General features: G+C 41.8%; 4 protein-coding genes across 5 annotated transcripts; all 4 read left to right on the top strand.

Moving 5' to 3' along the window:
* Positions 1-7,712: 7,712 nt before the first annotated feature.
* LOC311001132 (angiomotin-like 2a) lies at positions 7,713-15,193 on the top strand. 2 transcript variants are annotated; one of them, XM_083992119.1, is made up of 11 exons: positions 7,713-7,905; positions 8,501-9,308; positions 9,803-9,971; positions 11,310-11,454; positions 11,559-11,648; positions 12,334-12,629; positions 12,753-12,928; positions 13,069-13,122; positions 13,237-13,433; positions 13,528-13,659; positions 14,175-15,193. In XM_083992119.1, exons 2-11 carry the CDS (start codon positions 8,587-8,589, stop codon positions 14,258-14,260), a joined length of 2,067 nt encoding a protein of 688 aa, XP_083848245.1. In that variant the 5' UTR covers positions 7,713-7,905; positions 8,501-8,586; the 3' UTR covers positions 14,261-15,193. The 2 variants fall into 2 exon arrangements, with proteins under 2 accessions (XP_083848245.1, XP_083848244.1); XM_083992118.1 differs by having other exon boundaries at positions 7,714-7,905; positions 13,021-13,122.
* Positions 15,194-18,761: 3,568 nt separating this feature from the next.
* Positions 18,762-23,560, top strand: LOC311000625 (uncharacterized protein; the record flags this gene model as incomplete). The annotated part of the gene is made up of 5 exons (XM_083991365.1): positions 18,762-19,193; positions 21,139-21,181; positions 21,306-21,387; positions 21,497-21,746; positions 22,199-23,560. The coding sequence occupies exons 1-5, from the start codon at positions 18,903-18,905 to the stop codon at positions 23,558-23,560; spliced, it is 2,028 nt and encodes a 675-aa protein (XP_083847491.1). The 5' UTR covers positions 18,762-18,902.
* Positions 23,561-25,896: 2,336 nt separating this feature from the next.
* On the top strand, positions 25,897-31,796 carry LOC311001135 (uncharacterized protein). The gene is made up of 5 exons (XM_083992123.1): positions 25,897-26,330; positions 29,500-29,596; positions 29,689-29,791; positions 29,872-30,106; positions 30,355-31,796. Exons 1-5 carry the CDS (start codon positions 26,028-26,030, stop codon positions 31,648-31,650), a joined length of 2,034 nt encoding a protein of 677 aa, XP_083848249.1. The 5' UTR covers positions 25,897-26,027; the 3' UTR covers positions 31,651-31,796.
* Positions 31,797-34,924: 3,128 nt separating this feature from the next.
* Positions 34,925-44,648, top strand: LOC311001134 (uncharacterized protein; the record flags this gene model as incomplete). The annotated part of the gene is made up of 3 exons (XM_083992122.1): positions 34,925-35,255; positions 38,993-39,283; positions 43,191-44,648. Exons 1-3 carry the CDS (start codon positions 34,959-34,961, stop codon positions 44,646-44,648), a joined length of 2,046 nt encoding a protein of 681 aa, XP_083848248.1. The 5' UTR covers positions 34,925-34,958.
* Positions 44,649-68,146: the final 23,498 nt, after the last annotated feature.

Below are 68,146 nucleotides of genomic sequence, written 5' to 3'. Positions count from 1 at the left end.
TTCAGAGCTGTTGAGCTAGTATACAGACACAGGGCCCTCTCTCTCTCTCTTTCTCCCTCTTTCCATGGTGCCGTCGGCCAAAGCCAGCCATCAGATCACATGCTATGTGCAGCCTCAGCAGCAGAGGAGCACAGCTATTTGCTGGGGGCACACATGCTGGGGCAAGAATGAATGACTGGCATTCTGGTGACCTCCCAGGATGGCAGCTTACCGCTGGGGTGGAGGGCTGTTTTAGGACGGGGTGTCATGGATTGTTGCTGTGTCATTCGTCTGCGGGGTAGGCATGTTGTCTCCGGGGCAGAAGACTGCAAAATGTTTTCACACCTCTAAAGGTCGGCATGGTGTCTATATAAAGGGCCTCGGAGATATACCTCAGAGTAACGAAGTTCAGTTCAGTTCAGTTGGTTCAGTTTTACCCTGAAGATGGTGACAGCTGAGACGTTAAGGGGATTTGTGGTGAGATTCAAGATCAGTTTTTCTATTCTGAGAAGCTGATGAGTGTATGGCTGCTCGCTTATAGCCCCACTAGAAAACTGAAATGTTAGACACTCTACAAAATGATCAAGTGTCTGGCTATGTGTAGCCGGCAGCAGGTAGTTATAATGTTGTACAGCTCCATGACTTTCCCCCCCTTTGACCTCTAGAGATTATTTTCAAATACCACGACCACAGTTTACTCATGAGAAATTGCTCCTGTAGCTCGTAGTTAACTCATAGCTGAGCTGACTGAGAAGAGGCAGGGGAAGTAAGGTGATGGGAAGAAAATGGAAAAGGGAAGATCATTACAGTGACACTCAGCTATTTGCCCTCAGCACTGTGTATGAGTAATACGTCTGAGAGCGGAGGCCAAATATTCAGAGTGTTTTGAGACAAAAAGAAACAACCGTAGTTGCCACGGCAACATCGACACGTTAATCTCATGTGTTAAAGGTGCAACATGTAGCCTGTAGTGATGTAGTGATCTAGCCGCCTATTACCCAACGCCACAAATATTCCTATTAAAATTATAGGGCTGTTGCTCAATACCTCAACTATTAGTTCACCAGGTTGGGTGGATTCCTGGCTTATACCAATCTGTGCTCTTTGTTTTGGGTCGCTGCCCGTTAAAATGTAACAACTACTCAGCTACAGAGAAAGTGTCTCAACAGTATCACAGGGTATTCAAAGTCAATGTTTTCATGCATTGTGTATCTAACATGCAGCAGACAGCTCTTACTGTTTTAGTCCAGGCTTCCTATCCCTGACTTCCCTGCACCAAAGGACAATACACAAGAAGACTTCTCAGATATCATGACTGAAGGGAAAAATGTGGATTTTCCAGTTTGGCAGGGTTGAGTGCATGTGGTCTCTTTGAAAACACACCTGAACACAACAGTTAGGGTCAAATGAAGAGATTTTAGAAATTGCATTTAAATCGTAATAGTCATTGTATTTCTATCTATCTATCTATCTATCTATCTATCTATCTATCTATCTATCTATCTATCTATCTATCTATCTATCTATCTATCTATCTATCTATCTATCTATCTATCTATCTATCTATTCTATTCTATTCTATTCTATTCTATCTCATGTTTGTATGGCAACTATAAAGCTAATGCCAGCAGCCAGTTAGCCAGTTTTCCTAAACCTATACCAACTACCTTTTCTGCCTAAACCATTAGCCATTAGCCCAGTAACCATGGCAATGTGCATTTTTTGTAATACTAAAACAGCACTCGTGTTTTGGTTGAAGGACGTAACCTAAACAAATATCCCCATCTAACACACAGTAAATAAAGTGAATTTGCATATTTCCCAGAATTCAGACATAAGGCCTACTTGAAATGTAGCTAGCATCTTGGTCCTTTTTCATGTCAGTTACTTTCATGTACCACTAACTCAAGACAACACAACAAAACCTGCCCTAGATATGACTGCGCTACACATCTGTCATCTTCGCACACCTAACAGATTAATCTCTTGTGACTCATGTCTAAGTCTGTTAGCTATGAACGTCTGGAAATTCCCTTCAATGCAGCTCGACTTGCTGAAACATGCTGACTTTTTCCAACTCTTCACATTAAACAAACAAGCAACCAACAGCCAATTTATTTTCTCTGCTTTTACTCTTAAGAGGTGTCAAAGAAGAATTAGGTTAGATCATGCTTGTCTGCTTGCCTCAACATAATTTCATCTGAAAACCAACACTGGCATCACAAGCCAAACTGTTTGCGAAATTCGAATACATGGGAAGGCTGTCATCAGCATTTCCCTGAGAACAGGATACCACTTGTGAGCAATGCACCTTGTCCTCATCTATTGTGTATTGTGTGAATGAGGAAGCCATCCATGGATGTGAGAGCCAAGGAGAGGAATCCATCTCGCTCCTTCCAACACTATCAGTTACATTCCTCACCAATCCTGCCATATCAGATGACCTTGTCTGCTATTCTCTCTCCTTCTTTCCCACACGGTCCAACACTGTAACATACTTCCTGTCCCATCCAGTCCCTTAAACTCTGTCTCAAGACGGATATGATCATTGAATGCGGTGGTCCTCAGAGATCAACGCGCTGCAACTTAAGAAAAACACATGCAAAGACACCAACACGTTGCAAACGCCAACACAAACCTGGCTGGGACACAATGCTCAATTGTGACTTTTTCAAGTTAAAAGCATTGAATAACATGTGCATCCCGACCTGGTTCATCACTTGAAAGAGAGACAAAGAAGCACAAAGGGCTACGGGTTGGATTCACAACCAAGGCTGCTGTGGTTAGGATTATGCCTTCATAGTACCCCCCCACCCACCACTTCTATTGTGTTGTGGGACTGAATTTGCAGCGTGTTTGTGTATTTGCATGTATTTTCGTAAGGTGCAGTGCATTGAGCTCTCAGGGACACCACATTGAAGAGTCTGAGTCCAGAGTAATGAGGGAAGACAAAGAAACTGATAGCAATACAAAAAGAGATGGAAGGATAGACAAAGAGTCAGACATCTTACAGTTTGGTCTTCAGTTCAGCAACACGGCAAATCTCTCCTCATATAATCACTTATCTAAACTATGACAAATGAAACAGCCTTCAGCCCACTTTACGTTCTCTGATGTATGAGCCATAACAACATCACATCAGCGACCCAGATTAGACTCGTCTGTTGAGTGGTTGTCGGCGGATTGATTTATTTCTGTATCTTGATGTGGTTTAACAAATGATGCTTTAAAAGGACAGACGAGTACAATCTCTCGTCAATATATGTATAAAAGTGGTAGTACTATAGATACATACAAATAATTGGAGATATATTCACAATTGTCCTATTGTATTGTTATTTGACAGTGAACTGTGGACCCAAAGCAATTGATATTGTTTTATTTAAGAAGATCTTTAGAAGTCCAAAGATTAAAATGTATGTTTTGGGCACATTAGCCTTCGGGTGGACAATCATTTAAGTATTGTTGATCGGCACTACAGTCCTTTTTGCCCTCTCTCATGCTGACTTGCAACATTTGTTTCACTATGTAGTGTCTAAGTAGCATTCAAAACTGGTCCTGTGCAGGCAGCAGGTTTGCAATTGATTGAGTTTCACATGTGTTAACTATACATCCGCAGAGTCGCAAAAGACATTTGCTGAATTTTCTATGTCGTCAACAATACATCTGCACACTGAGCACAACAACCTGCTGTCCAACTGTACGTTATCCGGACATGGAAACTGAGAGCGTCTGTTGCCTGACTGTTTGTCATATCAGCTGCAGCATGGGTTTATGGGTAATAACTATCAGAGAAAGTAAACTCACCAGCCTTTCAGTAACACTTTACAGGTTTACAGTGCAAACATGCTGTGATGTTTCAAACCTGTGGTGGAGACCATTTCCAGACCACTGGCTGTTGCTGCCTTCCAGTTATCGCTTTAATTTCGGTCTTATCATATGCTAGGCAATATTAGTGCACAAAAATGGGTCATCAAAATGGTGACTAAGAAAATGTTTAGTGCGGTAAAGTTTAGATAAAGGACAACACATCCAGTAAGCTGTGCCAAATAATTCAAATACAAATCAGTGTTTTACATTGTATATTGTTATTGTCAGGATGACATGCAGACGAACCTAACAAAAAGTCAAACTGGATTTTGATTTTTAAATATTAGAAATAGTAAATCTCCAATTTCAGTTGATGTAGCCTACTCATTTGATTTTGGTTGGACCAGCAATAAATAAAGGAGTCTTTATTTGAATCCATACTATGTTTGGAGAAAACAGCTTGTGTGATATATTTTGGAGAATGTTTTGTACACTGAATGCTATGGCTTACTGCTTCTGTATTAGTGTAAGTCAGTAGACCAGTAATTGATGTTATTGTAATACAGTAGCATTAACTCTGGCCAACATGATGTCACTGATCCTACAGGTGTTCAATGAGAGCTTGTCATTTTGTTGATGTTACTCAGAATCGCTATGTAGTGATTAAAAAGATTATAGCTTTTCCCTTACACAGCGCATTACAGTTGATCTGTATCCACCCTCAACAACTTTTAAGTAGAAAAAGCAGAAAAAGGACATTTGTCTTATCCCTATTTAAAACAGTAACTCCTGTTCTTTTCTAAATGTATTTCTTCTGTTATCTGCAAAATTACCAAACTGGTGTCTTTTAAGATACAAGCCAGTGCTTCTATAGCACTGCACAAGGGCCCACGGGGCCTCTATCACAAACCACAGAGACACAGATAAACTGAAAAACATCATGAAACCGCTACAAAGTGAAACAAAACAGCTAAAAGCAAAGAATGTGTTGTTTTTGTCTTTTTTTAATCTTGGGCTCTAAGGAGAGGAGCCTATTACATGTGTTTGCCCAGGGGCCCAGTGTTTCACAATCTACTATTTTTAAACATTTTGCTGGAAGTATTTTGATAATAATACATAAATCACGCAATGGGGTTGCATAATGCAAATTGATCAAGGTACCTGATGTTCCAACAACAAAATGCCAGTTTGTGCCTTTAAGGACTCCCCCTCTGTCAACACACACACACAAGCACACAGACGTTGTCTTCCTGCCTCCCTTCCTTCGACAAAGACATTTTTATACTGGTTTTTAACACACAGTGCAGATGAGTAAATTTAGAGTCAGACTGTTTCCAATTGTGTAACTGGTAGTTTGAGTACTCTAACTGTTGCCTCATTTGTGCCCATGTTTCCACCAAAACCTCAAAAGAAATATGATTTTACTGTGTATAGCAACAACACAATTGTATTTTATTTCGCAGGACGTCCTCAAATATTCTTCAGTGCCACTTTATTTTACACAAACATGGGGAAACTCATGAAATTTGGTGTTTTCAGGACCTACAGACAGACAGTGAGGAATTTTTGTGGCACACCATTTTAGATGTTCATCTCCTGTAATGACTCTTTGAAAGTGTCCATAATTTTCAAAGGGTCAGCCTTGCATTCCTCTGCAAGTTCACAGGAAGTGTGTTACAATGGAGGACAAAATGGCCAGAGGCGTTGTCCACCAACTGAGAGACACACACACATGCACGCAACACTCACACATGCTGACACACATACACAGAGGGACTAGAGGAAGTAGTGAGATGGTGTTAAATGACATGAGCAGACTTTTTAAAAGGTGGGGACAGTGCTGCTTCACAGTGTGGATCTGAAGGGGAAATGCAAACATGTTCCACTTTGCTGACCAGTCGCCTCCGTGTGAGTGCCGCCCACAGAGACGCAGTGTCTGCAGGAGCTTTTTTTTTTTTTTTTTTTTAAAGAGCCAGTTTAAGAGTACACAGCATCTGAAACATGATGAGAATGTGTGTGTGTGTGGTGTGTGTTGTGGACACATACCAATACCCACTCATTGGGCCTATAGATTTCTGTCTCTAATGATATAATCAGCCTGAGGCCAATGGCTTCAATTTGTAGGCTACTGTATACCAATCAATCATTGTGGCTTGTCATTACTACTATCCAATTTTTTTTTGCTGGAGGTGGATGCTTTTTTTTTCAACTTTAGGGTTTTGGAGGGAAAATTTGCAACATACACAAGCATAGCACCTCTTTCTTTCTTTCTTTCTTTCTTTCTTTCTTTCTTTCTTTCTTTCTTTCTTTCTTTCTTTCTTTCTTTCTTTCTTTCCCTCCACTGCCTAGGGATATGATTAGTCTGTTATGAGTAAAATCTCTGCTATTTAAAGGGCCCACAGTAAAAGTCAGAGTCTCTGTCTAAAGTCCTCATTATGGCAGCAGTTAGGTCCAAGCTGGTAATAAATAGCTCTATCTTGTCTTTTGGCTCGGACAGAAATAAAGTATGTCATAAAGGTTTTCTATAACTCTCCCTCAAGGCGTGATTATCTATCAGGGAAACAAAAACAGATACCATGTTGTGGTCTGATCTATCGTCTGGATACAGAGAGAAACTGCATTGTACAAAGCTAATTAAGTGACCTAATTTGTGACTGGAAAGGGGGTTAATTAGCCCTCTGACTGGCTGGCTTTCCATCCATCCATCCATCTTGTGATTCTGTCGTCTCAGCGGGTGGACAAGCCCTGTGTGTTTGAGATGTGAACCTGTAAATCAGCAGGACCGAGCGCCCATGTGTGGCATTCTCCAGGCGGTGCTCTGCACCATGATGTTGGGTACAAAGAGCCACTGTGTTTGTAGCAATGGGGCATGGACTGACCTCAGATTCCTGAGGACAGCTGCCACACACACCACAGGCACACACAGACACGCACACACACACGATTAAGGCATGCACAGCTTCAACACACTTGCACAGACAGTTTTTACTCACCCATACTAACCCGGGGGTGGGTGGCTGGGTGGGTTGATTTGTATGTGCCACCAAATTACAAGTCACCAAATCTCAGGAGTGCAAAGGTCAGAGCTGCAGAGCTCCTTCTTCCTCTTTCTGTCACACATGAAAAGCACATAGTACATCATATCAAACTTTCAAAAGATTAATTCAGTGGTATATACAGTATATATAAAGTACATTTTAACATATTTGTGCATTAGTATCTGTCCAGTGGTGCAAAGGAACTCTACATCTACTTATAGGCTTAGTACTGTACTCAAGCACATATTTATTATTTGCAGTACTCTTCAACTGGGACATTATTCTTATTCTTATCCACAACACAGTTTGCCTATTGATGAGTTTTATCAGAAGATCTTACAAAAAAAAGACAATGTAAAAGACAGTAATCATAATTCAGTAATATAATGATTAACTTTGAAGAGGAATATATTTTTATTATATATTTATTTTAGTGCTATAGTTTTAAATTAAGTCTATGGCATTGAATATCTTTACATTTTGCACCATCCACTACAGTAAATGTTTTAAATACTTCTTCAAATGAGTTAATTATAGGGACACAAATATTGCGAGCACCAGCACTGCTATTTGAAAACTTCTGGAAAGTCTCACAGGGGTAAGATTTTTTTTTTCCTTTGCCAGAACAGAAGACAAATCTCCTCTGGACATGAATGCAAAGACGTTCACTCAATACTATGTAAAACAAATGCCCCCCTCCCTTTCCTATACCTCTCAGCTCCTCATTGGTAATGATAAAACCCATTGCAGCCTCCCTCCCTCCTTTCCTCTCTCCCTCCCTCCTCCTCCCCTCCCCGTGTGGTTTTTACGCTTTTGATCCCCGAGGGACCTCGCGTTTTACATTCCTGGCATTCCGACCTCAGTCCCTCCTCGGTTACTTATTATCGCCGCCTGCTCTCTCCACAATCATTTCACAGCAAGAGAGGAGCGCGGCGCACCGTCCGGGGGGAGGAAGATGAGACACGTTTAATTCGGAGGAAGAAACAAAGCTCATGGAAATAGTGGATTTACTTTAATTTTTTTTTTTTTTAACTTCAGGATCGAGAACAACGTTTTGTTATGATGAGAGCGTGAGCTGGTAAGACGAGCGTCTTTTTTCTTTCTCCCGTTTCCTTTGGCACAATAGAAAACCCCGAGCACCGAACGCGAATAAAGTAGCTATACAGTCCCAGTCAGTGGTGCTAAAGTTAAGTGACTTGTGGGCAAATTAAAAAGTTATTCACGGCGACAGTTGTGTTGTTAAACCAAAGATGAAGTTATTTTACAATGCGGTTTTGTGCGCTTTTGCTCCCCCATGAGATTGGAATTTTTTTTGGCGCATGTATTTTCTGCCTGCTGTGGGAAATGTCTCCACATCACTGTGTTGTCGCTGTTGGTGAGGGAGACTTTAGTGCTTCTCTATTTCATATCATTTTTTAAACTAAACATTTATTAAATATGCTTTATGAAATTAACTTTACATAAAAGAGAATGCGTTTACATGTTAGTCTGTGTTGCCAGTGTTACTAATGATGCCAGGGCCTACATGCTTCAAACAGCCTCTCCTCTGTATGTGACTTATGTTAATGTGTTTAATGTATTTCATTTATTTATCAGTTGTCTCATGTTGTACACATCTGTCCTGACCACCTCAGACTGATCCTACTTTATCCTCTCCTCATGTTTTGTCTCAGGTCCACAGCTGATTTATTGAAATACTTTTACACTGAGAAAGAGCTCAACTGGTCTTCAGAGAGAACAGCAACGCACGCTAAGCAGTATGTCGTCCACTGAAGAGCCGTCTGGCACGGTCCTGCACCGGCTCATCCAGGAGCAGCTCCGCTATGGAAACCCCACAGACACCCGAACCTTATTAGCCATCCAGCAGCAGGCCCTGCGCGGGAGCAGTGGAAGCAACAGCGGACCCAGCAGTGGAGGCGACATGGGCAGGAGCCCGCGATCCTCTTTGGAGAGTCTTACCCAGGAGGACCCTCAGTTCCCTCAGCTTTCTGCAAGACAGGAGCCTCAGGGACAGGAGCACCAAGGAGACTACCACCACTCAGAAAGTGGCTACCAGCTCTACCAGCTGCACGGGGAAGAGCTGCCAACCTATGAGCAGGCCAAGGCTCACTCTCAATACCTGGCCTCTCACTGGGCCTCCACGGGCCCCATCAGGCAGCTTCACGAGGAGAAGCTCCTGCATGAGGGGGCCTTCCACGAGGAGGCAGACTTGATGGAGCTGAAGTGCAGTCATGTGCGGTCACTCAGTGAGCATCGCATGCAGATATCTCTGGAGAGGAACGATGCGGCCGCGAAAGCAGAGGCGATCAAGAGCACCTCTCACAGCTACCCAGAGCTGCCTTACTACACCCCACAAGCCCTCCAGAACACAGGGTCGAGCCTGGGCAAACGCAGCCCTCCTCCAGAGTACTCGGCCCCCATTCAGGGCCAAGGATTTATCCCCCACCAGGTCCAGGAGCCGGTTCAGGCCCAGCAGCACAGGTACCAACTGGAGTTTAGACACGACTATATCTGTGATTGTGTCCAACTACTTTAACCTTACATCATACGCTGTGGTGTGGTGTTTTTTCGTCCAAGAGCCCGCCTTAAAATAGTCTCAAGCTCATCATTGTGTTTCACATGCGTAAACACATACCTATCAGTGTGAGTCACACCATAGCCCGAGTACCAATTCACAATTCCTTCTTGAAATACTTACAGGAGAACAAGTTCAGCCCTGTAGGTGTTTGTAATGCTCGGCATACTGCAACAAGATAGTTTTGCATGCTTGTGTTGCCTTGGATGCTTTTACAGAAGCATGTTCCTCATATAGACTTTTACATTCTTGGCAGCTGCTGGACTCAGATCGTCTGCATGGTGATAGACAGGAATAGAGCGATATCTCAGATGCCTTACTTCATCTTGCTGCGCCACATGTTTTTATTCAGCTCGTATTTAGCGTTTATTTAACTACATGATGATCTTCTCTCATGTAGGTATGTCCAGTCGGCTCAGCCAGCTGAACTTCCCTGCTACAACGCTTTCACCGGCCTGCCACCTGCTGGCTTGGAGGAGCCCAACCAGGTGGAGCTGCTGTTGATGGAGAATGAGAGGCTGAGGCAAGAGCTGGAGGCACACAGGGAGAAGACAGGCCGTATTCAGAAGGTAAATATCTGCACAACACTCCCTTCATAAATCAGGAAAAGACACTCTTCAAATATAGGAACACAAGTTACTGATAGCAACTCGAAATCTAAATTCAGATGGGAATACTCTAAACCTATTTACTTGCTGAATGGCCAGACAACATCCTCCATGTCAGCCACCTGTCTTATGAAACACAACCCCAGTCGACAGTTGTCTCCCTGACATCCAACTCCAGGCACACTCCCTCATCTGGACTGGACAGATGAGATCAGCAGCTGCCACCTTCATACCACAGAGGCACAAACAGAGGTCACAGCCTGCTACTGTGTTTACACACTCCTTTCATTGTGTAGCTGACCTGGCGGAGGCCAGAGAGAGCGTGTGTGTGCGTGTGCCCTTTAGTTCCAGGGAGGCCATAGATTTTCAGGGTAATCTAGGGCTTGTCAGACAGCAGTCGATCAGGTTGTGACCCACGCACAGCTGATGGGGGGCGGGGTGGGGGGTGCGCGGCAGGTGGTGGGCTGCTGTGGAAAAAGTGAAAGGTCCCTTTTGTTTTTTCACCTAACAACACACTAAGTCTTTTCCTTTTTTTTCTAAACCAAACAGGCCCTAAAATCAAATATTTTCTTGTTCAACATGGTGGAAACAGCTTCAGACACATCTTACACCTCTGCCAGTCTTTGTAAAAATTCACTCCGATCTCTGCTGGCGTTATGTCACATGGCCTTTGCCTTGTCTCAGCCTTAAAGAATGATAATTGCTGGGGTTGGAAAGTTTTCTCCGTCAGGCCGCAGCCCTGAGTAAACATGCCTGTGTGACTGCTGTAATGGTGGGTGTCTCTTTGCCGTTTCCACAACCCAGGCACAGGCATGCACACCTTCCCTCCGCTGGCATCCTTCCCAGACCTCTGTGTGTGTGTGTGTGTGTGTGTGTGTGTGTGAGAGAGAGAGAGAGAGAAAGAGAGAGATTCTTTGTGTGCATTTTAACCTTGAGGTGTGCGGTGTACGTGCACGCTGTTGTGCGCTCACACACCTGGAACTAGAGGTATCAGCCCTCAGGAATGCAGATATAAATCAGTCTCACAGGGAGTGGTGCAGGCTTGAATTCCTTCTCATATACCACACACACTCTCACACACACACACACACACACACACACACACTGAGTGTACTGTATACACACATTCGCAATGGTACCCATATGTACATGTATGTACTGTAACAACATGAATCAACATTCCAGCTCCTCCCTGGCATGTGAAGTAGGTTAACCAAAAACCTCTCTCTTTCTGTGCTACTCTCTTCCCCCCCTCCATCTTTCCTCTCTCCCTCTTTCTCGCTCTTCCCCTCCTTTCAGTTGGAGCAGGAGATCCAGCGTATTTCGGAGGCCTATGAGACACTGATGCAGGGCAGCAGTAAGAGAGAAAACCTGGAGCAGACTCTGAGGAGGAGGCTGGTGGCTGAGATCAGGAGGCTGCAGGATTTCAACAGAGACCTTAGAGGTACTGCCACGACTAAGAACATCATAGTACCACACAGCAATACCAGCTCTAACATGCATATGGTGTACAATCAAATGTAATTTCAAAACTGTGTTGCATTACAGAAAACTTGGAAAATGCCAGGACGCATGTTGCAAAAGAAGTGGAAGCAGCTGATCATAACCAGCACATCATGGCGAAACTCCTTGAACAAAGTAAGTATGTCTCTTGGTATGTCTGGATTCCCCTTCACAGCTCTCTTATATCTTCCTTTGTAATCAACATGCTTGATTGGACTGGATTGCAGCATAGCATGAGGCCCTTTTTGTAGCTTAGGATGTCCTGCACGCAGGAATTTCACTTGCATAACCTCAGCTTATTTGGTAAGAAGGCTTAATAATGGGGAATTCAATCCACGCACCTCTTTGGAAAGGGGAAATGAACTGGCTCTAAATCACAGAGCAGTATTGAAAGTGGTAGAAACGAGCCCCCGGCCCCTTCCGCCCCCACCTGTTGTTATTGTGATTTATGTTGTCTGTTTAAGGAACTGGTCTCAAGCAGAGTGGTGGTGTTTGTATGGCCTTGATGAGGAATGCTCTGTGCTATGTGGGTCAAAGGGATAGGGCGGCTTTCTCCCCCTTCCTCCTCCTTCCTCCTCTCAGCATTCCAGGAGTGCTTCACTAAATGAAGAACACTGGCCACCATGTAGCAACTCTGGTGCTTATTACTGGGGTTAGGGCTCAGGAGGGAGAAATTGTGGATTCATAGATATATTTAGAAAGGACCGCAGCATCTCATAGCACTTGTGTTTCTTTTTCTTAAACCAAACTACCATTAAAATCACGTCTACATGAAACATGCACTTAACCCGGCCTCTTCTACTTTTTTTCTTCGCTGCAGATGAGGAGCAGAACTTTGAACGGGAGCGCGTAGAACGAGAACTGGAGCGGTTGCGAGCCACGGCGGAAGAGCAGAGCCTCAGGGCGAAGCGACTCGAGGAGGCCCTGGAGGCAGCTCGAGGACGCGGTCGCCAGCTCGAGGAGGAGTTGAGGAGGAAGAGGGCTTATGTGGAGAAGGTGGAGAGGCTTCAGAGTGCGCTGGCTCAGCTACAGTCCACCTGCGAGAAGAGGGAAAGCCTGGAGATGAAACTGCGGACACGACTGGAGCAGGAGCTGAGGAGTCTGAGGGCGCAGCAGGTACATTTCAGTCAGAAAACGTCATATGATATGAACTGTTGTACATGAGTTTAGGGCTTCTGCGCTCAATATTATTATATTTCACCTAACCTTTGCCTGTTTCACCTTCACTTTCCACCTCAGAGGCAATCCCAGCCGCCAGGAGTGACCATGAGCTCCCTCCAAGAGCGCCTGCATGAGCGGGAGGAGCGAATCCTGGCCCTTGAGGCCGACATGGTGCGCTGGGAACAGAAGTATCTGGAGGAGAGCACCATGAGGCAGTTTGCCATGGAGGTGGCTGCCACTGCTGCTGCTCAGAGGTAAAGAACGTGATTGCTTATTTGCTGGGACATTGCACGGACACATGTTTAAAAAGAATTTAAGCTCAAATCCAATATCTTAACTTTTCCAGAGACACCACCATTATTAACCACTCGCCCTGCCACTCCTCTAACAACAGTTTCAACGAGGAGCTGCCAGTTGCTGACCACAGGAATCAAGAGATGGAGAACAGGTTCGTACCTACGATTAATCTCTACGTTCTACAAATCATCACAGATTTCTTGCGGCACCATCGTGTTATCTGCTCTGCTCTGATTTGTGTTCTTCTGTTTCTGTTTCGTATCAGGATCCGTGCTCTTTACGCTCAGATCTTAGAAAAAGACGCTGTGATCAAGATCCTCAACCAGCGGCTGCACCAGGACCAGGGGCGGAGGGACGAGCAAAGTCCCCGGACGAACCTCCTGAACGCAGCGGGGGCGCCGCTCCGAGCCGCCTCCTCCACTCCCTCCATCAGCTCCGTCAAGAGCAACACAAAGAGCAGAGGTGAGGGAAGACTGCTCCCGGACACAGGCGTGAAGCTCTGATCCAGATTTTCTGAGTTGAAGCTGACGGTTTTCCCTGTGATGTTGTCCCGTAGGTAAAAGTCTTTCAGATGATCAGACTTTGCCCAACCGTCAGTTCTCCACTCAGTCTGAACCTGGGACGCTGGAGCGGCAGGTGGAGGGAACCAAAGCCAAAGAGGCTGCCAGCACAACTAAGCTCCACAGTGGTGAGTGAGCTATCAAATATGCATGAGTGTGTCTGTTTACGAGGGCCAATAATCCAATAATGCTCTCAGTATAAAACTTGAACGATAAACGATTTGCACACATGCAGCGCGGAGCATGGATAAACACGTTTGCACAGCCTCATACTACACACACTCACACACACATTCGCACTCTCACACTGCATGTAAAGTAGACTTTTCTGTCCACATGAGAAGAGGTTTGGACCCGGACTTTATGGATGTCCACATTGATTAACCATGCTGCTACTTAGCCAGCCAATCAGATGCCATCTGTCCAGGTCATGGTTCATAATGTGGGCCTTGTGGAATGTGCATGGTTAGGAAATAATGTGGATCTGTTGACTGAGCACATTTACCAGAGGGGTCTGTTTGACTGTGGAAAATCTCTGTTAACCTTTTACTCTCATATAACTGAGCTGTGTGATATTTTTCCACCGTTTTAGCCCTAAAACATTCATATAATTATGTATTGTCTCTCTCTTTCCCCCCCCCAGACAAGGCAGCTCCTAAGAAGCTGCTATTAAACCCTTTCAGAGGCCTGGAAGAGTTGGAGTCAGAGGCTGTGGAAATCTTCATTTAAAGGACTGAGAAGTGGATTTTAAATGAGAAAAAAAAGCAATTCTGAGAATCTGTGAAGAGTGCAAGTATTTGAATAGCGAATGGAAGAAAACATTGGATGCAAGAATGTTGTGGAAAGAGGCCAAAGCACGGGAAAAAAAGGACTGTTTTCACATTTAAGAGACAGAGCTGTGCTCTGACTCACTTACTCTCACCAAGCTGGGCAGCTGCAGGCAGCCGGCCGGGCTGGGTGAGAAAAGATGCATCTTCTGAGGTACTTGGACAGTATTGTGGATTGTAATAGGGCAACATGTTCTCAGAGAGTGTATGCCAAAATATTTATATAAATATATATATAATTGCTGCTCCCCCTGTCATTTACCCCCACCCCCTTTATCTCTTTTCCCAATCCAGTGAATTAAGAAGCTACATATTTATCTTATGTGGTTTCCACATTCCCCAAGTATTAACTTAAGCCTCATGTCCTTCTAGATAAATATTCAATTAAAGGTTATCTATGTGACCTGCATTCCCCTCCTCTCAAAAAATCGTAAATTTGAATAACCTCATTCCCACAACATGGATGTTATCTGTTTGGAAGACTTCCCTTTGCTCAATAACTTAAGCTGATAACATGAAACACTGCTGATTTAAATGCTTTCGCTGTCCATGTTCATTAAGCCTGAGTAGCTGGTCCTACAAAAGCTTAGAGGTGTGTGAACAGCCTGGTGCATAATATTAAAAAAAAAAATCAAATAAAGACAAATTTGGTTTGTTTTTGCCAAACTGACACAGACCTGGTGTTGTTTGTAACTCTGGGAGGGTTGCATCATGGTGTTGATTTCATCATCTTTTTTTTTTCTCCTAATTTTAATGACTTTTTCCTTCTCAGAGTACGTTTGCATGTGTGATTACAGTATGTGTGAGTGTGTGTGTGTGTGTGTGTGTGTGTGTGTGTGTGTGTGTGTGTGTGTGTGTGTGTGTGTGTGTGTGTGTGTGTGTGTGTGTGTGTGTGTGTGTGTGTGTGTGTGTGTTTCCCGATGTGGTGATTCTGCTGGTTCGGTCACCATTGTGGGATAAATGTTGAAAACTACACCGTGTTGTTGTTTTTTTTGTTCTGTTTTGTTTACTGTGAGCTTTGAACTAACAAACAGGTTAATTATTATTATTATAATTATTATAATAATTATTATTGTTATTATATATTTTATACAGATGTTTGTATTGTTATTTTAGATAGTGCTTTGAGCAGGTCGCCAAAGAGTATATGTTTGTATGTTTGTAAGTTATGTGCCGACAATCACGGTCATGTCAAAGCTGTGTGTTGACTCTAAACAGACATTTCTGTGAACTTCAAACAGTATGAAGGTTTTTACAGTTGAATTCATGCAACATTTCATAAAGCAATAAAATATTCTAATATACATTAACTGGCTCTTTGAGGATTGTATCCTTCACATATCTGTTGATTTATCATTGTTAATATGAAAATATCACCCAAAACACAAATTGTTAGTGTCAGAAAAGCTTCTCTCCCACTTCTGTTGTCGCTCAGTCTCCTCATTCCTGTCCTCGCACTCCACCACAGAGCAGAGCGCTCTTCATTAATGAATACCAGAGCTGCATTCTTTTGGGTTCAACTTTCTCGGGTGGCCTGCTCTCTTGTTCTCCTCTTGCCATGAAGAGCATACTTGACATAGATCACATTCTCATAGGGACACGTAACCTTATATATGACAAAGGCAGGTTTCTCCCAGATTAGCCGCTAATGCCATTTGAAATTCTTGCATTCCGCCACACCTTTGTCAACAGGGCTGCTTTCACTGCCCATCAATTTAACTCACACTCAAGAGGTGTTTATGTACCAGTTCAGAACGCGCCATTGGATATGAAGATGAGAGAGTGGAGAGCTCGGTTGTGCGGTATCTGTTTCAGGATAGGGCTACCTCTCTCTCGTGCATGAACACACACACACACACGGTCACAAATATCGACTTGTACCAGTTTTGGGGCGGGCGTGCAGCACTGACAATGAGATCTCACAATGCAGTGGAACAATGAGGTTAATGACAATGACAAGAACAATGAATGTTTATGGTGTCATCAGTGGCCACTCACATGGTTCACCAGTCATCCTACCACTAGAGCACGTGTGTGAAATACAGATGGAGAGATGTTTTGACACCCATTAGCTGGGGTGGGGTGGGGGTGGGGGGTTGGCACAGAAACCACGTTAAATATATAATTTGGTTTGATATCTTCAGATTAAAATAAATGACCCACAGTGAACAGGACTGTCATCAAGACTTGTTTGTGTTCAAGGACTTTGTTATGTAGATATGTAGAAGAACAACAATTTTTCACATGATGATTTTCTGAATGAGTATCTGTGGGGCCAAAACATACATTTTCAAAGCCATCCATTAATTCATACTGTCAACAAACTATAAAAGGTCAGTTTTCTGTTCCAGGTTTGAAAAACTTGCTCATCATTCTCCGCCACGACCGAGCAGGCAAAGTCTGATTTTGGATGGGGACTGCGTTAAAACACCTTGACATGCCTGGACTTGGGCAGAGAGGATATGAGTTGGTGAGATAGCGCGGATGCTTTTGACAGAGAGGCTTGTATGGGAAAACACAGAGCAGGATCCGGTGGCATGCGATGCCATCAATCTTATTCATGAACTTAAAGCTCTTATCTCGTGTACTGACTGACAACATTGTGAAGACTTGCCAACATTCCTGTGTGAATGTGAAAGGCAGCTGACATGTTTCGACTGAATCGCTCTCTCTCTCTCACTCTCTCATTCGCTCCCTTTTCTTTCTCTCTGTCTTTTTCTCAGAATTTACATGATGGAGGAGGAGAGAATGTAAACAGGAGTCAGATGTCAAATTTGTGCTCAAACATGCAAGAAAACGACATTTTCTACACTTTCTGGATCAGTTTTCCCTCCTGTCTCTGGCTCAGTCACATGGGAACTTCATGCTGAACTGCAGTCACCATGAAAGGAATGAGCCTGTTGTTGAGTAAACACGCAGTTCTCACACTGTGTGTGTTTGTGTGCACTGCTGGGGATTTTTGGCCCCATTCTGGTGTTTACAGTTTAACGGTACATTCCTAATACGTTTCAGACATTGAAGCTTCAGCACATTCAGCAAATAGACTAATGGTGAGTGATGATATCAAAGCAAGAGTGTAAAAGGGGCGTTTTCTGGCGCTGTCCTGACTCCACATTGGTATGGTAATTGATAAGTGATGTGGCCTTATTCTATTTACGTGGCAAAACATAATCAAAAACAAATCACAAGCATGTATACATACACAGACAAACACACTGACACAAATTATTGTTGTGGTAGTGTGATGAGAGACTGATTGACAGGCCCCGTCAGGCCAGATTCTGCAGCACTGGTTAATGCATATATGGAATAACTTGTCAAATAAAACACTCAACGTAAAGTGGATCCAAAAAAATCCTATCATTTCTTTCTATTGTCATAAAAGAGGATTAAGTGGGGCGGCGTTTAGCTCACCGAGTAGAGTTGCCGCCCCATGTTGAGGTTCAGTCCTCGGTGCAGGCGGCCCCGGTTCGAGTCCCGCGTCGGACAGCCCTTTCCTGCGTGTCATTCCCCCACTCTCTGCCTCCCCATTTCCTGTCTCTCTCTCTACTGCACTATCAATTAAAGGCAATAAGAGCCCAAAAAAATACTTTAAAAAAAAGAAAAGAGGATTAAGTAAATGTGTTGACAAAGACTTGTAATAATATGTCACCACCTGCTACACAATAATAAACCCATATTTCACTCCTGGTGAAATAAATATTCCTAATGTCATTATATTTATTTCATGTGCCATTTTAATAACTTAATGTATAGGTATATAGCCTATACTATACCTGCACAGAACACAAGGTTATGTAAGAGGTTAAAGCACAAAAACACCAGTTGTGTCTGATTTCCAAACAACTATGAAAATAGAGGGGATAATCTTAAAATCCCTGTTCTATTAGCCTAACTACTGGTTGATAACACTCACAGTCCTGACTGAACTAGCCTATTTGAACGTGATGACACAGAACTTTTGAAGTTCAATGGCGACACCTGCTGGAAATCTACCAGACTTGCGCAGATCTCTCTATCTTGGCCATCACATAGGATTAAAATGGTTTATTTTGTGGTCAGAAAACAGAATTCATAACAATAAGTCTGTTGGTGAGTGTCCTTAAGTGTTTTATTTTATTTTATTATTTAGCCTATTTATCTATTTATTTTTAATCTTTTATGTTGACAGTCCGCTCACGCTTTTAATTAAAACGTACAAATGTAAAACCAATCTGGCAATAGGCTAGGCTACTATCACATTTATCATCCTATGCAAAATAGGGAAGAAGAGCAAAATTTCCAAAGGGAAAAATCACAACAATTTTACTACTACTGCGCATATTCAGTGGGTCGCACAACGCGGAAGTAACACCGGAAGTCATAAACTTTTTTGGCCAGGCGACCAACTCTGATACAACTGAATAGGCGCCATTTTCGATCCTGTTATTCAGTTCCCATAATAACGGGCATGGCATTTTCTTACTGCTGTGGCTGATGTTGGAAAACATCTGTCCTTGCCTCCCATATCGGACTTCGTAAACATCTGTAAGTCTGAACCCGCGATGTGCTCCGTGGTCGGCTGTGATTCCGCGCGTCGCAATGCGCAACGATTCAAGTTACCAGAGGATCCAGAGAGGAGACTGGAGTGGGTCCAGTTTCTCTTCGAAGTTAATGGACAGCGACTGAAAGAGTCGTGCTGGACTGATATCACCATTTGCAGCGAGCATTTCAAATCGGACTGTTTTGTGCGTGCGGCTCCTAATGGCCCGGTTTGGCTAAAGGCCGACGCTGTCCCGTTCGTGGTGAAGAAAGAGGAGCCGGAGGTGAAGACCGAGGAGGATCCGCCATGTGAGGTGAGTCTGCTGTGGTGGTGTCCAACTCCTTACACAGCAAATCATAACATAGTACACATGACACATATTGTACAGGCAAGGTTGTTTACACAGGGAGTGAAATTCATTTAAATTCACTTATTTTCCTTCATAAGATAAATCAGAGAAATGTGCTGCGGTATTATAGTGTTTCTATCCTGTATATTTTTATATAAACGATGATCAGATACATTAGTTACAACTAGTGTTGCTGTTGGTTGGAGAGGGGTCTGGCTCCACTGTCAGGGCGCTTCCTTGCGGACCTCCACTGTGAGGCCAGAGCGATAGATATAACCAGATATCTATCGCTCTGGATATAACATGTGCGAATGTATGATGTTATATCTATCGCTCTGTGAGGCCACCTGCACTGTGGGGACAATAGACTGTAAAAAGAAGGTGGGGACAGAAGGTTATTCGAAGCTTTTCAAAATAAAAGCGAATAAACCGGAACCATGTATTTGTGAAGTTTTTTTATTTATTTAAACATGAAGAATAAGAAAAAGTGGTCAATAATGGACAAACGCTGGGCTTAATATATGAATAAAATTAAAACTAAATTGGCTATACGGTGTGTGTGTGTGTGTGTGAGTTAAACTCACTCACCCTTAAAGGGATAGTTCAACATTTTGGCAAATTGGCCCATTGCCATAATTGCTATAGTCATAGCAGTAGGTTCGTTACCTTTAATTGTAGGTGTAAGCTATTTTTAGTACAGCGGAGCGCAGCAGCAGGCTGCTCAGAGCTACGCTATGGAGGCTAAGGGAATTTCTTGGTTTCCCTCATCAAACTCATCAAATACAAAATCCCAAAACTCCACAGCGCTTTTGTAGACAAGTTGTGAGCTGCACAATCACCACGCTATGAGATAATGACGGAACGATACGAAACGGAGCCGTTTTCGAGGTAAATTCATACAAAACCGCTGATGCGCGTTGCGTTCAGGGACAGTTTTTCAGCAAGCAGTCTCCGTATTTACCCTGTATTTACCTCGAAAACGGCTCCGTTTCGTATCGTTCCGTCATTATCTCATAGCGTGGTGGTTGTGCAGGTCACAACTTGTCTACAAAAGCGCTGTGGAGTTTTGGGATGTTGAATTTGATGAGTTTAATGAGGGAAACCAAGAAATTCCATTAGCCTCCATAGCGTAGCTCTGAGCAGCCAGCTGCTGCGCTCCGCCGTACTGAAAATAGCTTACACCTACAATTAAAGGTAATGAACCTACTGCTATGACTATAGCGATTATGGCAATGGGCCAATTTGCCAAAATGTTGAACTATCCCTTTAAAAGACGTGGTAACCAATGTGCAGAGTGCCCGTTGAGCTTTTGGCGGGCGGGCCGGGTTCGAAACCCGTTCAGGGCAGGGCACAGAACAATTGATATATACTTTTTATATATATATAATTTTTGGGGGCTTTATTTTATATAATGTAGGTAAATATAATTTAAAAGCGAGTATACCAGGAGGAACCTTTTATTCGCTTTTATTTTGAAAAGAATCAACTTCCGTCCCCACAGTGCAGGTGGCCTCACAGTGGAGGTCTGCAAGGAAGCGCCCTGACAGTGGAGGTCTGCAGCCAGACCCTCTTGGTTGGTTGAGTATAATGGAAAGTCCTGAATCACACCAACAAGCATTTTATTACCATATTTACAGATCAAGTGGTCAAAAGGGCAGCAGGGTCGGGTCTATGCAAAGTGGATTAACTACTGTTAATCCATATCATGTATCATTCATTGCTTCTCAGGTGTCTGCAGTCTTAGGCAGTTAACTACCTAAGTCACCCTAAGACTATCATACCATGCTCCTGTAATATTGTACTTATTGTATAAGACTCACATTTTTCCACATACTGTAAATATATGGTGTTCTGTAACTATGTTACTGTTGTTCAGGTATGACCTTGTCCTTTTTGTTGCTTTGTTTAGGTGTCTCTGGAAACCCAAGAGGTTGCTTCTCAGTTTAAAACAGGTGATCACTCAAATTAATTTTCTGAAGAATCAGGACTTACATCAGTGTGTTAGAATGTGATGTGTCATCACAAATGAATTACAGTGAAGTATGTTCTCATGTGTTCTTTGTATTTTATTTGTAGATGCCACGGAGGCCCCGACCAGTACTCCAGATGCTTCTGTTCAGATCCAACCAAAAAATTTCAATAATAATTTAACAGAAAAGTATGTTTTCTTCCATTTGAGTTTTACATTTTTGCTTTCTTCTATATTTAATAACCTTTTGATACCAGGTTTGTGGTAATACAATATGTTTTGTTTTCTTCCCTTACAGAATTACACTTGTTCAGATGAAGGGGAAGTATGTTGTCAATGAAAAACTCCTGATCCAGCTGTTGAAAACCAAGTGTCCTTTGTGTGGATCCAAAGTAAAGGTGGAGAAGGTTATCCATGGCATGCTTATTGTCTTGAACCAACAGTGCCAGCAGTGTGAGTACAGAAACCAGTGGAAAAGCCTGGTCAATGCCACTGTCCCAGCAGCTGAAGTGCAAGTCCCAACAGAAGGCACAGAAGTAACTGTAGAGGTAAGACATGAGTTTGCTGCTTTTCAGGTTGATTTACATTTTTACCCAAGTAAGCTTCAAAAGAAAATAAACACATAAACACTCAGTAAGTGCACATGCATCAACTCGTGTGCAGCCTGTTACAAATGCTCCTGATTTCTTCTACTGTTTTTCTGCCGTGTACTTTCTTTTTTGCTGGCTTCCATTATTTTTTGTGTTGCATCACTCTTTTAAGAATTTCCCTCTGGGGACCAATAAAGATTAAGATTAAGATGCTTTATTGTCATTGTATGTCATACAATAAAGCATCTTAATCTTAATCTTAATCTTTATTGATCCCCAGGGAAATTCTTAAAGTAATTCTGATTTTGATTTTGATTTAAAGTCTGTGTTTGATGTTATCAAATAATAATGATGATGAAAATAAGGTAACATTTTATTCCTACTAATTCTTCCCACTGTATGTTTCACAGGAAGCGTCTGAGGAGAGTGAGCCCATGAATGAATCGGAGGAATCCAGTGATCAGGGTCAGGGTCAGGGAAAGGTGGACTCAGATGAGGACTGGAAACCAAGAACGGTTTTGTTTCCAACTAGACTGCTACGGGTACAGCATGATGAAGGAACTGAGGACTACGATGACGATGAAGATGAAGATGAAGAAGGAGAAGGAGAAGGAGAAGATGAGCAAAATGACAGTTGCTGTGGATACACCCGCAAAAACAATGTGCTCTGCACAGACTGTGGTAAGTTTTACAGTAAACGGTGGCCTCACACATGTGAGCACAAAGTTAAACCCTATTCCTGCAACATTTGTGGCAAGAGGTGTGTTAGTGAGGCTGCTGTAAATTCCCATGCCAGGGTCCACGATGAAAACTATGAGTATTCATGCAAATTCTGCCTGACTACATTCAAAACAAAGGTGGACAAAATCAATCATGAGCAGATCCACATAACTGAAGGAAAACCCTATAAATGTCCAGACTGCTCAGAGACATTTGCCTCAAATAAGGAACGTAGAATCCACCTGGAGGAGCACAGAGGCCCCAAACAGTTAAAATGTGACATCTGTGGGAAAGAATTTGTCTGGGAACTTTCCCTTCAGAGACATATGGCTGTGCACACGGGTGAGAAACCGTACAAGTGTCATGTGTGCGATCGAGGCTTCAACCAGCCGAGTCACCTCAAATCTCACATGCGTCTGCACACGGGGGAGAGGCCTTTTAAGTGTCAACATTGTGACAAGTGCTTCAATCACAATGTGAGCTTGAAGAGTCACGTGCAGCGTTACCACCCATCCGGGGGTGAGGTGAAGAGAGAGAAGATGAGAAGCACAGACTCAGAGGTTGACAACAGGGAGGAGGAACAGGATGCAGAAAATGAGGCGCAGGAGGAGCAACAAGGTGTACCTAAAAAGACGAAGAAGAGAAGCACAGGCAGACCCAAAGGTAGGCCTAAGAGCGATCCATCAGGGAACTTGGATCCTCAACTAGAAGGTTCAGATTCAAACACTAAGACTAAACGGGGCGCACGGAAGTCAAAAAGAAAGCAACGCAGGGGCGCAGAAAGAGAAGACGAGCCGGCTGATTCAACAGAGGAGGAAGAGGAGGAAGAGGAGGGAGAGGAGGGAGAGGAGGAGGTGGAGGAAGGGGAAGAAGGGGAAGAAAGCAACGATGCGTTGAAGAGCACATCAAAATCACGTGGACAACAGAAACATTCTGACAATGACTCTGATTTTGACCCAAAAGACCAAAAGAGAAAGAGACCCAGAAGCCAGAGCAGTGGGACGAGCTCAGGCAAGCGCAGGGGGAGACCAAGAAGAAATCTAGAGGTGTGAAGGTTCAAGAAGTCTAAGAATAAAGTGGGTTTCAACTCATGTGAAAAGGAATAAGCAATATGATGTGTGCGTTTATATACAACTAGACTTCTAAGATACAACATATTCACTAAGGCTGAAGTAGATTTTATTCTTAATGTTTAGAGAAGTACATGCATATGAATGTTGTTCACTGTTGTCTCCACCACCACGGGCTCATCAGACTGGATAAAAGTAAACGCCAGATGTGAAGTGACTGTGTGCCTGTCTACTGTATGCGTCCTTCGTAAAACTGGTTGGTTGATGTATAATCTGACTGAAAGCTGGTCATATACAGTATATGCTGAGATAACAGGTAAATGTACCTTGTCTGTACGTCGAACAGTTTGTCTTTTGGGGTGATGTATGTGTGAGCCATTTATCCTCAGAAAGAGTTGTCTGTGTGTTTTAACATGTTTATGGCAGCAGGGCTGTAAAATGTTTCAGCTGCTTTTCAGTTTACAGACAGTTATAAAGGACCACAAAGCCGAGCAGCTGCCAGAGTAATGCGTAGTACATTTCTTAGTTGTCCAGAGGAATGTGTCTCTGAGATTTATGACATTACAATGAATTTAGTTTGTGTTGTTACACCAAATAAGTCGACATATTCTCTCTATCACTATGCACCTCTACCCCAGATGCAGTTTTTATATCTGAACATTACCACTTCTTGTTCTGTGCCTAAAATGTTTGCATAGTAAAATAGTTTTTAAACTGATACCAGCAAAAGGTTGTGATGATTTGATGGATAAAACAATACCTAATAAAATATATTGACACACTAACAACAGAGGATTGAATCAGCTTGACAGACATTTATCATTAAGTGTTGTTATTGTTTTTCTCTTCCAGCATTAAAGATGGAAATCCTCACTAACCTTCTTCAAACTTACTTTACTTTTCAAGTAACCTCATTCATCGACCCCAAAGCTGGTGGGATATGCCTGACAAGAAACCACACTGAATGCCTAACAATGGGGCAGGACCAGCTAAGTTATTTTACACACTATAAATTATTTTGGCAAGGATTGATTATCCTGCTGGAGCTATTTAACAAGAGAGAGAAGGGGTTGGTGCCAGAAAGTCGGAAGAGTGCACTTATGATACGTTTTTGTAAACCCAAACAAAACAGCGCTACGACCGAAGACCCATCACTTTAACTTCACATTTCAGAACAGACGAGTAATGGCATCACATCAGAATATGTGTGTAAGATGGTAATGGTAAAAAGGAGGTGTCGCCATGTAGCTGTATAGTTTAGGGAAATGATCCAAGTGTGCAGAGATCCAAGTGTGCAGAGAAAGAATAAGGAGGCTGCACTAAATGTAGAGCAATGTTTTTGATTTGATTTGATTAGTCTTTATTTTGAACATATTAAAAAAAGATAAAGAAAGAGAAAAAAGGTCATATAAAATAAGTAACACATTGTAGTGTCCTAAAAAACAAGTCCCAAACAATTTAAGTCATCAAAGAATGCTCGAAAAGGAGCAGGAGGAAGCCGAGCTTTTCAGTTCCCACCCCTTTATCACTACTCCATCATCCCATACTCAATAAGACAAGATCTCCACCCTGCTTTTCCTCATTCTCATATATTTTTAGAAACATGAATTTTTAAAAAACGGAGTTATCTGCTTTTGCAAATGAACTCTTCATATATATTTTAACAGTTTTATAGTTGTGCTATTTTTGAGTTCATTCAGACCATTCCACAATTGCACCCCACAGACTGTTATGCACATACTTTTCAGAGTTGTTCTGACATTAACTCTCTTAAAATTTAATACCCTCCCTGCCTTTCCATAAACATACTGTGTTCATGTGTTCATGCCATATGTTCATGAAATATAAGTTTACAGAGGGACACAGGGAAAAGTAAATTCACATCAGCTAGGCTATATTTTAGACTGTATAATAAAGAAACTGATACTGAACTAATTGCACTGTGTAGGCTGCTCTATCCACAAGTTTCCGAATTGTACGTTCGCTGGCTTTTAACACGGATGTCAATTTTTGTGATATCCACTGTAAGCTGGTGTGATGATCCATGCGTTTTGCAGATTTTCATTGAAAAAAAAAAAAAAAGAAATCCATGCATTTATCACGACTACCGAAACCATGGAAACGTAAACATAAAATTCCACCGGAAGAGCAAAACCGGCAAGCTTACGGTACGTTTTTGACGTTCGGAAAAAGGTGGATACTCCGGTGCGGTAGGTGGCGCAATGCACAGAAATGTAAATCGCAAAGAAGAGAAGAAGCAGCAGCAGCCGTAGAAGAAGAGCACCAACATCAACAATAATATACCGCGCAAACCTCTCCATGAGAGCCCGACTGCTCGGCCGCAGCCCCCTCTAACCCTCCACTGCCGCAGCAGAAGTGTGTCCTGCCTGTTGAGAGCAGCAACAGGTCCACACCGAGGGTCGTTAACGTTACCTCGGCAGCCGGAGGCATGTGCTCCGTGGTCGGATGCGATTCGTCGCGTCGCAGTGCGCAACGATTTAAGTTGCCGGAGGATCCAGAGAAGAGACTGGAGTGGGTCCAGTTTCTCTTCGAAGTCAACGGGCAACGACTGAAAGAGACGTGCTGGACTGATATCACCATTTGCAGCGAGCACTTCACCGGTGACTGCTTCATCTACCTGGCTTCGACCCCCGACACGCCCAGGCTGAAGCGCGGTGCTGTCCCGTCTCTGTGTATCAAGTCGGAGCCGGACGAACCAAAGCGGGAGCCGGAGGAGACCCCCACATGTGAGGTGAGACTTCTTTTACTAACTTAATATGCGTCTCTTTAGCTACACCTGGTACAGACTACATTGACTTAAAGCGACATTTGTGTAACTTCTCTTGTCTCTTCACTAAAATCGATTATTTCGTTCAAAAGTGTGTGTTTCATTCATTAGTAATTACCCCCCATCAACAAACCGACGTGTTCTGGTAAGCTTTGAATTTGCCATTCATATAAACATGGAGCTGGTAAGCTGAGTGCTGGCTGCCATGTTGTGCCGCCATCTTTTACGTTCGGTGGCAGCAGAACGTAGCCAGGTAACCATGGAAACTCACTGGAGACAGCTCTGGGAGAAACGATGGAGGTGGCGTCTGTGAAAAACATCACCAGGGTGTAGTGTGAGAGAGGATGGAGGGAGGGTCACACTGATGCTGCATTCACGTGGAGGCAGGCAGATGGCAAACAAACCGGTGTCCTGCCAGAAGTTGATTGCTGCCAAAAATATTAGCATTTTAGCTCAATAGAGTGCCGAAGCATGAAGTAACGTCGCCATGGGTCCTCAATGGGCTCTATGCACAGCTCCACTACTTCCTGAACTTAATGCTGCTCCTTTGTTTCCTGTCTTACATTATTGGACAAACTGATTAAAGCAACATTGTGGAGTTTCAGCTCAGTGCTTCCACCATCTGGTTGAGAAGCGCTATCGTCTGGGGGGGGGAAACGAAAACGAAACTTATCAGCAAGCGCATCCAGCGTTTATTCCCATTTATAAACAACAGTATTTCCCACATGTTTGCAAGGAGACTGTGTGGCGGGTGGTCGGGGGAGGGGGGGCGGCGGCGGCAACGGCGATGACGACCGGAGGGGGGACCGTAAGTTTCGCTTTTACCCACCACGTCTCTCCCTCGACGCAGAGGGGAGGGAGGATGAGGGGGGGCGGTGATTCGTACCCGTGCAGGGAAGTTACATAGTGCAGTTTCAGCCGACGCGACCCGGCTCAGGCTGCGGCGGCAGCACCATTCATCCTATTAACCATTTTTCTACCATTGCAATGAGCCTGGAAACATTATTTTAAGGCCGAAAAACTCCGCAATGTTACTTTAATTCAGGTGTGTCTGACCATTGTGACTACTAGGGATGGGCATTTGAAGAAATCTTTTTGATCGATCTTCGGGAAAATTAACGATCAATTATCGATTAATCGTTAATATTAATATTAATATTAATAATCTTTTTTTTTTTTTTTAATGCGTGCGGCTATGGCGTGTGCCAGCAATCCAGGGCAGTCCCCGTGAAGGAAGAAGGTCAGACAACAACGTACACGGACGTCTGTGTGCTTGTGCTTCACCTGCAGGGACGGTGCCGGTGCTGGCATCTTTTAGGTAAAAAAAAAAAAAAAAAAGCACCGTTGCGCTGCCTGGCTCACCTGCAGCTGAGCTGTCAGAGCAGCTCTGCTGTCCCTCTCTCTTCAGCCTCGTGTTTGGCTGCACTTGTACAAATAAAAATAACAAGCACTTTCAAACTGTGAAAGCGTGTGTTTTATTGTTTTTTCTGTAGCCAACACACCGCGGAGCGGCGCTCTGATCAGCGCGGCACAGAAAAGAGAAACAAACTATGCAGGATATTTACCTTAAGTTTCATTTTAACCGTCGTTAAACAGCTTCGGACTAGTTGTGATGTTAGATAAATGACTTGTAGCTTGTAACTTACAGAGAGAGTGGAGGCTCCTTCCACACCGCTGCTGAAAACCAAACCTGCTGATCAGAGCGGGCGGAGCCGCTGTGGCTCACGTCTCTGCTGCAACGAGTCCGCGACACAAACGTGCCCTGTCATATTTAATGAATTATTTCACTCTTAAACCATGTAGTAATAATAATAGGCCTGTATAATAATACTTATATGGAGTTTATTGGTTGTTATGAAAAAATAAACCCGTGGTTTATTTCTCCATGACAACCTCTGCCCTCTACATGATCCCTTATAATAAATCGATAAAAATTTTCCGGGATCGATAAAATTCTTAACGATCAATAATCGATCATCGATTAATCATGCCCATCCCTAGTGACTACACAGACACACCTGGATTAATCAGTTTGTCCAATAATGTAAGACAGGAAACAAAGGAGCAGCATTAAGTTCAGGAAGTAGTGGAGCTGTGCATAGAGCCCATTCGGAAAAAGTCTCCATGTAATGGCGCTTTTCCACTGGCGCGGCGCGGCACGGCCCGCTTATTTTGCTTTTCCACTAGCCCTAGTACCTGGTACCAGGTACCATTTGTAGTACCTCCTCGGCCCTGGTTCCAAGCGAGCCGAAGCGATACTATAACGTGACGTCAGCCCACTGCCTTCTATTGATTGGGCAGAGCGGCGTCACTGGAAGAGTCGCGAGCGTTACGTCCGACATGAGAATCAAACCCGGAAATTTCAAAAACAGACCGGCAACAGCGCCAGCTGATCTGTACCGAGACTGTTGTTATTTGTTCACCTGAGTCAAATGTTGCTGTGTGTAAAACCACACTGTGGTCTGTTAACGAGGTGCAGACGAGTGAGTTTGGAGCTGACGAGCGGATCGAAAAAAGAGACACGGACAATGCGGCCCCGCGATCACCCCCGTGCCGCCCCCGTCCCCGCTGAGAAGGTACTAGAGAACTCAGCTGTAGTGGAAAAGCGCCTTTGCCGAGACGTGCCGTGCCGTGAAAGTGTAGTGGAAAAGCGCCATAAGTGAAAGGGAGTCAATTTTTTTTATTTTACAATAGTTTTTAAACAGGTAGAGGTCATATTTTTTTCTCATGGCACAATTCAATCGGATCACAAAATAAAATTTCGACTCCCGATTCACTTACATGGAGACTTTTTCCTGAATTGAGGACGCATGGCAACGTTACTTCCTGCTTCCGCTTCGTCACTCTATAGCATCTCAGTAGCTTTAAACAGGTTATCTCTGCTTTAAATATCCCACATTTTTGGTAATTTTAGACCTCCACATTGCAAATAATGGATTCGTCCCATCAGACTCCACATGCACATGTTTTATCGTCTCAGTGGAAATGTTGTTTGCACTAACAGGTGCCTGATGACCACTTGTTGCGTCTGTGGTGAGGAGATGATAATGTTACTCACAGACTGTGATGTTGTGTTATCCCAACTTTTAAATTCAAGTATTATATCATTTTGTGCTTTCCTTGTTTTGTGTAGGAATCCGTGGGAACACTAGAAGTTGATTATCAGTGTGAACAGTTAAAAACATGTGATAGTCCAACTTCGTATTCTGAAGATGAACTGGCTTCAGTGGGTAAGAAACGAAACATTGTGATGTGTTGAGAAAAAACTGTTTGAAAATGTATTTTCAGGCGAGCAAAAAATCTTTATATTTCATTTTCCTAGCCGTTCCTGTAAGCCCAGTGCAGAGCGATACTTCAGATGTTTCTTTGACTGATCATGGTCAGATTCTGCAAAATATTGTGAATCTTGATATCATCAGGGAGAAGTAAGTCAGACTAACTTTTTAAACCATGCTAGAGTTTGAAACGCTGACCTCAAATCATTTCAATCCAATTCCTTTTTCAGAGCTGCGCTTCTTCAGATGAAGGGGAAGTATGTCGTGAATGAAAAACTCCTGATCCAGCTGTTCAGCACCAAGTGTCCTTTGTGTCGATCAAAAGTAAAGGTGGAGAAGATTGTCCGTGGCATGCTCCTCATCTTGAACAAAGAGTGCCTTCAATGCAAATACAGAAAACAGTGGAAAAGCCAGGCCAATGCCACCATTCAAGCAGCTGAAGGTGGCACAGCAGTATCTACAGAGGTGAGACATCAGTAGTCAGACACAGATACTGCACCATATCCAAACACACTGTTACAGATGTGATTTACTTTTAATAATGGTGCGTATCCAAGTAAGCCACAAAAAGGACATAATGCAAAAATCTAAAATGCCTGATATTTTGACTGAATATGTATTTCAACCTTTATCCATAAACACTCAATTAAAATCTGTGTTGGATGTTAATAAAATGTTATTCCTACTAATTCTTTCCACTGTATGTGTTACAGGAAGCGTCTGAGGAGAGTGACCCCATGGATGAAACAGAGGAATCCAGTGATCAGGGTCAGGAAGACGTGGACTCAGATGAGGACTGGCAACCAGATGATTTGTTTCCAACTACGCTGCTACAGGGAGACTCTGATGAAGACACCGAGTATTATGATGATGATGATGAGCAAAATAACATTTACCGTGGATTCTCCTCCCTCAGCAATCAGCTCTGCACAGACTGTGGTAGGTTTTACAGTAAACGGTGGCCTCACACATGTGAGCACAAAGTTAAGCCCTATTCCTGCAACATTTGTGGCAAGAGGTGTGTCAGTGAGGTTGCTCTAAATTCTCATAGCAGAGTCCACGATGAAAACTATGAGTATGTGTGCAAATATTGTAACATTACATTCAAAACAAAGGTGGACAAAATAACTCATGAGCAGATTCACATAACTGAAGGAAAACCCTATAAATGTCCAGACTGCTCAGAGACATTTGCCTCAAATAAGGAACGTAGAATCCACATGGAGGACCACAGAGCCCCCCAGGATTTAAAATGCCACATCTGTGGGATTGAATTCAACCGTGTACTTTCTATTCGAAGACACTTAATCGTGCACACTGGTGAGAAACCGTACAAGTGTCATGTGTGCGATCGAGGCTTCAATCAGGCGAGTCACCTCAAATCTCACATGCGTCTGCACACGGGGGAGAGGCCTTTTAAGTGTCAACACTGTGACAGACGCTTCAATCACAACGTGAGCTTGAAGAGTCATGTGCAGCGTTACCACACAGGGGATGACAAAAAGAAGGGTATGATAAACAAAACTCGGAGAGACGCTGGTAATCACAACAAGAGAGGCGATGACTCGGAGCTTGACATAATAGATCAAGATCAGGATGCAGAAGAGAAGGTGCCAGGACCTAAAAAGAGTAAGAGAAGCACAGGTAGACCCATAGGAAGGCCTAAGAGAAATCCAGCACTGGTTCGGGCAAAGAAAGTGCAAGGCTCAGATTCAAATTCTAAGAGTGGAAAATCAAAGCTACAGCCATGCAATGATGAAGAGAGTGAGGACGAGCTGTCTGAAAGTGACATGTCCTTTGGCTCAAAGGAGGAGGAAGTGGAGGACGAGGGCGAGAAAGTGACTTTGAAGCAGAGCACATCTAGGAGAAGGTCGAACAATTCTGACAGTGACGTTGATTTTGATCCTGCACACTCAAAGAAAAAGAGGAACAGCCGCCAGAACGGTGGTGAGAGCACACGGGGGCGCAGGGGGAGACGCAGAAAAAATCAAGCAACTGAGGACACTTAGAAAAACATTGTACTAAATAATCTATTGCATACAGCTGAGTATCATACATCACTGGTTCCCATTATATAAATGGAACCATTATGTATTATGAGAAACTTTCACTGCATTCTGGTCAGACTTGGTACAAATGTGTTAAACTGGGCTGATTTGGATGGTCGCTGTTCATTTGTGTTATATATTTTTAATTCTTTAACTTACATAAAACTCTATGTGTATTAATTGTTGGAAGAACCTCATCCTAGTGCCACCACCTAATTCTTACTGTACGCCAACAGAGTCTTCTGTTAAGATAAAATATATTAAATTTCCTTAAGGGCCAGTGTGTATTTTTTTTTTTAATGGTTTGGGGGAACTGCTGAATATTACAACAGCTTGTGTTATAAGGAGATCACCAGATAACTGAAATAACTATCCAGTCAATCCAGCATTTTTGGTGGGATAACATGGCATTGCCAGTTTGTTAAAAGTGTGTTTTTTTTGTTTGTTTTTTTACAATCTGGACCTTATTTCTGGCATAAAATGCGGTCGTTTAATCACCCATACAACTTTGGTGTCATTAGAATGATGTATATGTTAGGGAGGAATTTGTGGTGATGCTGGTGAAGAAGAAGTACCAGAGTCCTGGATGTCTTACGCTGAAGGAGTTTATTTAGGCTCGATCGGGGAAAACAGAAAAGTCGTCAACACAACATGAGTGCGTGACGCCACCTTAATTCTAAGGGTCAAACGGCAAAGCTCAGATTCTTTTACTAGAAAGGTGGACCAAGACAGCAAAGGGGAGATGCGTTAAAGCAGAAGTAAGCGGAATATTTGTGTTAATATGAGTCTTAAATAGTTATATCTTCCGATGGCAATCACTTACATGGAGTGTTTGGGCCGAAACACGGGTCTGTCAGTCACTCTGCTCTGCTGTAAGCCGAGGAGAAAACATTTATTTTATTTCCTTGTATCCTACAACCTTTATCCAATGAGGAGAGAGAACGGCATGAAGGGCTGTGTCTGCAGCCAAGGGATGTGCATGAATATGGTGACGTAGGGACAAGGACCAATAGATCCATGACAAGGGCGGGGGCTGCTAACTCCATCGGCTGACAAGAAGTCAGAAAAACGACCGGATCGCTTACTTCTGCTTTAACATCCAATTGGCTATAGTGCATAAAAATGAAGATACGGATTCACTCCAGCTTGGAAATGGGAGAGAAACAATAGTTTCTCACGCAAAATGTTACTCAGTGACGGTGAGCGTTATCATCTAACTCTACAGTTGTGTCTGCAACCTGCCAGGAGAGTGAGATTGAAGATGCCAAAGAGGGACCATGGCCTTGGCGTGTTCCTCAGAGAGAAAGTAGGGCAGATAACGGCAGTAATCTAACAGGAAGTCCTCTAATTCATAGCTCCCCACTATAAAACAGAGGGATTGACCATTAACTACACAAACTATCTAGGAAAGTGAAATTATTCTCTAACAATCGTCATCTGGGGTCTAGATTTTTTCTTTTTTTTCACACCCAAATAAATCAAATGAACAAACCAAAAACAAAATACATCCTTTTAACTGAGTTGGAAAAAATAGGTTATCATTTCAAATAATCAAACAGGGTTTTTAAAGGTGTACAGAAATGGCCGTTTGTCCTGTTTGTCGCGCCGAGTTGTCACGAGCTGCAACACGAGTTTACCTGAGTAAGGAAAACAAATTTGATTGGTCGTTATCGAGCGGGCGGGATATTCAAAGCTTGGGGCGAGACCATAGACTGTAAAAAGAATGGACGTAGCACCGTGGCGTCACCCATTGGTTTGGGGGAGTCTGTTTTGTGCCGCTACTACGGGGGTTTGAGCTGCGCCATGTTGGATTCTACTTTCCATATTTGGAGAGGTGCGGCCGTTAGCCGGCAGAGAACCCGCCCACTGGCCTCGAAGCAGCGGTCTCCGGACCTGTCACTCAACGTTTCCGCGCCCTAATTGGTCAGAATTTTAAACCTAATAGTAAAACAGTAGAGTTAAAAAAAAATTCACCCCCCTCAGAGTGTGTGCGGGGGTAGAAACTATCGGTTGAGACTGTAATGGTAAATTACAATATTCCTTTGGTTTAATCACTTGTGACGTCCCTACCCCCTGCTTTCCTCCCAAGGTATCAGAACTCCTTTGTTTGTTACCCATTTGTGTATTCTAATGTCTAGACCTCTTAACATGTAACCCTGCAGAATGCCCCAGGTGTGAAAATACACCCTCGGGGGTCGGTGCCAATACCTCCAACAGACAAAGAGCATTGAAAACACACTGTCTGAGTATTGGACCGGCCCCTGCAGCAGACAAAGGGGTGTGGCATACCTGAGGGGGTGTTTCCTCAGGTATAAGTGTTTCGGTCGCGCCATTGTCTTTGTCTTTTCTTTAACTTCACCCACTTGACTTTACTTGGGTCCAATTGACCTTTCCTTGCAAGGAAATAAAATCATGTCCGCCGGCAAGTCCTTATTTCATTCTTCACCAGCAACAGAGAATTTCCACGACAAGACCAAAAAAAAAAAAAAATGTACCAGGCTGTAAATATGTTTTTAAAGCTGTAAAGTCGGCTATTTTAACATGGGGCTCAATTGGAGTTGCTCCCTTCTGGAGCCAGCCCCCAGAGGAAGAAGAGGGGATTGCAGTTTGTTGAACGCGGAAGTGAGCTTCACTTCTCAGACCGACAACTGCCCCCTTGGGCGAGACCGAGCTCTGTGTGTGTGTGTGTGTGTCTCAGACGTTTGAATGACGGATTACGGATCCAATATCAGTGGCTGGTGAATCGTGTACAGGCTGACGTATAATCCGTGCGCCTGCATTATCCAATGCGAAAAAAAAAAAACACTTTCATCCCGGATTTACTCAAAAATAGAATTTTGCACAAAGTTTGGCCTACATCGTCTGATAGATGAGTTATTACACTAATTTTATGACCCAGAGTGGGCTCAAATTCAATTTTCTTTTCTGTACACCTTTAATGATTTGTAAATGTCTACTGTTTTTTATAACTTTTCCATTCTTCATAGTATGTAGTAGTGGCGGATTTCTATTTTAAACTCCTGGATCCTTCGTCTTTTTGAGGACCATTTATATTTGTGAATATAGTACTTACCGTATAAGATTGAACAAAAAAAAAGTTCTTTGCTTTAGATTGGCCCAGAGCGATTAGAGATATCGCTTTAGATTGGCTTACTAACCTCTGAACTGGATGACGTCATCTCTGAGCGCCGCGCGCAGCCGCAGCACAGCTCATCACTCTGCGCCGGTCGGCTTGTGTACCTGGAGTTTGCTTCTGCTTATCATACACTATGGTTCGTGTTTGCGCGTTTCCAAATTGTACCAACAAAATGACCACTTGGACGAACTTAAGCTTCCACAGGCTTCCTTGCCGCGACCGAGAGTTACTAAAGCTCTGGCTAGTTAACCTGAAAATGGACCCCGACACTGAAGTGGGAGCACTGAAGCTAGCGGATCATCGGGTTTGCAGTGCTCACTTCACCCCGGAGGACTATTTTCCAGTAAGACCAACGACAGCAGCCCGAAAAACGCAGCGTCTGAACCTAAGGAGGAATGTCGTCCCGATGGCTGCAAAAGGCAAAAAGGAGGTAATGCATTTCTAATGAAGCTTTGTGTAATGATGTTATTAGGCTATAAGCTGTGCACATGGATCGGTGTATTATCTCAAAATAAAAAACGGTAAAAGATAAGTTAAATAATTCTCTACAAGGCCTATTTCGAAGCGGTAGTAAAATACTGTAGGCTAAGTTACTGTAATGCACCATAATTTTCTGTAGTCCATACCAAGTGTTGAATAACCCTCTGCAGACACCAATGTGTGAACTGGGCTCCTGTACATCATTCATTTGTGTTGTATATTTTTTAGATTCTTAAAAAGCTTGATGTGTGTTATTGTTGTAAGAACCTCATCCTCAAGTGCAAGCACTTATTACTGAGTCTTTCAGTATCTTCATCTTCTGTACAACATGTTCAATGTCCTTAAGAGTCAGTGTGTATTTTTAAAAATGGTTTGGGGTAACTGCTGAATATACAACAGCTATGTTGATCACCAGATAACTGAAATAACTCTCCAGTCATAGGCTACAGCATTTTGGTGGAATAACATAGTGGCATTGCCAGTTTGTTACAATACTCTTTGATACAGTGGATGACTATAGTGCTTTGCTGTTTAAAATGCAGATTCTGTATTCCTTATTCCACAGGTGTCCAACATGACAGTGAGTAAAACATATTAATTCGGACAAGCAAGGTATGTTAGAGAGAGTATATCTCAGTGAGTCATCATTGCGTGTCTATGGGCAGATGCTGTTGTTTCTAAGAGAAAGACAAATGATTTAAATGTTAGGTTTATACGTTTTGTTTCCTGCTATTCTCCCGTTGACACTCCAGTCCAGAGGGAGGCGGTAATGCTCCGTACTCGTTGGTTGTTCACCGCCATTAAAACTGAACAACAACGGAAGGAGAAAGAGGAGTGACACAGTGCGCACCTCGGCAGCAGCGCCGTAGTTGCCGTCGCCTCTGTGTTGTGTGCATCCTCGTACATAATCATGGTGTACACATGTATTGTAAGAGGTTGCGGTAACAAGCCGAAGAAATGGAGCAGTGTGAAGTTTCACAAAATGCCAACCTCAAATAAGGACAGGATGAAACAGTGGCTACTCTTTCTGGGCATCGATCCCAACACCCCTGTAATGATACTCCGGAAAATGATTGTCTGCTCCGAGCACTTTTTACCGGAGGACTACAAGATAGCGATGGAGAAACGAATGACAGGAATTGTTCAGTCGTCGCACTTGAAAAACGATGCCATACCGTCTGTCGGCCATACAGGGAGAGCAAACGTGGTAAGTGACTGTTGTGTTTTTCACTCATCAGTCTCTCTGCTGCAACATAGCCTACAACAGGGCGAATGAACACTAAGATGCAAATGTTGTTATTATCGTTGTATTGGGGATAAGCAAGTGCTTGCCCAGGGCATTTAAGTAAAGTGACTCATTGTTGGTAAAAATGAGAAGTAGGGCTAATGCCTCCCTCTGGAGATTGTGGTGATGAGTGTGGAGTCACAGCATGTCCTCCCTGTGATGAGGTGGTTCCTCCGCCGCTCCCATCCCACCATCAACATAATGTACTGCATAATACACTCTCTAGCCACTTTTTTTTTTAGGTACACCTGTGTAATCTAATGCAATCAAATAGAGCAACCCTAAAGTACGTGCGGGTTTGAAATCACTCCGCCCAGCAGTAGCGTGTCTGGAATGAAGTTCCGGCTATGCAATTTGACTGTCAAAACAGCTCTGTCTCGTCTTGTTGCATGATTATTTCATAGTGTGGTCGTGAATGTGCAGGTCACAACTTGTCCACGGGAGCGTTTTAGCATTGTTGGATTGTGTATTTGATGAGTTTGATGAGAGAAAGAGGCCCAGTACCGTTCACCTCCATTGACTTTGCTGAGCAGCTGGCATCTCTGCCTGGCTGATCTCAAAACAGCTTGCACCAATAATTAAAATTAATGAACCTACTCCTATGATTATAGGGATTATGGTAATAGCCAGGCGTAATTTACCAAAAATGTTGAACTATCCCTTTAATAATAGAGAGGAAGTGAAAACATAATTAAAGGGATAGTTCAACATTTTGCCAAAATGGCCCATTGCTATAATCCCTATAGTCATAGCAGTAGGTTCGTTACCTTTAATTGTCGGTGCAAGCTATTTTTAGAACGGCGGAGCAGAGCCATGAGCTGCTCAGAGCTACGCTACGGAGGCTCATTAAGGGATTTCTTGGTTTTTCTCATAAAACCCATCAAATACACAATCCAACAACTCCAAAACGCTCTGTTGGACAAGTTGTGACCTGCACATTCACCACGCTATGAGATAATAACAGAACGTTACCAGACAGTTAAATTCATGCAAAACCACTGATGCGTGTTGCCCTCAGGGACAGTTTTTCTGCAAGCAGTCTCTGTATTAACCTCGAAAACAACTCCGCCTCGTAACGTTCCATTATTATCTCATAGCGTGGTGAATGTGCAGGTCACAACTTGTCCACAAGAGCGTTTGGGAGTTGTTGGAGTGTGTATTTGATGAGTTTGATGAGGGAAACCAAGAAATCCCATGAGCCTCCGTAGCGTAGCTCTGAGCAGCTCACGGCTCTGCTCCGCCGTTCTAAAAATAGCTTGCACCGACAATTAAAGGTAACGAACCTACTGCTAATGGCGCGTTTCCACTAGCGCGCTTCGGCTCGGCTCGGCGCGCTATTTGCGCGTTTCCACTAGCACGCAGTACCTGCAACCAGGTACACTTTTGGTATCACCTCAGCCCTGGTTCCAAGCGAGCCGAAGCGTTACTAAAACGTGACGTCAGCCGACTGCCTTCCACTGATTGGCCGATGAGTGTCGTCACTCAACACGTCGACCGAGACGCTACGGCAGAAGAACTACCGCGTCTGCTGTAAACATTTCGCCAAAGACGACTTTGTGTTATCTAAAAAAGCCAACGACCCCAAGAACCCATTAAAAACTTACCTGAAGAAGAATGCCGTCCCACGCGCGGAGCTGCGGGCTGCAGACAGCGTGGAGGTACCTTTTCCAACTGGGTGGGGGAAAGAGCACTAAGCAACATCTTTTTATGCAGTCCAAGCCACAGACAGAATTTGTTGTAGTCTTATAATGAACAAAAGTTTGCCTGGTCCCGTGTAGGACACCCTGAAGATGTTTTTCATTTATTTTGGTCTGGCCCTTCTCTCCACCAAATTATGGGAAGATATTTGCAACCTGATTTCTTTTTCTATTGAACCATATTTTTCCCTTTGCTTTGAATATACTCTATATTGTTTAGCTTCACTGACAATCCATCTGCAAAAGAAAAACAATTATACCACCATCTTATTATACATTTAGCCAAGTCAAACAATATATTAAAACTATTAAAAAAATCCATCAATATGAAAGCTATCAAGACTAACATAATATCCTGAAAAATTGCCTCTGTGTGTTTGTAGCCCCCTAGCGGTTGTTGTTGTTGTTGTTGTTGTAGTTGTAGTTGTAGTATTGAATCACATTGTAATATACTGATGATGTAAAATCAAAAATGTCAAGTTTTGACAAAACAAAAAACACAAATGCCTGGTCACTTACATGATCTATACCCCCACTACTTTTGAAACAACCTGGAAAATAAGGTGACACGATGTGAGCTTTCCGGGTGTGCTAACCTGGGGGGTATTCCTTGAGGGTATTTTAGCCCAAAGTCTGGCTTAGCAGGACTATCATTTCTTCTAAGTGTTGTTGTTGACTAACAGTCTTTATTCTTGTCTGTTACAGCCACCTGAATACCGCCTAAGTTTGTGCTCCGTCGTGGGATGTGAGTCGAGGCGTCACGTGGTGCAACGATTCAAGTTACCGGAGGATCCGGAGAGGAGACTGGAGTGGGTCCAGTTCCTGTTCGAGGTCAATGGACAACGACTGAAGGAGTCGTGCTGGACCGACATCATGATTTGTAGTGAACACTTCACAGATGACTGTTTTGAAACACCGTCTCCGTCTGGCATGCTCCAGCTAAAGCCCGGGGCTGTCCCGTCCCTGGGTCCCGTCAAGTCAGAGCTGGATGACATGGTGAGTCTGCTGTGACAGATGTGGTAACATCTGCTCATCATCCCCACAGTCCTGCCTACTCAACACGTCAGACAATCAGACACCCTCCATGTAAAACATGTCCAACTCCTCCAGCTGACTGGTTGGAATTCATTTTCCCACACAGTCCAACAGCAAACTATGTATTTACGAAATATAGTTTCAATGACTGTTAATATCAGTGAGTAAATGCCTAGATATTTATTCATGCTGTACATAAATGTTTGCTATGGAGTTTTTTTTTTAAAGGGACAACGAGGCGTTTCTATTTGGTTATAAAAAAGTCTCACGTTAATGTGGATTAATCTACGCTACCCACACTTGTTAATGGGCCCATTTTCGATAAATAGGCTATATCGTTATTATTAGTGGTGGCGGAAATGCTGGTCGAGCCGACCAGCTTTCTTTACTTTCGGTTTCGTGGCGAGTCATGAGAATAATGCCGCCGAATCTCCGTTTATGGTGGGAACTACGACGGTATGTGATCGTCTTCGAACCTCTGACATTAATTATTGATGAATGAAAACATGAGTCCCTCTTGCGCCGGTCAAAGAATTTCACGATGCGGAGGCTCATAAATGTAGTGTGAAAACGCTTCGCTTTTCCAAAACTCCTCGTTGTCCCTTTAAAGCTCTCTGCATAGTTGTTTGCAAAATGGCTGGGTATTAATGTTATTGTCTAATCATGTATTAAGTCATCAATCATAAGACAAGTCAGTGCTAGAGCCCTGTTTTTAATTGTTAACGAGTCAACACAATAACAAATGTAGTACAGTACATACATTTCTGCTTTTCAGTGTAGTGGCCCTGCCCATCCAAGAAGCATGTAAAGACCGTATAATAGCCCTCTCTCCAAATATTGCACAACCCCACAGAGATACATACTGTTAAGAGTTACAGCTATGTAATGCTTTTGTACATTCATAATTTATCATCAGTGTATTTTGTGGCATAATAATAACTAACCAGAGCTGAAAAAGTCAGTCAATGGGCTCTTTGCACAGCTCCACTACTTCCTGAAAGAGCCCATTGATTAGTTGAGCAAAAGAAGATTAATACCCAGCTGTTTTGCAAACAACTAGCTTTATGGCTTCATATTCTCAAAACTTAGACAAAACACTCCACAGCAAATATGTTAGGGCTGGACGATTATTGCAAAAATCATAATCACGATTATTTTGGTCAATATTGAAATCACGATTATTTACACGATTTATTACCTTAAATAAACAGTGCCAATGTGTGTTTAAGGTTTTTAAGTTTATAATTTTAAATATTTATTCAAAATTAATTTAAAACTTTTTTTTTTAAGTTTTATGATCCAGCAGCAGAAACTATACAGGGTGTTTAGCTTAACTTTTCTACATTTTTACCTTGAATAAACAGATTTGGAGTAATTGTCATGGTTTAACTTATTAAGAGGGAGAATGGAGGCTTAAAGCAGAAGTGAGTGATCCGGTCGTTTTCGCTAATGCTGCGTTCCAGGCAGGCTTTTGAAATCGTAAATTACAGCTTCAAGTCACAACTTACGACTTTGTAGCGTTCCAGGCAACCCACTCGTGTTTTTCCGACCTGTTTTACCGGTGAAAGTCACTATAACGGCCACTCGTAACTTCCGACCGGTGAACTTGTACCAGATCGAACTGGTATGACTTCACGGTCGGAAAAATACGAGTTTCCTTGAACGCACCATAACAGTCCTCGTCGCTACGTCACCACATTCACGGCGTTCCTTGGCTGCACACACAGCCCTGCATGCCGTTCTCTCTCCTCATTGGATAAAAACTGTAGGATACGATAAATGTTTTCTCTTCGGCTCAGAGCAGAGCAGATGGACTGAGAGACCCGTGTTTCAGTCCAAACACTCTATGTAAGTGATTGCTGTCGGAAGATATAACTATTTAAGACTTATATTAACACAAATATATCACTCACTTCTGCTTTAACCTGGGAAGATCAGAGCCTCCGCCCCGCTGCGCTGTCCCAGCTCTCGTCACGAACGCACCCCATAACTTTTTTTTTTTCTTTTTTTTTTTTGACGCGCCCCATAAGTGATCTCTTGTTTATGACAGATTAAACTACACAAATACACGTCGTAACATCTTATAACGTTATCCGCCGCTCTACAGATTGCTTTGTAAACATATGCACGTGTAGCCTATGGGCCGGGGGAAGAGGAAGAGGAGGAGGAGGAGGAGGAGGAGGAGGAGGAGGAGGAGGAGGAGGAGGAGGAGGAGGAGGAGGAGGAGGAGGAGGAGGAGGAGGAGGAGGAGGAGGAGGAGGAGGAGGAGGAGGAGGAGGAGGAGGAGGAGGAGGAGGAGGAGGAGGAGGAGGAGGAGGAAGAGGAGGCTTGTTGCTGTGCGGCCGCTTTGAGGAGACCAGCGAGTGTTTTAAATGATTATTTCCCGTTCATTCGTCCTGAGCGGTGGCCGCTGCTCTCTCTTCACTGGCGCTGATTTTTAAACGCCGCCGTCAACACACAAGTGGACTCGTCCACAGCATTAACTGAGAGAGGAGTGCAGTGCATGCGCGGGGCGGAAGCGCGCATGTGTGTTTTTCAGAATAAAACACCAAACAAAAAAATAATCGTTTTTCTTCGATTACAGTGTTTTTATGATCGTGAGAAGCCAAAATCGTAATCACGATCAAAATTCAATTAATCGTCCAGCCCTAAAATATGTATGTACAGCATTAATAAATATTTACTTTATAGCCGTGTTTCCACTGCAGGAGTTCCTGCTAAAAGGAGGGGGTAGGAACTTCTACAGGAACCGTCCTCTCACTCGGCCCTCTCGGCGGCCGTGTCTCCACTGCAGACAGGACCCACCGGATCATCGCGTGGAAGTTGTGCAGCGTTTTTTTTTTTACCGCTCTTGTTTTTTTTTTCTGGCAGTATATAGATGCTTTCTAAAAAAAAAAAAAAGATTCTGTTTTTAATTGCCGCCTGGATCGTCACGTAATCCCGCGATCGTGTATTTATCACACATTTTCTTTCTTTTTTTACCAGGCCTAGTACAGCTACTCTCGTCTGTTGCTGAGTTATTCTCTCTTTTTTTCCGGCTGTTTTTCCGTTTTTAGTAACGTTAGGTTTTAAAAATGCCGCTTATTTCGAGGTTTTCTCTTAGGGTCACATCCTGCTTTGAGTCTGACCAATCAGCACAGAGTAAATCTCAAGCCCCACCGGGACTATTGCAGGGCCGATCTGAGTACCTACCCCCAGGCAGGGACTCCCTTCGGCCCCGTAAAGGTTCCTGTAAGCGGCCCTGTGGGGGAGGTTCCTGCAGTGGAGACACGCACCAATGGGGCTTGCCCCGTAAAATTACCCTGAAGTTCCTGCAGTGGAAACGCGCCTAAAGTAAACTATGAAAACTACACAGTAGATGTAAATGCATGAACCTGTCAAACATTTTGAAGATATTCCGATGTATGTTTAACCCAGACCGGGAAGAACACCCCCGAGAGAGATCAAGTTTGCCGACCACAACTATTCTTGTCGTAGCGACTTCAGCACAGACAGCCAGATACCAAAATAAAATACTGCTGTCTCTGTAGCCACGAGCCAACTGTGATCAAAAAATCCACTCATAGCCAAAAAGTAATGCTCAGTACAGCACCATGCTTCGTCAATGGTACAAATAGGTTCCCAGCACATAATACCTCACCAGAAGATACACGGCCCAGACGTCTAATCTCAAAATAATACAGTAGTTTAAGTGTACGCTATATACAAAGTTTTTACAGTTCATCAACTGGTCGGAAAAAACTGGTCTCAACTGCGGTTGTGAGTTAAGATAGTAATTGAACTTTTTAAAATATATAAAAATATATAGATGGTCTGTGTGTGTCTTACATGTCTTAATGTTACCATGGTGTCATTTCTTCTTACACAGGAAATACCCACATGTGACAGCCCTGACAACGCAGCCGTCTCTGTTACAGTTTCCCTCAGTGATGAAGAAAGTGATCCCCCGGATGATGATAAGGATGACGATGATGATGAAGAAGAAGAAGAAGTTGATGATGAAGAAGTTAAGATGAGTACAGACGAGGAGTGGACTCCAACGGGTGAGGTTTTGCTGGCTGAAGAGCTTGCAGAGAAAGCAGAGGAAGCAGAGGAATCCGAAGAAACGGAGGAAGAAGAGGAATCAAGCGAGGACGAAGAAGAGTCTGATTCCCAGTCTGGCCTCAAAATTAAGGAGCTCTGCACCGAGTGTGGAAGTTTTTTCAATCGTCTGAAGCCTCACACATGCGAGTACAAAATTAAGCCCTATTCCTGTGACATTTGTGGCAAAAGATGTGTCGCTGAGAAGTCTCTAAAAGCTCATAGCAGAATCCACGATGAAACCTACGAACATCCGTGCAAATACTGCTATGTTACATTCAAAACAAGGGTAGACAAACTTAAACATGAGAAGATTCACGAGGATAACAAAGATCCCTATAAATGTCCCGACTGTCCAGAGACATTTTCCACCAATAAAGCCCGCAACTTTCACCTGTCAAAACACAGAGGGCCACCAGAATACAAATGTGGAGTGTGTGGGATTGAGTTCACGGATGTACATCATCTCCGGAGACACGCCGCCGTGCACACTGGACTGAGGCCGTACAAGTGTTCGGTGTGTCAGCGAGACTTCAGCCAGACGAGCCATCTCAAATCTCACATGCGTCTGCACACAGGGGAGAGGCCTTATAAGTGTCAGCACTGTGACAAGTGCTTCAATCACAACGTGAGCTTGAAGAGTCATGTCCAGCGTTACCACACATCCAATTCTGGGTTTGCACGTAGAAAGGGTAAGACCAATAAAAGGGCAAGTGACAATGGTGACAGTAATGAGAACAGGAGAGGTACAGACTCAGAGATTGACAATATGGAAGAAGAGGAAGACGCAGAAGAGGAGGTGCAGGAGGAGGTGCAGGAGGAGGCGAAGGAGGAGGCGATTGCTTTGCCAAAAAGTAAAAAGAAGAGGACAGGCCGACCGAGAGGACGTCCAAAGAGAGGTTCAGATGGCAAATTATTACTGTCAGGGCAAAACAAAGACCAGCGTTCAAACCCTTCAGAGTCTTCAAAATTAAAGTTGCAGAAGTTGAAGGAAACGGGTTCCAGTGACGAGGAGGGTGACAGCGAGCAGCTGGACAGCAACATGTCATTTGACTCAGAAGAGGAGGATGAAGGTCAGGAGAGCCAGACTGTGAAGAGGAAGAGCACAGGGAGATCTAGAAGAAAACCAAAAAATATGACAGTGACTCTGATTTTCACCCAGAATAAAAAGAGATGCAGCCGTGACAACAGCAGTGAGAGCTCAGGGAAACGCAGGGGTAGAGCAAGAAAGGAAACCGTGGCCTGAAATTTAAAAATTGAATTCTGAAAAGAAAGAGAGAAGTAATGATTTTTGCCTAATATTAAGTTGATATGTTGAAAAATATGAGAAATTGTTATGGGGCCATGTTTGTACTATTTACACAGTTTCTACAACAAGATGTTATTCATTATGTCATATTAAATAAAATATGCTCAGTCCTTCTAGGGAACAGTAAGAAATTCAGTGGTTGCTCAAAATCAGTGTAAAGCCATGTAAGCAGCTGACTTTAGGTAGCTGTCTCCATAAGCACTGAGTGTATTGTGAGACGGTCAATGTCAGTGTAGGACAAACAGATTCCCTTAAATTCCCCAAATGTGGGAAACTGTACTCTATTCATGTACAGTCTTGTAACACTAATGATACCAGTTTCAAGCGGAAAATACCTATATTTTCATTTTTTATTTATACTCGTGTCCAGACACTGTAGCACAGTCACTCAAACATCAGTGGTTTTTTGGCATATAGGGAAAGGGATAGAAAATAGAATGGATAGATTTCTTTTTTGAATAGTTTTGTCTTTCCTTTTTTTTTATATGTCTTTGAACTGATAAAGAAATGGTGGGGTGGATATTTTGACCTGATGTATTCATAAAAATGTCATTTCTCTTGTTCAGCCTGAGCTTTAGTGACACAGGATGTTCTCTGTGAAAGAACTTTTTCAAGAACTGTTGTGGTGTTGCACAATAGAAACACATATGTTTTGTTGTCTATCTATATTACAACTGATGATGATTGAGAGTTCATGTTGAGATGTTAACCAGCAATACTACAAATGTTCAATACCATGCTATGCTTTTACAGTGTCTGCTCTAATGTTGAGGCTTGTTCACCTCTCTCAGGTTTCTTCTTGTTTACGGCCATACTATACTGACATTAACTTAAAGTGCAAAATAGCTTATCTGCACCTTCATGGGTTTTCTGTTTGTTTGTTGGTTACATTAAAAAATGTTTTAAAAAACTGTGTGTGGCTGCCATTTTGGGTCATTTTACCATATCTATTAGATGATATAATAATAATGATGATAAAGATAACAACATTTCTGACAGGATGGTCAGGTGAGCGGCTATGAGTCTAGTATCTTGCCAAAGAAGAAACAGTTGATTTATTTGTCTCTACCTTGCAGTGTTTGGATTAAAATGTGCAGTGGGTGTATCAGGTCTCCAGGTTCCCACTCTGATCTAAGCCCCCGAATGACTCTTTGCTTGCTTATGTTTGTCCTCTTTCGTTCTCTGCCAGCATTTAAGCTTGCTTCAAGGCCCATCAAGTTTTTCTGAGTGTTGGAGAAACTTCTCCAGCTTTGCTCTTTGGCAAAGAGTCAGACTGTTGGTGGTTGATCCCGTGCCTGTTTAGTAGATTAGAAACACTGGTGGTTGGCAGATCTACACAAGGCCATGTTTGGAAAACAGAAGTAAAATGAACTTCTTTGACTTAAACTCAGCTACGACCCCTGTCACTCCTGGGATGTACAGATCTGTGAGTGCGCTGAGGTGAACACACAAGAAGCTCTTAATCAAGTAGCTACTTGGTATTTTCACCGTTTTCATATGAAAATGGCAATCTTTATTCCTCTTTTACCAAGTGCTATATCCCTGAAACAGTATGCAATAAGAAACTGAACATCTTGGGGATTTGGACTCATGGTTGTATAAAAGAAGGAGTTTGAAGATGTAACCTTATCTTTTTTACTATTTTAAAATCATGGACGCTTTGAGAGGAAGCGGAAGTGACATTATCACCGAGGGCTTGTCTTCAGCAAGCAATGTAGCTATAAAGTAACATTGCCCTGTAGAGGTTTGTCATTTAATGTGGTACATTTATATGAAACGGTTATCTCCTGACAGCTGTTACAAATGTGTGAAAAACAAATGTTTTCTGTTATTGTGATTTGAAGGTTAAGAAATGGACATCCTTAATTTTCAACTGGGTTGAGATGCTTCTGCAGGAAACCACCAAAGGTACAGAGGTCATTGGAAATCAGGTAAAAACAATTATTAGCACAGTGTTGTTTATTCTACTCATTGTCATGTAAAGCAGCCTTAGATTGCACTCTCTCATGGTGTAGTGTTATTACAGGATGTTGAGTTGTGTGACGATACTCAGAACTTCAGGGACACTTCAAGTTTATTAGGCCTCTTCTTTTCTGTAAAAACAGACTGATTAATGTTTAAAAAGAGTGGTTTGCTAATACTCCAATTACATCGAATTAACTACCTGAAAATAATGTTAACGAACAGAATTAACATGACTGTTAATTTGGAACAACTTTTGTTATTTGATATCCATCCTGTCAAAATGCAACTTGAGCTCTGATAAAATACAAAGTTGAAATAGCAACAGAAGTAGTTATACCATATCGCCATTTAGAAAAGGCACATACAAGCAGAAATATTATTAATTTTGTTTTATTTGATATTTTAATCAAGAGAATGGATAACAGTGAGAAGGGGTGGAGGTCAGAAAGGGCATAGAGAAGTATATGTGCCTCCAGCTCCAGAACCCCTTCCTCTTTTCCTACTCATCATTCCTCTCCCAAAACAAGAAACGTCTCCTCCTTCTCTTAATTTCCAAAAGTTGCCCCTTCAGTTCTTGTTTCTCCACTTCCAGTTCAATTCCATTCAAACAACTTTATTAACCCCACAAGGGGCAATTAGTTTTGAGCAGTAGGTTGTTGTAGTTCATATAGCCAACATGGCCCACAATAAATAGTCAATACAACACATCAGTTGGTCTTTCTCCACCTGCAATAAGTTCCTCTCTGTCTGGAGTTTTTTCTTCTCTTCCTGCGGCACTTGGTTCAACTGCTGCAGCCCCCTCTTTTGCTCCTTTGTTTTTGGTTCTCCACCTGTAGAACCTTGTTATTTTCCTGGATCTTCGTCTCCTTTAGGTACTGTTTGTCTACCTTCAGTTTTTCGTTCACCTCCTTCAGTACTTGAATCTCTCCCCCCCTTAATTGAAAGTAAGCTTGCCGCTCAGGGGAAGATGATCAAACTTCTTGCATCTCATATCTCGGATGGTCCTGAGAGGCAGTTTGTACAGAACTTGCGTTGTTTTGTTCGGCCATGGCGAGTAGTCATACAGTAGTCTTGTGCAGAAAGACGATAGATCGGTTTCTGCCTTGGTTGAAACATTCAGCTGTTGTAAAAAAAAATATGTGGTGGTTTAGTCAAGTATACAAGGTAACTACATCCACCAGAGTACATTTCAGCAAGAAAGCTTCAGTTACCTCACCTGCACATTCTCTCCATAAAAAATAGATACAATGTATTTGTAATGTTTATTTGTGTAAATGTATCAAAAAATAAGTAAATACTGGGACTGGAGCAGCAAGGTAGTGCAGTGGTTAGTATTGTTGCTTCTCACCGGGTATCGTGGCTTTCCACCATGGTCTAAAAACATACATCAGGGATGCAAACAGCGCGCCGAAAAGCGAAACTCGCTTTTTTCATGACCAATTAGGTGACTTGTGTGAATCGTTCAGATCCGATGAGTTTTTGTTTTTGAGGGGGGGGGGGGGGGTGTCTCAGCGTCTCAGCGTCTCAGCGTTTAAAGCATTAATATAGAAATGTTGGTCTTCTGAAAACCAAGTCCATCTATATGCACTCAATACTTGGTTGGGGTTGAACTACTGGAAATTGACTTTTCCATGATATTGTAATGTAATCATTTTTTAATGGTGGAACCCCCCCCCCCCCCCACACCAGACAATTCCTCTCTTTTTTGGTCCTGTCAGGATAAAAAACAGGAAAACTGACATTCGTGTTCGTTTATTCCAAGAGAGGACAAACAACGACGTTCCGGGCAACTATTTATTAAATTGGATCATCAAAGGAATCAGATACAAGAAACTCTCCTGTTCAGGAAATCGCAGTCTGCAAGCAGTTAGCTGCAACCACCATCCCAAGAGAGCGAGAATTCTCTGTCTTCTGTAATTTGCATCTGGCCCAGACAAAGGCGTTACATTGTTTTTTTAATATTTCGCACTATGTGTGTGTAATTAATCCTTATTGGTCAAAGACAGGTGGGGAGTGGCTGTGGTTTAAACTTAGCCCTCCCTTCGTTGGTGCCCTCTGGCTGGCACATGTTGGTCCCATCTTCCCAGCACACGAACCTCCGGGCCTGAAACACAAGAAACCCTCCCTACACTGACATAACTCTCCATCCCAGGTGTCTGAGGGGTCAGGGCAGATAATACAGACCACACAATGCTTCATTCAGTGGGCCACAGGCCTCTCATCCTCTCCTCCCTTCGGCCTTGGAGATGTTTTGCTTTCACTGTGGCTCTGTGTGCCCTCAGTTTACCTCTGAATGATCAAACAGGTTACTGGTATTCATTGCATTATGAATTAAGCTGAACACAAATCTATATGGTTTGCTTTAAACTCAGGGGGTTAGTCAAAAATATAAGGCACAACAGGTTAGTTAAAACACAAGGCTAAACTCTACTACTACTTAAAGTAAACGCATAAACAGGTACATAAAGGCAAATGTTTCACACCACGCAGGATTAACTTGTTTAATTGGGTAAAATGAGTAAGTGCTCAGTCTAATAAAACAATCATCAGTGAGATATATTCAGTGTTGATCAGTACTGTCAAAGTGGAGAATATATGTTCAGTGTTAGTTCTGGTGATGAGGTAACTGTGTGCAGCTTTGCAGTCTCCAGTGTAGAGACACAGGTTCAGCTTTATTTCATCAGTCAGTAAAACATTGGTGTTCTGTTTTATTTATTAATCAGTAAGGCACAATATCAACTTCAGTTAGTAAAAGGCAAACATTCAATGTTAAGACAATTTTTACCCTAACAGTCCTGACCGTTTGCATCCCTGAATACATGTTAGGTTGGTTTGCAACTCTAAATTGTCCATAGGTGTGAACACAGAGGAGAAAAAAAACAGATCAGACTTAGTAAATAGATTTACAATCTACTAGTGTCTTTTTAAAACTGGTCTTTGAACTGACTTTTACACAAACCAATGTATCTAGTTGTTCTTTGTCACACTATCAGGTAATGGAAATAGTTAAAGGGATAGTTAATCATTTTGCCATTGCTACAATCCCTATAGTCATAGGAGTAAGTTCATTACCTTTATTTGCATGCTGTTTATAGATCGGCAGGGCAGAGACACGATGAGTTTGATGAGGGAAAGTTTCCCTCATCAAACTCATCAAATACACAATCCAGTATCTCCAAAACGCTCTCGTGGACAAGTTGGGACCTGCACATTCACCACCCTATGAAATGAGATGGTCATCGATTTCAGGAGGAGGAGAGGGGACCACGCCCCAATTACCATCAACGGGGAGGGTGTGGAGAGAGTGGCCTCCTTTAAGTTCCTGGGGACACACATCCAGGAGGACCTCAGCTGATCATCCCACACCTCAGCACTGCTTAAAAAGGCGCAGCAGAGACTCCACTTCCTACGGGTGCTCCGTAGGAACCACCTTGAGGAGAAACTGCTGGTGTCATTCTACCGAGCCACCATCGAATCTGTGTTGACGTACTGTGTGACTGTGTGGTTTGCTTCCTGTTCAGCTGCAGGAAAGAAGGCTCTGCAGAGGGTAACCAGGACAGCAGAAAAGATCATTGGCTGCTCTCTCCCCCCGTTGGAGGACATTGCCAGCTCCCGGTGCCTGAGCAGAGCTCGAAAAATATCTGCGGACACTTCCCACCCTGGTCAGCATCTGTTCAACCTGCTGCCGTCAGGCAGACGCTTCAGGTCCCTGAGGAGTAGAACTAACAGGTTAAAGAACAGCTTCTATCCGTGGGCTGTCAGAACTCTGAACCTGTCACTGAGCGAGTCTGGTCCTCATGGATCACATTGAACACAAGGGCTCACTTGGAGCCAACGTCGGGCTGATTAGGCCAGATAGTGCACTCTAAGAGTGCTATTGATGTGTTTGTGTATTATTGTTTTATTTAAAACGTGTACATTTTCGTACCTTATGTTTTTATCTATTTATGCGCCGTTTATGGGTGGCAATAATTTCGTCATGCTTTGTATGATGACAATAAAGATATCTAATCTAAATAACATTACGAGACAGAGTTGTTTTCAAGGCAAATGCCAGACACGGCTGCTCAGCAGAGTGACTTCAAAAGCAAGTAGTTCAGAGCGTTTGTGTCGTCATTTTACATAATTATACGTTATTATTTCATAGCGTGGCAAATGTGCAGGTCACAACTTGTCCACGAGAGTGTTTTGGAGTTGTATTTGAGGGAAACGCATTCTATTCTATTCTACCTAAAAGTACTGTGTGCCGCCGTCTCTGCCCTGCCAATCTAAAAACAGCTTGCAACGACAATTAAAGGTAATGAACCTACTCCTATAAGGGATTATGACAACAGGCGAATTTGCCAAAATGTTGAACTATCCCTTTAACAGTTGCTGTTTTAGTTAAGTGGTGCCAATGCTGTGCTAGTCATGAGAGAACCACTAGATGTCCTCCTTACGCCACAAATACTGACTGATTTTCTAGCACTGTTAGGTGGGATCATGGCAAACACATTCAGTTACTGTGGTAACTATTTTTCTCCCAGGTCCAGGTTGTGTTCCTCTCCTTTTCTCTTATCTTTTCACTTTCTTCCTCTCCTCCTCTGCTCTTCCTCTTCCCTGTTGACTGAGCAGTGAGTATGACTCCTTGTCACCGATGACTTCTCTCTCTCCCTTCCTCTCTCCTTATCTCTCTGCTTGATGTGTCTTAGGTTTCATTATTCTTCTGCCTCCTTTAGTAATATTGATACATGTCACGAAAGTTGTTTCTCCTCTGCACCTCTGAAGTTCCTGAGAAGCTATGGATTTCATAAGAGAATAATAATCAATAAATAAAGTGGGTGGAAAGGTGGAGGGAGCTACTGTTGTCCAGCCTACATCACAGCTTCAGCTCCAGAGCCCCTTCATTTTCTTCTCCTTCTCCATCTCTTCCTTTTCCTTCCTCTTCTTTGGTCTTCTTCCAAAAACCCTAACCCTAATTTTTTTTAAATGTTTTTTTTCTCTGAACAAAGAGACATTTGAGATTCATCAGTGATGTACACAGCCTAATTCAGTCAAACTCAAATTCTTCATCAAGCAAATGGGAAAAGTTTGAAGATGTCACCTAATGGAGGTTTACATCCTGGCTTATGTTTAAGCAGAAGTGCTCCATGTTCTGTGCATATAGTGAATTTAATCAAATGCATGCAGTACCTGGTGCAATGAGGAAAAATCTGACAGATATTTCCTGTGTCTCACTGGCTGGGTAAAATAAATACATTTCTCTCCTTGAAATGTCCTAAACTTTGCAGGCGGAGCTACAGCTCTCAAAACCTTCAACTGGTCCATTATTCTGTACCGGATGTCTCTCGCAGACCTTTTTTGCCAAATGAAAAGAGCCGAGCACATGTTACAGTATTTAAAGCTACTTTAATAAATCATCGACAAAGCAAACCATTCAGACGGGGTTTTTGATTGAAAACTAGTGCAGCAGTGCAAGTCTATTTAAATACCCTATACAGTAAGTGCACTTTGGGAGAAACTCAGACAAAATTAGGGCGGTAAAAGGATCGACTATAGGCTTTCTTGCACTTAATAAATCAACATAGGCTACTATTGAAACAATGCAGTTAAATTTAGCCCAGTGGTGTGTCTACTTTTATATATTAGACACACATACAATATTTTCTTGCACCTCATTCTGTGTGCATAGATAGTTAGGTATCAGGCACTGAATCAACAGTCTTAAACCATTACTTCGCTGACACGTCAGCATGGGCACTCCCTCTTTAAAGTCATCAGTGTCCATTTGAACAAGATACAGCCCATTTAGTAAGAGGCCATGACCTAACTGACTCAGAGGTCCCTGCTTTCCAGACCTGGGGAATGTCTAGCAGAGTCCCAGGAGAGACAGAAAGATAGAGGAAGAGAGAGACAGGACTTGTATAAGGCATATGCAGACAAATAAGCACACTTACATCACTTCACGAAAAAGCCCATCAAACACAAATAAGCTTATGGAATCTCTAAAAGAAAATAAGCTTTGGTACATTTAGCCAGAGGCAAACAGTATTTATCTACAGTATTAAGAGCGCAAAGAACAGGATATTCTCTGGGAATAGGATTGTTATGTCTGATGTCTAAGTAGTGTAAAGATTAATAAAATGCCATTTGGGTGTTGGTTGCTAATTTACACAGAATGATAGTAGGTCTGCTGATACTTTATAGTCTTATGAGGAATTTAGAATTAAAACATGAATGATCTATGTTATATATGTCATGTTTCAAATGAGAAGAAATCTAAAATTCATAGTCAAAATGTCACCAGAAGGTCGATGGTTCGATTCCTGGCTCCTTCAGTTCGCATGTCGAAGTGTTGTGTGTGGGTTCAGTGTCACTTGTCATCGGATGTGTGAATGTGTGTGAATGATTAGTCCCTAGAGTTGTGTGTGTGTGTGTGTGTGTGTGTGTGTGTGTGTGTGTGTGTGTGTGTGTGTGTGTGTGTGTGTGTGTGTGTGTGTGTGTGTGTGTGTGTGTGTGTGTGTGTGTGTGTGTGTGTGTGTGTGTGTGTGTGTGTGTGTGAAAGGCTGAATGCCACAAAAAGTGTAGTGACCAAAGCGCTATATAAGTGCAAGTCCATTTGCCATCCATGAAATTCCATCCAAAAAAACTCAGGTCAAAGTTAGATTTCCCATACTTTCCAAAGTATATAATGTTTCTGGAAACTTCCCATCACCACCAAGTCTTTGTTTCAATACCTGAACAATTGTGTTCATCATTATTACTTTCTTAAAGCTGAATGATATAGGCACTAGTGTGATGTGTGATTGTCTTGTACCATCTGTTTTACCATTCTCTTGCTCTGGCAGATAGATTACCCACTACATATTATCAATCACAATATTGTAGGACTTCGAACTGAGTCTTTTGGGTCAAGTAAAAATGATGAGTCCCATCTGCAGATATGCCGCATTCACTTATGCTCTGCCGAGGGGAGCATTTTTCAAAAGACGTCAACTCTCCTATTCTCTCAACTCTCATATTCATGTACTGCTGCACTATTTGTGTGAATCAAGTATTTGATGCATAACCCCCTGAAGAAAAACATTATCTGGTTTATGTTATGTCCCAATATTTGAAGGGGATATAAAGGGATATTTGTAAAACCCCAAACTGCATTCTCTTGATTTTATGGTCAGGTGTTAATGTCATTGTCAAGGGGAGGAAGTACTTGAGATGATGAGATCTGAATTTAAATGAATGTAGTGACTTTGGAGGGTAGAGAAAAAGAGAAGGAGACAACAAAGGGAGAGAGAAAGAGAGATTGCCAAGTCTTAAAGCATGTACTACATGTAGTTCACAAGAGGGTCTACTGTCACAAGACATACATTATATGGTTGCCAGAGCGTTGATTTGTAGATATGTATAAAATAAGTTAATGACTTACCGTATTCACCGTATAAGAGTGAAAAAATGTCCACCAAAGCCTCGGAGGATGATTTCAGATTTCCTGTTTTGTCTGACTCACAGTGCAAAGCCTGAAAATGATCAGTTTAAAAAAAAAACCACATTGACATTTAGAGCCATTTTCCTCGATACATAGCTTAAAAGACTGACAAAGTTGTGGTTCATTGCTTTTCTGTTGATCAGTGTAGCAATAATGCAACTAATCCATTCAACACTAATGATGTAGGCCTACATTACATATTTCTTAGCTTTTTTTTGCACGTTTGAAATTGTGAATTTATTGCTGCTTTTATCATTGCATTTTTGAAGAAAAAGTAACAGCAATGAGGGTAACAGCAATGAGTTTTTAGCATAAAATCAGCAATTGTGTGAAATCTAGCCAAATAGCATCTATACTAATAGCTTGAGCACACAGAGCACATTCTTAGGATTTAACTGAATATTTTACTTTTGATATCAACAAACACTGTCTAGAGATAATTTAGGTAACAGGAATGAGTTTTAAGAGTGACGGACCCTGACATAGCTACAATATCATTCAATTTCAGGAAAAATAAATTACAGAATTTAATTTTGGTCTTGCCATGACTTTCAGAAGACCCAAATGATGTCACTTCCAGCAGAACATGTCACTGGTGGAATGTTCCAAAACGTTTAGAGTGTAGAATGTGTTCGGGTAACAGCACTGAGTGAAAACCTGGGGACGGGACTAAAATGTGAATTTTAACCAAAATATAATTAGGTTTTAATTAAAAAAATGTTATATAAGTGTAGATATAATATAAAGTCACACTAATATGCAAAAAAAATTAGATTTTAGAAGGATTTTATTCATAATGCATTGTGGTAAACTACAGCGTTTGGCTCTGGGGACATGCAACAAAGGCTATGTTTCAGTGCTTTGAAAGCCTTTTTATAGTAATTAAAAATTATATATCTTTAATTTCTACAGTGATTCATGTGTATGGTGCTTTGTTTATTAATTAAATGCAATTTATATTATATTATTACATGTTTTTATACATTTAATATGCTGGGGACAGAAATGGCACTCTTTTGGTGGAATCGCCCATATGTCACAATTTCAAACGTGCAAAAAAAAGCTAAGAAATATGTAATGTAGGCCTACATCATTAGTGTTGAATGGATTAGTTGCATTATTGCCAATGGCAGACTCAAACTGGCAGTTTCAGGGAGACTGGAGCTGACGTGTCACAGCTCCAGGGGAGGGCACTAGTGCTACAAGCTCCCGCCCCGCTCTGCATCTGGCTCAGAGGTGAAAGGCTTCACAGCTCGGGTGTGGCTGTCAAGGTATAACAGGTATAGCTCACCTGGTAGAGCAGCTTGCACCGTGAGTAAGGCCTACAGTCCAGTCTGGGATTGAATCCCAGTGTGGAGTTTTACGCTAAACGCGCTGAATCTGTAATTGTACAATGTCCAGCTGTCAGCAAGCGTGGCGTGGGGTGTGGTGGGGTGTGGTGGGGTGGGGTGGGGTGGGGTGGGGTGGGAGGAGGTGGCTGGGCGGGTGCAAAGCAGCGCAGTCTCCGCCCACCCCCCAGAGGTGCATTGCTAATGTGCATGGCTAATGAGCTGGTTTTAAAATGACCAAAAAGGGTCACGGGAGTGGGACTTTAAAGGGATAGTTCAACATTTTGGCAAAATGGCCCATTGCCATAATAGCTATAGTCATAGTAGTAGGTTCGTTACCTTTATTTGTCGGTGTAAGCTATTTTTAGAACGGAGGAGCGGAGCGTCTGGCTGCTCAGAGCTACGCTACGGAGGCTAATGGGATTTCTTGGTTTCCCTCATCAAACTCATCAAATACAAAATCCCAAAACTCCAAAACGCTTTCGTGGACAAGTTGTGACCTGCACAACCACCACGCTATGAGATAATAATGGAACGTTACGAAACGGAGCCGTTTTCGAGGTAAATACAGGGTAAATACAGAGACTGCTTGCTGAAAAACTGTCCCTGAACGCAACGCGCATCAGCGGTTTTGCATGAATTTACCTCTAAAACAGCTCCGTCTCGTAACATTCCATTATTATCTCATAGCGTGGTGATTGTGCAGCTCACAACTTGTCCACGACAGCCTTTTGGAGTTGTTGGGTTGTGTATTTGATGAGTTTGATGAGGAAAACCAAGAAATTCCCTTAGCCTCCATAGCGTAGCCCTGAGCAGCCTGCCGCTCCGCTCCTCCGTTCTAAGAATAGCTTACACTGACAATTAAAGGTAACGAACCTACTGCTATGACTATAGCGATTATGGCAATAGGCCAATTTGCCAAAATGTTGAACTATCCCTTTAAGCAGCACGAGTGCCTGTTGTAAACAGTAGTTGTCTTCACATACTGAATGGTTGTTGTAACTACAAATATATGAGCATCATGAGGGTGTCACTCCAGCTGCTGGGACTTTGCTGGAGCTCTGCTGGAACTCTCATGGGAACAGCATGGCAGCAGCATGGCAGGGGAATTTCTAATATGGCTCCCACTGTACTTGACATCACCAAGACACCTGCTCTGGACTCTGAATTCGAGGTGGCCCGCAACTTCCTCAGGACAAAAATGCAAGAGTCTTCTCCACCTGATGGGGAGAAGTGGACATGAAACAGGTGATTAAGGCTAGGCAAACGTTCAGTATTGTTTTTATTGTATTCAAAAATATTTAAAAAGCTACAAGGCTCCTTTAGAATTATTAAAGGTGTACAGAAAAGAAAACTGAATTTGAGCCCACTCTGGATCATAAAATTAATGTAATAACTCATCTTTTAGACGATGTAGGCCAAACTTTGTGCAAAATTCTATTTTTGAGTAAATCCGGGATGAAAGTGTGTATTTTTTTTTTTCGCATTGGATAATGCAGGCGCACGGATTATACGTCAGCCTGTACACGATTCATCAGCCACTGACATTGGATCCGTAATCCGTCATTCAAACGTCTGAGACACGCACACACACACGGAGCTCGGGCTCGCCCCAAGCTTTGAATATCCCGCCCGCTCGATAACGACCAATCAAATTCGTTTTCCTTACTCGGGTAAACTCGTGTTGCAGCTCGTGACAACTCGGCGCGAGTCGCGCGACAAACAGGACAAACGGCCATTTCTGTACACCTTTAAATAGCCTATATTGTCATGGCATGGTCATTTGGTGACCTTTAAAACAAACTGAAACAAACAAAAGACTGTCTTCAAGAGTGGTGACAAGGCTGCATATGCACAAATTAGAAAAGTTGTTAGAGCTGAGATCATAAAGGCGAAAAGTGCCTATAAAGAAAAAATTGAATCCAAACTGTATGATTCTGATCTCAAGTCTGTGTGGAATGGCATGAAACTGATGACAGGCCTACAGAAATGTAATAATAATTCTGTCTCTTTGAATGGCTTTACCTCCAACATGCAGCATGCAGACGAGCTAAATACATTTTATTTGAGATTTAATGTACCGTATTTTCCGCACTATAAGGCGCACCGGATTATAAGACGCACCTTAACTGTTTTCATATAGGCTATAGGGCGCACCGGATTATAAGGCGCATAGAATAGAAGATACTGCAGTCAAACTGGGGTTACGTTATGCATCCGCTAGATGGAGCTGAGTATGAATCAACCAATTAACCAATTGATCCATATATAAGGCGCTCCGTATTATAAGGCGCACTGACGTTTTATGAGAAAATTAAAGGCTTTTAAGTGCGCCTTATAGTGCGGAAAATACGGTAGATGTTTTTAATGATAAAATAAGTAACATGAGAGAGCTTGTCAAGAGACACTTTTGCCCCTGACATTGACCTGTCCTATGTCACCAACCTTCTTAAACAGACTGAAGTAAATAAGAGCCCGGGGCCAGACAATATTAGTGGCAGAGTGCTCAAGTCTTGTGCCTCGCAACTTAGTGGAATTTTAAAAGTCATTTTCACTCAGTCTCTCCAGCTGCAGACCGTTCCTAAGGTGTGGAAACATGCAACTATTGTCCCCGTGGCTAAAACAAAAAGCCCCAAAATCTTAAATGACTTCCGACCAATAGCCCTCACCTCTTTGGTGATGAAGGTCTTTGAAAAGCTAGTTAAGAAGGAAGTATTGAAGCAGGTCAATGGCCTCCTAGATCCTCTGCAGTTTGCCTATCAGGCAGGTAGGGGCGTGGAAGATGCAACTCTGTTTTTAATAAATGTCTTAGTTAAACATCTGGAGGCCCCTAAGACACATGCAAGGCTTTTGTTTGTCGACTTTTCGTCGGCATTCAATACCATCCAGCCCTATCTTCTTGCAGAGAAACTTACTTCACATTTTAATTTGAACCCAAATCTTGTTGGCTGGTTACTGGACTTTTTGTTAGATCGATAGGCCTATTTCACGACTTCCGGGTTTATGTACTTCCGGTTTCCGTTACAGGGTAAAACTACTTCCGGTCGCGGAAGCGCAATGGCTGAATCCAAAAATAAAAGCTTCTACTGCTTACTTCAGTCTACAAATTCTAGACAAAAACAGCCGTACTTGCATTTCCATGAGTTTCCGAAAGAAAGACTAAAAAACAAACAAACAGCATAGACCAGCATTTCCATGCTGTTTTTTCTAGCAGGGTAGGCCATACGAAGAGATGATGGAAAAGACTTTGTTTGCTTTTGAACGGCAAAATATTAAAACTAAACCGTACACTGGTTTACAACCGTTACTGAATTACTGTATATCAATGTCAGTTCTCCAACAAAATCTTCTTGCTTCAAGGTTTTATTTGTCACTGTCCAAATGGAAGATTAGCCTACTGTAATAATGTGTAACCCGGTTAAAAATATTAAGCAATATAATTTCATCCAAGCAAATAGTGTGATTAAAAAGGTTGAAATTCATTAAAATGTTATAAAAGTGTTAAAAGCAATTTAAATATATATATTATATGTTTATTGTTTTATTTGAAAGATAATGTATCTGTAAAAACAGTATGTACCAGCATTTATGGGGTTAACAGAGATCGGCCGGAACGTAACATCGCAGGTGTTGCAGGACGGACAGAAAAAGAATGAGGGAGAGACAGGGAGAGCGAGGCCGAGGAGAGAGAGCGGGGGAGCGAGAAGGAAGAAGACACGAGAAGAAAGCACGAAAAGAGACTGTTTAGACTAGTTTGTGACCAAGTTCGTGGAGGCGTTCAACCCGGACTCTCCAGAGGACTAAGTGGTGACTTTCCTGTGTGTGTGAGTGAACTACTCAACCCGTGAGGACGACGTGACGCTAGCAGCTAATTCAGTAGCTAATAGCTCGCAGTGACTGTGCTAAGTTAGCAGCAAGCTACCTGTTCGGCAGTGACTGAGGGAAAAGCGAGTGTGGAGCTGCAGACGACGAGCGAGCACCGCGACATCGGCAGTGACGGGTCTTTGTTTCTTCCGGACGGATCTTCTCCTCAACTCACCTCTTCTCCTGCCATCAGCCCGTGTGTATGGATACAACACTGGTCATTCAGGTAACTTTTTCTTTTCTGTGGCCCGTCGGGGTGAAGCAGCCATTGTGTTTAAGGCTTCCACGAACCCAAGCTACATCCAGGCCTGCATCGATGCACTAAAGGGGTACCCTGGTTACTTTCCATAAATTAGCCTAATAGAGTGCCGGCTTTAGTAATTAAGGTGTGTGGGCCCACATTTTGCATTTAAGTGAATTGAAGGTTCTGCATTGATCCATTTGGGTTAAAAGTTTATTGATATTTGCATATATTTTTGGTACAGTGTTTTTCTAAAACAAAACAATGAATATTTCATTTACTGTGTTTACCTGAAGAAAGAGGGTTATTCCATATTGTGTTATTTACCTTAAAAAAAAGGGAGAATTCATTGATTGTGTTTCCTGTGAAAAAAGGGACAATTCAAACAGTGTTTACCTTAAAAAGAGGGAATTTATTGTGAAGGTTTAAAACAAAAAGAACATTCATATTTATTTTATTTTTACATTGCCTTAATCATTTTATAAGTAAATAATTGAGAACTTATTTTCTTTCAATGTCAGCTCTCCAACAAAATCTTCTTGCTCCAAGGTTTTATTTGTCACTGTCCAAATGGAAGATTAGCCTACTGTAATAATGTGTAACCCGGTTAAAAATATTAAGCAATATAATTTCATCCAAGCATATAAATAGTGTGATTAAAAAGGTTGAAATTCATTAAAATGTTATAAAAGTGTTAAAAGCAATTTAAATATATATATTATATGTTTATTGTTTTATTTGAAAGATAATGTAGGCTATCTGTAAAAACAGTATGTACCAGCATACTGTTCGGCAGTGACTGAGGGAAAAGCGAGTGTGGAGCTGCAGACGACGAGCGAGCACCGCGACATCGGCAGTGACGGGTCTTTGTTTCTTCCGGACGGATCTTCTCCTCAACTCACCTCTTCTCCTGCCATCAGCCCGTGTGTATGGATACAACACTGGTCATTCAGGTAACTTTTTCTTTTCTGTGGCCCAGTCGGGGTGAAGCAGCCATTGTGTTTAAGGCTTCCACGAACCCAAGCTACATCCAGGCCTGCATCGATGCACTAAAGGGGTACCCTGGTTACTTTCCATAAATTAGCCTAATAGAGTGCCGGCTTTAGTAATTAAGGTGTGTGGGCCCACATTTTGCATTTAAGTGAATTGAAGGTTCTGCATTGATCCATTTGGGTTAAAAGTTTATTGATATTTGCATATATTTTTGGTACAGTGTTTTTCTAAAACAAAACAAAGAATATTTCATTTACTGTGTTTACCTGAAGAAAGAGGGTTATTCCATATAGTGTTATTTACCTTAAAAAAAGGGAGAATTCATTGATTGTGTTTCCTGTGAAAAAAGGGACAATTCAAACAGTGTTTACCTTAAAAAGAGGGAATTTATTGTGAAGGTTTAAACCAAAAAGAACATTCATATTTATTTTATTTTTACATTGCCTTAATCATTTTATAAGTAAATAATTGAGAACTTATTTTCTTTCAATGTCAGCTCTCCAACAAAATCTTCTTGCTCCAAGGTTTTATTTGTCACTGTCCAAATGGAAGATTAGCCTACTGTAATAATGTGTAACCCGGTTAAAAATATTAAGCAATATAATTTCATCCAAGCATATAAATAGTGTGATTAAAAAGGTTGAAATTCATTAAAATGTTATAAAAGTGTTAAAAGCTATTTAAATATATATATTATATGTTTATTGTTTTATTTGAAAGATAATGTAGGCTATCTGTAAAAACAGTATGTACCAGCATACTGTTCGGCAGTGACTGAGGGAAAAGCGAGTGTGGAGCTGCAGACGACGAGCGAGCACCGCGACATCGGCAGTGACGGGTCTTTGTTTCTTCCGGACGGATCTTCTCCTCAACTCACCTCTTCTCCTGCCATCAGCCCGTGTGTATGGATACAACACTGGTCATTCAGGTAACTTTTTCTTTTCTGTGGCCCAGTCGGGGTGAAGCAGCCATTGTGTTTAAGGCTTCCACGAACCCAAGCTACATCCAGGCCTGCATCGATGCACTAAAGGGGTACCCTGGTTACTTTCCATAAATTAGCCTAATAGAGTGCCGGCTTTAGTAATTAAGGTGTGTGGGCCCACATTTTGCATTTAAGTGAATTGAAGGTTCTGCATTGATCCATTTGGGTTAAAAGTTTATTGATATTTGCATATATTTTTGGTACAGTGTTTTTCTAAAACAAAACAAAGAATATTTCATTTACTGTGTTTACCTGAAGAAAGAGGGTTATTCCATATAGTGTTATTTACCTTAAAAAAAAGGGAGAATTCATTGATTGTGTTTCCTGTGAAAAAAGGGACAATTCAAACAGTGTTTACCTTAAAAAGAGGGAATTTATTGTGAAGGTTTAAACCAAAAAGAACATTCATATTTATTTTATTTTTACATTGCCTTAATCATTTTATAAGTAAATAATTGAGAACTTATTTTCTTTCAATGTCAGCTCTCCAACAAAATCTTCTTGCTCCAAGGTTTTATTTGTCACTGTCCAAATGGAAGATTAGCCTACTGTAATAATGTGTAACCCGGTTAAAAATATTAAGCAATATAATTTCATCCAAGCATATAAATAGTGTGATTAAAAAGGTTGAAATTCATTAAAATGTTATAAAAGTGTTAAAAGCAATTTAAATATATATATTATATGTTTATTGTTTTATTTGAAAGATAATGTAGGCTATCTGTAAAAACAGTATGTACCAGCATACTGTTCGGCAGTGACTGAGGGAAAAGCGAGTGTGGAGCTGCAGACGACGAGCGAGCACCGCGACATCGGCAGTGACGGGTCTTTGTTTCTTCCGGACGGATCTTCTCCTCAACTCACCTCTTCTCCTGCCATCAGCCCGTGTGTATGGATACAACACTGGTCATTCAGGTAACTTTTTCTTTTCTGTGGCCCAGTCGGGGTGAAGCAGCCATTGTGTTTAAGGCTTCCACGAACCCAAGCTACATCCAGGCCTGCATCGATGCACTAAAGGGGTACCCTGGTTACTTTCCATAAATTAGCCTAATATAGTGCCGGCTTTAGTAATTAAGGTGTGTGGGCCCACATTTTGCATTTAAGTGAATTGAAGGTTCTGCATTGATCCATTTGGGTTAAAAGTTTATTGATATTTGCATATATTTTTGGTACAGTGTTTTTCTAAAACAAAACAAAGAATATTTCATTTACTGTGTTTACCTGAAGAAAGAGGGTTATTCCATATTGTGTTATTTACCTTAAAAAAAGGGAGAATTCATTGATTGTGTTTCCTGTGAAAAAAGGGACAATTCAAACAGTGTTTACCTTAAAAAGAGGGAATTTATTGTGAAGGTTTAAAACAAAAAGAACATTCATATTTATTTTATTTTTACATTGCCTTAATCATTTTATAAGTAAATAATTGAGAACTTATTTTCTTTCAATGTCAGCTCTCCAACAAAATCTTCTTGCTCCAAGGTTTTATTTGTCACTGTCCAAATGGAAGATTAGCCTACTGTAATAATGTGTAACCCGGTTAAAAATATTAAGCAATATAATTTCATCCAAGCATATAAATAGTGTGATTAAAAAGGTTGAAATTCATTAAAATGTTATAAAAGTGTTAAAAGCAATTTAAATATATATATTATATGTTTATTGTTTTATTTGAAAGATAATGTAGGCTATCTGTAAAAACAGTATGTACCAGCATACTGTTCGGCAGTGACTGAGGGAAAAGCGAGTGTGGAGCTGCAGACGACGAGCGAGCACCGCGACATCGGCAGTGACGGGTCTTTGTTTCTTCCGGACGGATCTTCTCCTCAACTCACCTCTTCTCCTGCCATCAGCCCGTGTGTATGGATACAACACTGGTCATTCAGGTAACTTTTTCTTTTCTGTGGCCCAGTCGGGGTGAAGCAGCCATTGTGTTTAAGGCTTCCACGAACCCAAGCTACATCCAGGCCTGCATCGATGCACTAAAGGGGTACCCTGGTTACTTTCCATAAATTAGCCTAATAGAGTGCCGGCTTTAGTAATTAAGGTGTGTGGGCCCACATTTTGCATTTAAGTGAATTGAAGGTTCTGCATTGATCCATTTGGGTTAAAAGTTTATTGATATTTGCATATATTTTTGGTACAGTGTTTTTCTAAAACAAAACAATGAATATTTCATTTACTGTGTTTACCTGAAGAAAGAGGGTTATTCCATATTGTGTTATTTACCTTAAAAAAAAGGGAGAATTCATTGATTGTGTTTCCTGTGAAAAAAGGGACAATTCAAACAGTGTTTACCTTAAAAAGAGGGAATTTATTGTGAAGGTTTAAAACAAAAAGAACATTCATATTAATTTTATTTTTACATTGCCTTAATCATTTTATAAGTAAATAATTGAGAACTTATTTTCTTTCAATGTCAGCTCTCCAACAAAATCTTCTTGCTCCAAGGTTTTATTTGTCACTGTCCAAATGGAAGATTAGCCTACTGTAATAATGTGTAACCCGGTTAAAAATATTAAGCAATATAATTTCATCCAAGCATATAAATAGTGTGATTAAAAAGGTTGAAATTCATTAAAATGTTATAAAAGTGTTAAAAGCAATTTAAATATATATTATACGTTTATTGTTTTATTTGAAAGATAATGTAGGCTATCTGTAAAAACAGTATGTACCAGCATACTGTTCGGCAGTGACTGAGGGAAAAGCGAGTGTGGAGCTGCAGACGACGAGCGAGCACCGCGACATCGGCAGTGACGGGTCTTTGTTTCTTCCGGACGGATCTTCTCCTCAACTCACCTCTTCTCCTGCCATCAGCCCGTGTGTATGGATACAACACTGGTCATTCAGGTAACTTTTTCTTTTCTGTGGCCCGTCGGGGTGAAGCAGCCATTGTGTTTAAGGCTTCCACGAACCCAAGCTACATCCAGGCCTGCATCGATGCACTAAAGGGGTACCCTGGTTACTTTCCATAAATTAGCCTAATAGAGTGCCGGCTTTAGTAATTAAGGTGTGTGGGCCCACATTTTGCATTTAAGTGAATTGAAGGTTCTGCATTGATCCATTTGGGTTAAAAGTTTATTGATATTTGCATATATTTTTGGTACAGTGTTTTTCTAAAACAAAACAATGAATATTTCATTTACTGTGTTTACCTGAAGAAAGAGGGTTATTCCATATTGTGTTATTTACCTTAAAAAAAAGGGAGAATTCATTGATTGTGTTTCCTGTGAAAAAAGGGACAATTCAAACAGTGTTTACCTTAAAAAGAGGGAATTTATTGTGAAGGTTTAAAACAAAAAGAACATTCATATTTATTTTATTTTTACATTGCCTTAATCATTTTATAAGTAAATAATTGAGAACTTATTTTCTTTCAATGTCAGCTCTCCAACAAAATCTTCTTGCTCCAAGGTTTTATTTGTCACTGTCCAAATGGAAGATTAGCCTACTGTAATAATGTGTAACCCGGTTAAAAATATTAAGCAATATAATTTCATCCAAGCATATAAATAGTGTGATTAAAAAGGTTGAAATTCATTAAAATGTTATAAAAGTGTTAAAAGCTATTTAAATATATATATTATATGTTTATTGTTTTATTTGAAAGATAATGTAGGCTATCTGTAAAAACAGTATGTACCAGCATACTGTTCGGCAGTGACTGAGGGAAAAGCGAGTGTGGAGCTGCAGACGACGAGCGAGCACCGCGACATCGGCAGTGACGGGTCTTTGTTTCTTCCGGACGGATCTTCTCCTCAACTCACCTCTTCTCCTGCCATCAGCCCGTGTGTATGGATACAACACTGGTCATTCAGGTAACTTTTTCTTTTCTGTGGCCCAGTCGGGGTGAAGCAGCCATTGTGTTTAAGGCTTCCACGAACCCAAGCTACATCCAGGCCTGCATCGATGCACTAAAGGGGTACCCTGGTTACTTTCCATAAATTAGCCTAATAGAGTGCCGGCTTTAGTAATTAAGGTGTGTGGGCCCACATTTTGCATTTAAGTGAATTGAAGGTTCTGCATTGATCCATTTGGGTTAAAAGTTTATTGATATTTGCATATATTTTTGGTACAGTGTTTTTCTAAAACAAAACAAAGAATATTTCATTTACTGTGTTTACCTGAAGAAAGAGGGTTATTCCATATAGTGTTATTTACCTTAAAAAAAGGGAGAATTCATTGATTGTGTTTCCTGTGAAAAAAGGGACAATTCAAACAGTGTTTACCTTAAAAAGAGGGAATTTATTGTGAAGGTTTAAACCAAAAAGAACATTCATATTTATTTTATTTTTACATTGCCTTAATCATTTTATAAGTAAATAATTGAGAACTTATTTTCTTTCAATGTCAGCTCTCCAACAAAATCTTCTTGCTCCAAGGTTTTATTTGTCACTGTCCAAATGGAAGATTAGCCTACTGTAATAATGTGTAACCCGGTTAAAAATATTAAGCAATATAATTTCATCCAAGCATATAAATAGTGTGATTAAAAAGGTTGAAATTCATTAAAATGTTATAAAAGTGTTAAAAGCTATTTAAATATATATATTATATGTTTATTGTTTTATTTGAAAGATAATGTAGGCTATCTGTAAAAACAGTATGTACCAGCATACTGTTCGGCAGTGACTGAGGGAAAAGCGAGTGTGGAGCTGCAGACGACGAGCGAGCACCGCGACATCGGCAGTGACGGGTCTTTGTTTCTTCCGGACGGATCTTCTCCTCAACTCACCTCTTCTCCTGCCATCAGCCCGTGTGTATGGATACAACACTGGTCATTCAGGTAACTTTTTCTTTTCTGTGGCCCAGTCGGGGTGAAGCAGCCATTGTGTTTAAGGCTTCCACGAACCCAAGCTACATCCAGGCCTGCATCGATGCACTAAAGGGGTACCCTGGTTACTTTCCATAAATTAGCCTAATAGAGTGCCGGCTTTAGTAATTAAGGTGTGTGGGCCCACATTTTGCATTTAAGTGAATTGAAGGTTCTGCATTGATCCATTTGGGTTAAAAGTTTATTGATATTTGCATATATTTTTGGTACAGTGTTTTTCTAAAACAAAACAAAGAATATTTCATTTACTGTGTTTACCTGAAGAAAGAGGGTTATTCCATATAGTGTTATTTACCTTAAAAAAAAGGGAGAATTCATTGATTGTGTTTCCTGTGAAAAAAGGGACAATTCAAACAGTGTTTACCTTAAAAAGAGGGAATTTATTGTGAAGGTTTAAACCAAAAAGAACATTCATATTTATTTTATTTTTACATTGCCTTAATCATTTTATAAGTAAATAATTGAGAACTTATTTTCTTTCAATGTCAGCTCTCCAACAAAATCTTCTTGCTCCAAGGTTTTATTTGTCACTGTCCAAATGGAAGATTAGCCTACTGTAATAATGTGTAACCCGGTTAAAAATATTAAGCAATATAATTTCATCCAAGCATATAAATAGTGTGATTAAAAAGGTTGAAATTCATTAAAATGTTATAAAAGTGTTAAAAGCAATTTAAATATATATATTATATGTTTATTGTTTTATTTGAAAGATAATATTTGAAAGATAATGTAGGCTATCTGTAAAAACAGTATGTACCAGCATACTGTTCGGCAGTGACTGAGGGAAAAGCGAGTGTGGAGCTGCAGACGACGAGCGAGCACCGCGACATCGGCAGTGACGGGTCTTTGTTTCTTCCGGACGGATCTTCTCCTCAACTCACCTCTTCTCCTGCCATCAGCCCGTGTGTATGGATACAACACTGGTCATTCAGGTAACTTTTTCTTTTCTGTGGCCCAGTCGGGGTGAAGCAGCCATTGTGTTTAAGGCTTCCACGAACCCAAGCTACATCCAGGCCTGCATCGATGCACTAAAGGGGTACCCTGGTTACTTTCCATAAATTAGCCTAATAGAGTGCCGGCTTTAGTAATTAAGGTGTGTGGGCCCACATTTTGCATTTAAGTGAATTGAAGGTTCTGCATTGATCCATTTGGGTTAAAAGTTTATTGATATTTGCATATATTTTTGGTACAGTGTTTTTCTAAAACAAAACAATGAATATTTCATTTACTGTGTTTACCTGAAGAAAGAGGGTTATTCCATATTGTGTTATTTACCTTAAAAAAAAAGGGAGAATTCATTGATTGTGTTTCCTGTGAAAAAAGGGACAATTCAAACAGTGTTTACCTTAAAAAGAGGGAATTTATTGTGAAGGTTTAAAACAAAAAGAACATTCATATTTATTTTATTTTTACATTGCCTTAATCATTTTATAAGTAAATAATTGAGAACTTATTTTCTTTCAATGTCAGCTCTCCAACAAAATCTTCTTGCTCCAAGGTTTTATTTGTCACTGTCCAAATGGAAGATTAGCCTACTGTAATAATGTGTAACCCGGTTAAAAATATTAAGCAATATAATTTCATCCAAGCATATAAATAGTGTGATTAAAAAGGTTGAAATTCATTAAAATGTTATAAAAGTGTTAAAAGCAATTTAAATATATATATTATATGTTTATTGTTTTATTTGAAAGATAATGTAGGCTATCTGTAAAAACAGTATGTACCAGCATACTGTTCGGCAGTGACTGAGGGAAAAG

The sequence above is a fragment of the Trachurus trachurus genome (assembly GCF_905171665.1).
Source record: "Trachurus trachurus genome assembly, chromosome: 17".
Lineage (NCBI taxonomy): Eukaryota > Metazoa > Chordata > Actinopteri > Carangiformes > Carangidae > Trachurus > Trachurus trachurus.
The sequence above is the reverse complement of the archived record's forward strand: the minus strand, read 5'-3'. Positions and strand labels throughout refer to the sequence as shown.

Excerpts from the sequence above, each read along its gene's own strand:
- LOC311001135 (XM_083992123.1), top strand. The coding sequence starts at position 26,028 with ATGTGCTCCGTGGTCGGATGCGATTCGTCGCGTCGCAGTGCGCAACGA. Across the intron at positions 26,331-29,499 it reads AGGAGACCCCCACATGTGAG|GAATCCGTGGGAACACTAGA; the intron begins GTGAGACTTCTT and ends TGTTTTGTGTAG. Across the intron at positions 29,597-29,688 it reads AGATGAACTGGCTTCAGTGG|CCGTTCCTGTAAGCCCAGTG; the intron begins GTAAGAAACGAA and ends TCATTTTCCTAG.
- LOC311001132 (XM_083992118.1), top strand. The coding sequence starts at position 8,587 with ATGTCGTCCACTGAAGAGCCGTCTGGCACGGTCCTGCACCGGCTCATC. Across the intron at positions 12,630-12,752 it reads GGAGTCTGAGGGCGCAGCAG|AGGCAATCCCAGCCGCCAGG; the intron begins GTACATTTCAGT and ends TTTCCACCTCAG. Across the intron at positions 13,123-13,236 it reads AATCAAGAGATGGAGAACAG|GATCCGTGCTCTTTACGCTC; the intron begins GTTCGTACCTAC and ends GTTTCGTATCAG.